Source organism: Hippoglossus hippoglossus, chromosome 22 (genome assembly GCF_009819705.1).
Source record: "Hippoglossus hippoglossus isolate fHipHip1 chromosome 22, fHipHip1.pri, whole genome shotgun sequence".
Taxonomy (NCBI): domain Eukaryota; kingdom Metazoa; phylum Chordata; class Actinopteri; order Pleuronectiformes; family Pleuronectidae; genus Hippoglossus; species Hippoglossus hippoglossus.
Window position 1 is genome coordinate 23,937,552 of NC_047172.1, and position 72,089 is coordinate 24,009,640.

Here is a 72,089-nt window from a genome sequence, read left to right on the forward strand (position 1 = left end):
AGGGAGAGAAAGGGGTTCTTACAGTACGTTAATCAGAGTTTAGCTAGTGATCAATTTACAGTGTAGTAGCTTTAAATGTATTAGCCTGACCAACATGCCCCTGTCTTCGAAGCCACAATGGGTCCATATGCTGACAGCTCTTTTTTTGGGACATTTCAGCACACAGAATGACACGATCCACTGTGTATGCCCGGTTTTAGTGGGGGGGTGGGTAAAGAAATAAGAGAAAACCGATGTTAACGGGACTCAGGTTGGTATTTTATACTCACGGGGCACTTTATTAGGAACACCTGCACCTACACTATGCAATTGCCCAATGAGCCAATCACGTGGCAGCAGTGCAATGCATAAAATCATACAAATACAGGTAAGGAGCTTCAGTTAATGTTCACATCAAACATTAGAATGGTAAAAAAAATGAAATCTCAGTGACGTATCATGATTGAGGCGTGTTTGACTTTTTCGGAAACTGCTGATCTCCTTGGATTTTCACCAGAGTTTTACTCAGAATGGACAGAAAAGACAGAAAAACCTCCAGCAAGTGGAATTCCTTGTTGATGAGAGAGGTCTGAAGAAAATGGCCAGATTAGTTTCAGCTGTCAGAAAGGCGTCTGTAACTCAGACAACAGCTGTTTACACCTGTGGTGAGTAGAAAAGCCTGGAAATGAAGCAGATGCCATCATTTGTATGCTACAGGTAGTGTTGTTGCTGACCAAGTGCATCCCATAAAGCAGAGATGGAGATGGACTTCCACATCTTCTCATGGCTGCTTACACCTACTTTATTCATATGACTGTTTCCATGGTGCTCTACTTCCTGCTGGAGTCTAATGTCTAATGTCTCTGAGTCTAAAACCAAGGCCGAGCAGTGCAAATAATGGGCGCTGTTAAGTAGTGAAATGGTTTACAGTAGAGATATGGCCATTAGGAATTGGAGAAGTTGCACATTGAGTGAGTTGTTTATTTGACTTTTGAGATTAATGTTAATACACGCATGGAAGGGAATGGTTCCATTTTTGTATATACTGGATATTCAAATCAATTTTATTTGTATAGCGCCAAATTATATGCATATTTATTATAGATTATCTCAAGGCACTTTCCATAGTTAGGTTGTAAAATTATAGAGACACCCAATAGTTCCCACAATGAGCACACTTTGGTGACTGTGGAGAGAAAAAACTCCCTTATTAGGTGGAAGAAACCTCTGGCAGACCCAGACCCAGACTGTGGGCGGCCATCTGCCTCTGCCGGATATCATTTTAGAGAACAGGGGGACACATAAGGGGTCAAACCTGCAAGTAGAACCATGCTGGATTTTCAACTATTCCATCTTGTTTGGCATCAGATGAAAAGCTTTAGTTAGTTCTGGAAGGGAAAGAGGTTTTTGATTGTGAGCGTTTGTAGGAAGATATTTAGGAGAAATGCTTCCACTGGTCTCATGTCAGATCAATCCTCTGGAAGTTTGATGAGAAGAGATCATGAGTTTCTCACCCTAATAATGCAGCTGCAGCTCAAGTAAAACTTGTATTAATACATGATTTTGCTGCCCTCCCGACATGGTAACATGTTAGACAAAAGGCTCTGTTTCTATCTCTGGTTCCACTGTGTGCAATGATTTTGAACAACATCAGTGCTACATCTGTTTTGCAGCCAAATCCAATACAATTAAAGTGAACAGTGACCTCGTCTTCAAACGTAAAAAAAACCAACAGAAACAAACATAAAATGCCTCCATACTGCTCGTGTGGTGTCATCCAAGTGTCCGTAGGCCCTGACACACAGGTCATTCACACCGTGTTTTAACGCCTAAATGTCCTCTGTGATCCTCCTCTGGAAAACTTTGCACATACGCTGACCTGCACAGTGAAGCGGGACAGTGAACCAACAGTAAGCAGAGCATGTTTGATCGGAGGGGGGGATCAGTTTTTTGTAAATTAGACTACATCTGCATCTGCATACTAAAGAGAAGATATTAACATGCATCAAAATTATATATATTAGGAATGCATTATTGGAAGACCACAAGGGGTTTAACGTCAGGACCACAGGCATGGTGGGGGTGTGGCCATGCTGTGAGCACGGGCAGCTGACCCTGGGTCCGTGGGTCCGTGGGTCCATCTGATGGCTCAGTACAACCCCTGCCCAGTTTTCGGCCGGGAAAAACCCTGGATACTCACAGAGTCAGACTTTATTTGAAGAACGTAACGCGATCGCCTACGTTATATTTATTGTTTCATACCTGATTGCGTCGGCCCATTTTACTGGCCGTACTGACACAAATACCAGTCCGGCCCAACGGGAATCGTCCCTGTCTTCCCAATTAGCCACTCCCGGCCTGTCCAAATCCGCATCTGTCTTTGCTTCGCTTGGACATTCTATCCTTACGACTATTATTTTCTTAAATACTTTCCCCCCACATTTCAGCTTCGCTTCCGGTCTAGGCATAACTGTACTGTTTGTCCTAAATGAGAAATGAAAAAAGGAATTTATAGAAAAAAATTGGGACCTGTTTTTCGTTTTGAAACAAAAATGTTTTTTGCTTTGGTTTTTTGGTTCTGAGACCAAAAGCCTTTTTTTTCGTTTTATAGTTACACATAAATGAGTGATTATCAGATGATACCCAGACCCAGTTGTCACATGCAGGGCAGTGGGCCTGTCCCCTCCAGGACACACTTCACACCTGTGTGACCAAGTGACAAGGTTTCCCTCAGGGCTCTGGTTCAGAACAGCAGAAACATCCATCATCACCCACTTGACACTAGAACAGAAACGTGCTCAGAGGCTGTGGAAACACAAAGGGGCGATGCAGGTGTAACACCAACACACACTCAATAGACCAACGGGCTATCACACAAATTAGAAAGACATGTTGATCCAGGACGGTTCATTTGAATGATCATTTCTCCGTGAAGCACAGGAACCTCAGAGGTTTTCCCTCTAAGGCCCCCCCAGCTCACACAGGGACCCTCAGAGCTGTGATCACAGGTGCAACACAAGATGTTGGAACAACGACACAACAGCACCGCATGAACGTCTGCAGCCATTCACCCTGACAAACCTCCCTAATGCTGGAGACATGCATCACCCCCGATCACACCCACCGATCACACCCACCGATCACACCCACTCACCAAAGTCCGAGCAGGGCGAAGAGCAGCCAGGGGTTCATGGCTTTGTCCTCCACGGTCCTGACAAAGAGCCGCTTCATCCTCCTCCTCCTCCTCCTCCTCCTCCTCCACGGCGGGGGAACGAGCCTGTCGGTGTCCGCGGGAGCTGCGAGGGAAGCGGGTGTTCGTGTCGTCGGGTCGGGTCTGGATGCAGCCGATGCGGGTTAAATGAAGGGACGAGGGGATGTGAGAGATGCGTCCATGGTGTGTGTGTGTGTGTGTGTGTGTGTGAGGAGGGGGGGGGACGTGGCAGAGTGCGCGAGGATGGAGAGCTGACTCGCCTCCAGTCCATCTGCAGTGCCGCTAACTGGCTGCGCTCACACTGCCGCCGCTGGAAGAAACTCCAATCGGTCTTTTCCTCTTCAATGAAGACTGATGTGATCGCTGTACGTGTTTATTATTGATCACTACCATTCACCCTGACGCTTCTGTGTCCAGTGACAACAGACACCAGCTGCTGTGTGATCCATCGTTGGTGCAGGACGCACTTCACCGTGTCCACTTTGGACAACCACAGGCTGGAGAGGCTGCGAGCAGCTGGAGCAGCTGGACACTGGGTTCAGCGTGTTGCTCAAGGGCACCTTGACAGAGTAGTGAGAGGTCATATTCATGCCACACTGTGCTTTAGGGTTTCTCAGTATATAGACAACGTTTTGGTACTACAGTGATCATATGGCCCAACACTTAAAAAACAAAATCTTTAAATTATGAAATAATTTGGATTTTCTATATAGGCTATTGATAACATTTTGGTAAATAAATAATGAAACTGAGTTTGTTTTATTTATTTGTGGCCTTAACAGTATATCATGTCTACCTACGAATTCCACAGACGTCTGTATGTGGAACACATATCTCGCAAACCGTTCATCTTACGGCTTCACACTTAAAATAAATGTAAATGTATCCTTAATCACCCAATGAAGTGCAGTGTCGAATATGGTGTGATTTGGAAACACAATATGTTCAATCATCTTCAAATTTAATTTGAATAAACAGGCAACCAGTGCTCTAGTGCGGTGTGGCAGTGTTCTTACATTCCCAAATAAACTACAGCGGTGGTCGGCAACTGGATCAAAATCGCTGCAGATATTTTTGATAATTTGATATGTTTATTTCACAATATTGAATGACACAGACATTCACAAGTGTAGCAGATGCAGAACTCTGTCAAGGCAGCAACATCCATAAAATATTATCCTCTGTAGCAATTAATCAACAAGTACAAGCGCAATGTTTGTTTTGTTGCTTCAATGTTTCATATTGAGCTGAATTAGAGTATATATTTTTTTAAAGTTCTGAACCTGGGTCTAGCATTTGTGTCAAGTGCTTAACAGACCTCTGAAATAGTCGACATGTTGTATATAGAAAATAACTGCAGTCAAGTCTTTATATATATATATAAAAGCAGCGCACGTGAACAGTAACAAAGCTAATTCAGGTTCATTTTATGAAAAACACTGACTATAAATTCTTTATTGCATACAAACCAGGTAGGATAAACGCAAATATTTCTATATCCTCAGGCCTTGGTTAAGCACACAACACTTGTTGGTCAGATATGCTATTACCGGTTTTGATCTTCACATAGGATTGTTGGTAAGAAGTCAAACTTAGTCATACATACAAAAACACAGAGTTAACTGAGACAGTTGATAACCACCTTCGTAGTATAGTTTATCAGGATGGCCGATATTAGGTTCAGTGAAGTCGGATGAAAAATGATGCTGGTTATGTTGAACTTGTTTGTACAACAGGCCCCATGTGTATAGCTTCTTATTAGATGTACTGTATAGATAATTGCCAGTTAGAGAGCTAAAGCTGAGCGGAGACAGGTATATGATCCTTTGAATGGATCAATTACTGACATAATGGAAATATTTCATATTATTGCTCTAAAGGGATAGTTTGCAGAAAAATGAAAATTCACTCTTTATCTACGCACCACGCACTATGCCGATGGAGGGGTGGGTGAAGTGTTGCAGTCCACAAAACAATTCTGGAGTTTCAGGGGGAAACAGCATTGCAGCCAAATCCAATACAATTGAAGTAACTGGTGACACCTTCAGACGTAATAAAACTAAAATCATAAAATACCCAGACATTCAAATTTGACTCGAAATGGCATAATTTACACCATGTTTAAGCAAAAAAGTCCAGAAATAGCGATGCTGCCGCGCAGCTCGTGCGTGCCCTTGGGTGAGACCTTGTGTGCAGTGTGTGCGGTGTTTCCGGGGTGTGCGTGCGAACCTGAACGTGCCTTCGAGGAGGATATCAGAGGACATCTAGGCATCGTGGGGAGTAGATGATGACTGCATTTTCACTATGAACTATCCCTTTGAGTTTGATTCAGCTGTGAGATGATTTATTTGAACTCGTTTATTATTGCTGACTGTGGATGCACACAGCCAGAGGGGCAGACAGGCAGATTGTTCACAAATAATGAAAGCATTGTGAATAGTCTCACTGATAGCCCAGTCCAAAGCTGTGTGAATCTGAATGTCGCAGTGCTGCGGTGCTGACTGTGTCAAGGGTACAGTGTGTACGGTGGGTAAGATCAAGCAATTAGTGTTAATTACTTTGTTGAGCACGAGTTCTGATCAGCCACTTGAGCAAATGCCTGCAATGATTCGTGCCTAAACTGTGTGAATACAGCATTAATTAAATGAGCTGACCTCTCAGTTGAAAGAAAGTTGGATGGGAGTTGTGAAGGAAAACTTCAGTTGAAAGACACTAAACACAATATTCCTTTATTGCATCAAGACTCTTGTGGTATCAAAGTATGCATTTGGATGATGTGCGACAAGGGCAGTGGCAGAGACGTCAATACAAACTGACTTCAGGGTAAGGTAGGTTTATTTGAAACAAGGAAAATGCTGAGTGTGCTTTAATATGCAGAGGAGAAATAATAGAACGACTTTTAAAATACAGTGCAGTGGAGAAATTATGAAATTAGATAAGATACATGGGATGCAGAAGAAAACACTATCGATTGTTTTGAGAGCGAGAGAGAGAGAGAGAGAGAGAGAGAGAGAGAGAGAGAGAGAGCGAGAGAGAGAGCGAGCGAGCGAGTGTGCATGTAATGATTTGAATCACACTGAATGTGTTTACAGTATATGACAAGCTTTAAATGCATGTGTGTAGTGTGTAGTTTTGTGGACAAAACATACCTTAAAGATAGAAACCACAATTCCCTTCTGTTGTATAGCCTGGGAGCACATACAACACAAAGTTTCAGTCTGTGTTTTGTATCACAAAAGTGTATGAGTTGAATTATGAGGTTAAAGATCACTCGTATTTGGACTTGGTCTGTGTTGTTGTCCACGGCTGACGTGTGCAGAGCTTGTGGGCTTTAAGTCTCCGTGTGAGTCAGCAGATGAAGGGCCGTGAAAGGATGGCCAGCAGTGGGGATAAGGTGGTGCGGCTGCAGATCAAAGACAGGTGCAGACAGGAGGGTAAATGTGCTGATGTGCTGTGGATGCTGTGCTGGGCCTGATTATAGCCTCTTCAGCAACACTCGCCTTTCAGCAGAACTCCTCTCTCAGCGAGGCTGTGGATGTGAACACTGCTTGGATTCGGATGCCTCGAGGTCTGCTGACTTGTGTATGTGTGTTTGTGTGCATTAAGGATATCTGGACACCTTTATGCAGTGTATTCAATTGGGTTCAGAGTCATACAGTGCAGGACTTTAGCCAGGTGAGGCAAAGTGTACAGATAGAGATGCTCTAGATAATTAGGAGAACTTGATAACTCTGATATCCATAATAAGAAAATGAGTTTATATTAATAAACTCATCCTCAGTCCTGTCCTACAAACATGGTTGAACTGCAGGCCAAAGTTCCTCCATCAGGCTAAAATGTGGTGTTAACTCTCACCCGGGAGATTGATTTGTTAATCTTGAACGAATAAATGTGTGCTCTTATTCTGAAAAATCTAGTCAAAAATTCAAAGAGTGTTGAAGACATGATCACCATTGAAACATTGGTGTGCTGAGAACCCGAGCAGCCTACACTGAGGCAGTAAATGAACACGTCCTGTTTTATATTTCTGCATCGTTACAGCTCATTTTGTTCTACCTTGTTCTGCACAGTATGAACTCACATTACCAGTGAATGTGGTCAGACGACCAGTGACCATGGTATGTGATTGGCTCTAGTTCTATGATGTGATATTAACATCAGCATGTCATATAATTCTTACTTTAAAAAAAGTCAGATTTATTTTGACATTTTCTTGCCCAAGGACTGCAAATGCAAAGTTGTCATGCAGCTAACTCTGGCTCAACAATACAAGTTCTGTATATAAGTATAATTTTGAAGTACTTGTACTTTAGCACTGACGTATTTACTAATATGTCTACTCTTCACTGCATTTCCGAGGGGATTTATTGTACTTTCAACCTCAATACATTAATTTGGCTGTTAGGTACTTTTCAGATGAATCTTTTCCATTGGAGAAAATATGATGCGGTTTATTAATATATGTAAGCTTAGAGAATACAATAACTACTCTTTTGTTCCAACCTTTTGGGCTTGTAACCATCCATCCATTCATATTATCTTAGCATGGAGTGAACATGCCAGGGAGTAGAGCTTCAATTCCATGCACATTACTGAGACACTACATATATTTCATTTTATAGTGAAGTGTTATCCCAGTGACATACACCACTGCAGTCTTTCTCTGAGGGGTGCTTCTGTTTCTTGAGCAGAGATCTGTGTTGAATGGTTTTCTGCAAACTGGTGACTCCTTCTTACTTGACTACAGGTCAGATGCTCTGCCAGTTAAGTCCAAATGAGACTGTGCTTTAGTCTGTTCATCCTGTAGCACATCACAGTGACAATAATGTTACAGAGGACACTTTCTAGCAGTCCGAAAACAAAGAGCCATGTTGGCAGCCTAATGGTGGATGTGCGGAAAGATTAACATTTCAGCAGTTTGTTACAGTTCACATTTGCATTTGCATTTTCAGAATGTTTGCAATAACACTGCAGGGGTAGGCTTTCAGATTTGTAGTTTTCATATATTTGTGGGCCACAGTAGCTTGACTCAACTCTGCAATCAGAATTAGAAAGAACGGTTTCAATTTCTGTTTGAATATTGTTTATTTTAAAAAACAGTGCAATGTCACTTTCACAGGGAACACCTCAAGAATAATGATACAAAGGAAAAGTAAGTGATAAAGGGACGTGACTTCCTCCACCATCATTAACAGTCAGTGAGATACGTGTATATAATGCAGATATAGTTATCTAAAGGTTTTTATTATTAATTAATTACATTTTTCCATCTGTGTTATCAATTTCCCTAAAATAGAGAGGGCACACACATATTCATGTTATAATGTGAAGAAACTGAGCGCACAGGTGGGCGATGGGTGGGCGGTGACTGATGTTCCCAGGAAGCAGCAGCAGGGTGTGCTAGGATAGTGAACAGTAAATGTGCTACATAAGGTCACATACTGGGTCAGACTGGTGATGGACAGCACAAAGGCTGAGCTGATGAGAGCTTCACTGCACCGACCGGCTGAGCTGGTTCAATACACACCACAGAAACAAATCTCACACAAAACCCTTAAAAACCCACACTAAGATGATGGGCTGACGACTGAACAAGCTTTTTAAACAGTAGTAGTAGGTGGCATGTAGACGAACATGATAAGAGAACCTCAAATCAATGTTATTATGTTAAACAAGATCCAGGATGAACTTAATGGCTCGATATTATTGATTGTTAACATTCTCATGTTGACCAAAAGATCTTGCTGAGTTTATATGTAGGAGGGTAATGTGTTTCATGCTACGTTCTCAAACCACCTGGACCATCAGTGTATATATACTGTATATTTACATATTATGCATGTATGTGTGCTTGAGTGTGTAATCAGACAATGTGAAGTTTCAGTAACATTTCAAAACACAATATGTCGTGTCATGTAAAATGAAGAAATATTTAAGTTTCACCGTTTAGGTCAGCAATCCTGTTAGTTGTCCTACTCATCAAAGGCCTATTAAAGTGAGTCAAATGCAGCCAGTGTTCACCTGCACTGAATGGACAAAGAGAAGCAAAGCTCCGTCATTCAGAAACATGCCCGTTGGTTTGTATCTGCGTGGAAAGGTTCATACTGCAGCAGGATGATGACCAAAGAAGACGAAGGAGTCCTGCTTGTGATGGACTTTCCGAAACAGTCAGCTGCCCTCAGCCCCATTGAACATTTATGGAGTACTAACATTGGCCATCAGGTTTTACGCAAACCTTGGGGCTTGAGTACGTTAACCAGGAAACATTTAACGGGTCATTTACTTTTAACACTGGAAGTCTCAGGAGAGCTCTTAATAATGGACATGTGTAGCTTTGACTGTGTGAAGCTCCAGGAAATACACAGATCTTGTTTGATTAACTTAATGTAGTTACTTTATCTTGGCAGTTGGTACGGTCCTACATTGTTTTAGCAAAGCACTGACAAATTTAACAGCAAAAATAATTGGTCTTTACTTTTTGGTCCATACTTTTTAGTTAATACGTTTTTTTCTTTCCCCCAAATTACAAGATAAAGACCTCCTAATTATCACCGTATCATAATTTGTGAGCACCAATTAAATGTACAAATGAATACAAAAATAAATAATAATATTTCTCAAAGCAAGTAATGCAAATTAGTCAGATTTGTTGAAAGTTGATATAAAACCTTATTTGATCCTATTATTTGCTTGTATTAGTTATTTTTATTTCTGGTTTGGTCTCCACCAACTCCAGAAAGGCCTGCTGCTGCTGGGAATGATGTTGAACCACAACTTGGCCAAAAGTTGATGAATGAAAGAAGGGCTAAAAAGCTCCGGAGAGCTGAGGTAAAGTTGCTGATTATTCTCTGTGGGTTTGTCACTTAATGACCTTTCCTCATTTGATTCATTATCAAAAAGCAATGCAGCTAAAAACCCTGATTGGTTTCATGTTTAAACATGGCCTTTCCTTTATTTGTTGTTAACAGAAAACTTAGGGAGAGGAATATAGGTTAAGAAATGTGACGAAGGTCCCTGGTTGGATTTAGAATGAAGTATTTTCAGATTCTTCCAGTAATAAATTGTTTTCTGATATTAAATGCTGTAATTATTAAAACATTTGGAATGCTTAAGTAGGCTTAATACAAAATTAACACTTCCCATTTCTCGTTTCCAGGAGGAAAAAGATATGGATCATCCATGAGTTTTCCTTTCCTCTCAGCTTGAGCAGCTGAATCAACAAGTGAAACTAAGATAATGACACAATGGCAGAGGATGCTGTTTGGCACTTACACTCGGTATGTGAGCTCTCAGGTTTATTCTAACCCAGTTATGATATGTACCTGAATTGATCTAAAATTGTACTCGGTAAAGACAGATAACTCTCTATGCATGTAATACCAGCACATGTATAATTCCTGAATAGGGCTTGGAGTGTTGGAGTCAGTCCCAGCAGTTCATTTGGAAAGATCCAGATCTTTAATGACCGGTTCTTTGTTCAGGTAGGTGGCCCAATAAACCAGGTTAAAGCTCCCAAACAGCACAGGGAACATGATGCGAGAGATGCGGTCGATCTTGCTGACGCTGTTAAAGGTTTTCTTGTTCTCGGGCTTCGTCTCTGCCGTGGTTTTGTTGGTTTCATTCTGGGCACACTTGGAGATGGTGGACAGCGTCGAGTCTTTTGTAATGTTGGGAGCGTAGTTAGCCACAGCTACAGCATAGGCATTGTTCTTCTTCATGATGGAGGCTTCCTTTTTCTGCAATGAAAATTCCTCCGGGTTAGAGACTTCTTTTCCATGATCAAAATTAATGTTGTGGAGCAAATTTACTTCATCTATATCTGCACTGTACATTTTAAATAACAATGAAAGTCTATGAACAGATTCTGCAGGTGCATATGCAGAATCGAAGGACAAGATCTTGGGCAGGAAGCCTTCTGTTTTCCGTTTCTAGTTTGACAAATCACATTTGTGCAGGCTTTGGGTTGCCCGCAGGTAAACATTCTGTGTGGAGAGCAAACGAGGTGGAACTCACTGACCGAAATGCATCAGCTATCAGCTTTTAAATTCATCAGCAACCAAAATGTCATCTGGACCTAAAAAACCTACAAAAAGTATTCCTGTTTGTGTATTGTGTGGAGAAACATTCGACATGTGAGATAAAGAACTAGTTGGACTGTAAACAGTGTACCAACAGAAGCCAGAGTCTTGGCCTGGTTATCGTAAGCCCCAAAATATTGACTGTTGCCCCCAGAGGCTAATTCATTGAAGACATTAGCCGATGGGCTCTGAGATTGTACAATGGCTAACATGATTCTGTCAGCATAATGTACAGTAGGCAAAACTGTTGGTTAATGACTTTAAGTTGTCTTTATTCCAATTCATTATATGAATGAACCAATCCTAAACTAATGAATATTCAACTCAACACAGTCTTTCCTAGTACTTTCTCTAGTATCTTATCATTATTTAGTATATGGTCATTCATTATCCTGTCGTTCCATTTTAGTTAACAAAAAAGCAACTTTTCATCATACAAACATGAATACCTCTTTTACATTTGGTATTGAAATGCAGATGTACACACACACACACACACACACACACACACACACACACACACACACACACACACACACACACACACACACACACACATCTCTCTCTCTCTCTCTATATATATATATATATATAGATAGATAGAACAATATTTGTAGGACAGTAACACATGTAAAGGCAATAATAGCAATAATAATATGTGTAATTACTGAACAGAAATAATAGTCATAATGATGATAATAACTGTAGTTGTGTTGGAGTGGTAGCAGGAGCATGACCAAGAGGAACTAATTGGTAATGAAAAATAAAGGTGTGTGACAGCTGTACCTTTTCCCTGACCACACTCTTTCCGTCCCAGGCCCAGCCTCTCTTGGTGAAGTAGTTGACCGTAGCGAATTCAATGAGTGCAGAGAAGACAAAGGCATAACAGACAGCAATGAACCAGTCCATAGCTGTAGCATAGGCCACCTTAGGCAGTGAATTACGGGCACTAATACTTAGGGTTGTCATTGTGAGGACTGTAGTTACGCCTGGAAAGAGAAAAAAACAGAGAATGTATATTCAGCAAGAGAGAACACATTAAGATAACTGCTAGTCCCAATAACAGACCTCAGAACAGGACAGAGTCAAAAACAAACATGGTCCTTATGCGTTATCTGCAGAACAAAACTAAATTCTGAAGTATGTTATACTGATGCCATCAGGTAACAAAATCCTTGTGTTCAAATAATGGTGTAGAAGCAAAAGACAGGATATCACAGCTATGGTGTTCAAAGTCCCTAAACGTAATTGAAGAGAATGTTAAACCTTCCACGACTTAAATCACAGTGACTCCTGATATTTGTCAGTGGTAAGATGTTGAAGGCTTTCTTCAGTTGTTGATAACGGTCACATTTTTCATCATTCACAAACTCAGAATTGGGTTGCTTGTATTTTGCTGAGGTTCCTGGAGTTTGCCACTACTTCCTGGACGTGTAAGATCAGTCTGGACTGGTGCCTGCCTGGCCCTGTGTTTGCTTGAACCAGTTGTTACATGATCTTTGACATACCCTTGCCAGTTATTTGTTACGCAAATAAACTGCCACTTGGTGTCTATTGACTTTGGTAATAAAGCAGAAAGAATACATCTAAAGTAAAAGCTCTTGATTCAAGTGTATCAATGTGCATGAGGCTTTCTTGCATCAAGACACTGATGGGTTGAAATATTGACACTGAACTGATTCTTTTTACTCGCTTAAAGCAGAAAGGGTCTTCTTGGCTTAAACTTTGTATCATGATGTTAAAAATGCTTTCACAGTGTAACGGTCATTGGTCCCATGTAAGCCTTGCTTTTACCATGTTATTCTCTTTGCTATCGGAACATTGTTTTAGGAAAGGGACCCGTATAGGTTGATTAATAATAATAAATAAATTACTCAGGGATTTAGACCTCAATTTGGAATGAGGGACATATAATACTTGTAGTTTTCTGCTGCTAACTTCTAAGGTTCATACTGAGAAAAGCATATGAAGATAAAAAGTATGCGCCAATATGCTCCCATTATGCATGCTGACAAGCATCTAGTTAATGGTGAAGAAATGCATCTTCATGTAAAGTTTTACCAATATTCACTCACATACATTCATGTTCCCCACAATATGCAAAACGGTGTCTCTGTTTGAAGCATCATGGCTACAGAGTGGAATCTAAATCTAGAAAAGCAGTTTGACTGAGTAAGAATTTATTGTGAGAGGCACGTAATGAATTGTGTTCTATTGTGTTGGTGTTAGTGCTTCTTCTCAGTATTTAATAAACACCACTCGGGCCATATGGATGACAGTGACCACTGGAACACAATACAAACTTAAAGTAGCTACAGTAGGATGACTTAAAGCACAGATTTCTTTGAAGCTTTAAGAAGCATTTGCAGATTAATTTCTTTGCTGACTTCAGGAATCACAGTGTGAGGTGGAGACAGCTCTCCATTCCCTTCCCCTGCCAGTGCAGTCTTATACAACCGTCTTGGTAGAACGGGAACATCTAGACAACATAAAGAACAACTATACAGCATCCAGCAGCATTGATTGTGGTTTCCACAAAATGATGCTCTATTCACATTATAATAACTAGAAAACTATGTGGTGATATAATTTATTTCCTTTAAAACTTCCCTTCTTGTGCATTAAAATAATTCTATCAAATATCTGCTTTATATGCTGTAATTTCTTAGTAGTTTCAGTGTAATGCCACTGTATCAGTGTGGGAAAACACATAACGGCAAAAGATTTCTCATGGTCACAATTCTGCTGAACATATCAGTATCAAATTGATGGTTGTATGAGGGTAATATTATGGGTAATGTCAGTGTGAAATCACCATCACTATGTGGAAATTCCTCTTTCACCATTTAAAACATGGCTTCTTCCCTAAAGAGGACACATCTGATGTTGTGAGTTGTAGCCTGGAAACACACTGATGTCTAAGATTCAATACCCTTAAGGTGGAAATGTGAAAAAATTAACCGAATCTTCTTAATGTTTCACTAAACACAGATGACTGTTTCAGATATGAATCAGGGCTGGAAGCTATTGTTTTTATTTTAACTTCATGGCTATATTGGTTTGAGTAAAGTCAGCAGCTCCACCAATGTCTCAGAGGCATAACTCAGTATGTATGTATGTATGTATGTATGTATGTATGTATGTATGTATGTATGTATGTATGTATGTATGTATGTATGTATGTATGTATGAAAGTAACATTCATATATGTCTATTTGTAAGTGTACACTAAAAAAATAAATAGCATGTTTGCAAAACAAAGGGATAGATAAAGATCCAATCATATTTGTTTCACAATGATGAACAACATTCTCTAGTTACACTAATAAAACAGTTCTCATCCATACTAATAGCATCATGCAAACACACACACACACACACACACACACAAACATTCAACAAAAGCTCATAAAAGTCAACAACAAAGATCATGTATGCATGCTTTAGGTACAAAAAGAGATATGTCCGTTAAAAACACTGTAACTGTCACTGCCCACATACTTCCAGCGTCTACAAGAGGTGCTCACAGAGTTTAATGTTCTCAACATCAACAAACATGGTGAAGGTGGAGGTACGATGTTGTACCTCTTAGAAAAGAGGGGAGAGCAGCTGTTTATCCCTGTATCCGCGCAGAGTAACAGCCTGCCTCCTGTCCCATGGTCGTCTAGCTTGAACAATTGGCTACACTGTCTCAAATGATTTCTGGTGGTACTACTACATTTCGTCCTTTCAGACGATGTGCACAAATATACAGAGTACAGAGTACGGACAGAAGGCTATGTCTCTTTCTGTTTACGAATATAACGTTGACCATAAATTAGGTTTTAAAGCTACAGTGACTGATTTTGCTTGCTTAAAAAACATTTCAGTTTTTTTTTTTTCCAGAAGCATTCGCTGATGTGAGCTATGCCTCAGAGAAAAGAGATCTCACAGATGCATAGTGGATTGTACTTTGAGGTAATCTTATTGTTTAGATCTTCAGTCAGACAAAATGACAGTTTGGGGTGTTTTACTGTGGATACTCTCCCCAGCTTAGCGAAGATAAGATGCACATCACAGAAAGCTCAGTGAGGTAGAAGAGAAGCCCAGAGCAACAGCTCAAAGGCTTACAGGAATCACTGGAGCTGATTAACATCTATTCATCAGGCAACCATATGTAAATCATGATGTATGTATGGCTGCATGAAGCATGGTAAACACAGGGATGTATGAGCTTCTCTCCAAAATAAAACATCAGTGCGTGTCTGACATTTTCCAGTTTTGTGGAGCCCGTTGACAAGCCACAAAGCTACTGGGCAATGTTTTCTGTATTGTTGAAACTAAGGTTGAAATGTTGGAGAGGAGGACACAGCAACATGAAAACAGCCTCCCACTTTTTCTCTTACTGACACCCAGTCAGTAAGAGCCTTGGTTTTTTAAACCTACCACGGCCAATAGGGAATGTACATCAACCAACACCTGCACCCATTGGACGGTATTAGCTGCCAATCACACGGTTTACCTTATCGTGTATAATCGTCTATTTTACTCTAAATGGGAACTGTAATGAAAAATTAACATCATGCTGTATTAAATAGGACATGGAAGAAGGTAGTGAGACCATAAACTCCTTAGGAAAATGTGTACTGGCCTTACAAACAAATCAAGAAGTAGATTGATTTCTTATAGACTTCGATAGAAACTTTTTGCTGCCAGAGAAGTTGCCTTCTACTGGTCATTCAAGAGAATACAGGTTTCTCTCACTTTTCCATTAGCTTCACTTTCAAGACCTGAAATCTAAAACCACTTTTATATACAGTCTATGCTGTTAAAACATAATGGGTGCATTTAGTAAAGATAAATTATATATTGTTTAATTTTAGCTTTAAGGTTCAGTGTGTAGAATTTAGTGACATCTAGTGGTGAAGTTGAATGTTGCAGCTGAATACCCCTCACCTCCCCCCCTTCAAACAGGAAAGAGAACCTGTGGTAGTCTTCAGTTGTCATAAAAACTCAAAAGGTGTTTAGTGTGTTCAGTTTGGAAAAACATGGTGGCCTCCGTAGAGAGGACCCACTCCTGAATTAAATATAAAATATTTAAATATAATGGGCCAAACATCCATTTGTATAATTTAGATGAAACAAACTAGTGAAAATATCACTAGGATTATTTTATATAAAATTTCTGCCAATAGATCCCTTTTACCTTAATCTTACACACTGAACCTTTAAGCACATTTTTCTTTAGGAAAACTAAGTAGCATTGTCTTTACTTGGGATCAGATCAGATTTTAGAACTAGTTGATGCAGAAAACCAGGTCACTTTTTCTGGACTTTTTCTTTACATGACCAACTAAGCATTGTAGGTGAATTAATCACATCATGATTTTCTGAGTTTCCTCCTTAATTGCTCTCATAGCCACACAGACCTTTCATGAACCAGGATCAAGATGTCGCTGGTACTGAGAAGTTACACTAAACTCCTAATGCCTTTAACACAGCCCTTCCTTTCTGCCCTGCATGTCACAGCAGATAATGACTGGGTTTATTATTGTGTACGATTCTGCAGGCGATACAGTGGAAAGAGAGCACTATGTTGGCTTCATACTGGTCCCTGACATTTTAATAAATGGGAAATTAGAGTGTGGGTGTAGGTCTTCTGTCCTTTGGCAGATAAAGACGGTGAGGCCTCATTGCAGCATGACCCTCATCTGGTGGCCTGGTGCAGTGGCCTGATAACATGTTTACCTGTCAGCATGTTTACAACCATGACCACAAGCAGGGGCAGAGAAAGCCCTGCAGGTTAACATGAGAATAGGAAGTGTAACCATTCCAGAATCCTCGCTGGGCCAGGATTTCATGAGCATTTCTGATGCACCACCTGATTCTCCCTGCTCCCCTTAAAACAGAACTGCAACCTATAAACTAACATGACAGGACAACATCTGAGAACACACACAACCCTTGTTTGAATGATCCCTGGTGTTGTGGACAAAGTAAATTAGATTCATATTAAAGAAAACATACAGTCACTCTTTTATGCTTTTTTCTTATGCTGAAACGGTCGTCAGCTCATGTGGCTGCTTCTCCGTTCTGAAACTGAATACCTGAAGGTGGAGGAGTCAAACTTAGTCTGCACCATGTTGGTCCCAAGGTTCTGCCCAACATTGATCTATCAACAATAGCAGAAATCCAGAGTCTGTCTCCGTCTGGTTTGAGCCTAACTCCTGCTCCTCCTCCTATGACCGGTGGAGGATCAGCCTAATTTCCTCAATTTACGTACCAACAGTAAACCATATTATTATTATCATCAATAGCCTAGAAACCCAATATGGTGTGTATGAGTTTATAATAATAATAATAATAATAATAATAATAATAATAATAATAATAATAATAATAATAATAATAATAATAAATCATTATAAGGACATATTTAAATTAAGTCTAATCAAGATCTTTGGGAGTTTTTATAATTTCCCAAGTCATTTGACGATGACGTACGATACATCGACCAATGTGGTCTACATATAAAGGTCTATGTTTTGGATGTTTTGATGTGATCATAGAATTCACAAACCTTTCAGCCTCTGACCAACAATATAGAGGTGACAGAGACCCCTATTTTTCCCAGATGTGGTTGAAGCACACAAATTATATTGATTTAAACTAAAAAGAACAGTCTCTTGTGATGCTGTGAACTGAGCTGCTGCAGCTGACACTATTGCAAATCAGTCATATTACCATTAGGGTCACGTGGGTACAAAAACATCAGAGGGTTGATGACATTTCCTTCATATATTTATCTTTTAATTTACATAATAGTGTTTCCCACATAATTATTTCAATCTATGGCAAGACAGTTCATTATGAAACTGTGACAGGACAAATTAGAATATGGCTGGGTTAGGTAGGTGTCTCTCTCTGGAGACACCTGGAAGCAGTTTTGAGTACTTTTGAGTGATGTTTACATCTATAGATGGATTTGATCACTGTAATAATGTCACAACTGTGCAAATGCAGTCACAGAACGTTACAGGCATGGAGTTCAGATGAAAAGTAAGACCAAATTTGAAGAAGGTTGTGGTCCAAACCACAGTCATGATCCTATTAGTAGTTAACACACCTACTGACATCATCCAACAAGAAGCTGTTTCGATCAATCAAGTACAAGCAAGGTCACATTCCTGGTGGATTCCTTTGAACCATGACCACTGTTTACCTCCTGATCATCATGATGAAAGATACAATTGTTGTACTAATGCAGTGGTCGCCAACCGGTCGATTGCGGTCGATCTCAACAGTCTTCACTGTCAATCCCTGTAACGCTCTGGACTCACTGGCTGCGGTTGCTCCGCAGAGTCTGTTGTTCACAATTGCAGTGTGTCCGCTACTGGTGGCGGAGCTGCTATTATATCGATTGCATTTCATTCTAGTGTTATAAACCTTGTAGTTCACAGCAGAATAAACAGAGAAAATTAATGTTTATCTGTTGAAATTATGTCACAAACATAAATGGTAACTAACACTTTTATCCAAAGTGACGTATATTCAACTATGAGGCTACAAACCCAGAACAACAAGAATCATGTAAGCCCGGTAATTTCAAAAGCCAAACCACATGTGCCACCACTTCTTGTATGCATTTAAAAATAAATCTGTTAATTTGGTTTAAAAAAAAAAAGGTTGGGTTTTATTTTAAATATTTGCAGGAGCGGAAGATGCATGGCTTTATACTGTATAGTACACAAGACTAATTCTATACAAGGAAATAGTCATATTTGTGGCCATATTCAAGGCAAAGCCTATATGAAAAAAACATTGTGCTGCAGTAGCAGCTCCTCTGCAAAACATATTGTTGAATTGAGAAGTTAAATATTGTGCATGAAACAGATGCTGTAAATATAAATATATATTAATGTGAATATTGTGCATTCAATAGATAAAGTTGCATAACTGCCTTTGTTTGTGTATATGTATGCACGTACATTCAGCCTTTAACAGAAATTGCAAAAAAATAATAAATATGACCCTCCTAAGTGGGTCTTTTGGAAGATATCAGGGTGGTAGATCTCAGCTTATGTTTTGAATTAAAAAGGGATCTTGGGCTTGAAAAGGTTGGTGACCACTGTGCCAATGTATATAAGCAGATATCCATAAATATCAAATCAATCTATATTTTCACTGTAAGGGTGTGAATGGAATTTATAACAGTCAAATGAAGAAACTCACCAAACACAGTTCTGGCTGGCACAGATTCTCGATTGAGCCAGAAGGAGACCTGAGACAGGATGACGGTCATGATGCAGGGTAAGTATGTCTGGATCACAAAGTAGCCGATCTTTCTCTTCAGGTGGAAGTGAGCTGTCATGACTGTGTATTCACCTGAGAACAGAAAGGAAAATGTAAATGCTCAAAAGCAGATTAGTCCAGCTCAGTGAGCATGCTCACATACAGTGGATGCTGGTGGGTACGGATGTGAACTCTATTAGTAGATTGATTTAAAGGTGCACAGGTGAGCTGGGGCAGATTAATGCACAGGCTGCAGCCTAGGGGCCCCACGTGTACAAGGGCCCCAGATTGGCCGGACTATCTTAATCATTTTAATTTGCATTGACACCTATTGGCACATAAGAAACATTTAAAGAATGAATCAGACAGAGTTTTGTTGTGCATGCAAATTATTTGGGGACAGTGGTCTGAAGTCGGCACTCCAGGGACTGGAAAAATGCCGCTGCACGCTTGACTGAACATGAAGGTTTGGAGATTCGTAAAAAGGTTATGGTTGCTTATGTTATGCGCTGTGCTGATACTTGTAGTATAGATCCAGAACTAAAAAAACTATTTGACAGTGAATGAGACTACTGGTCGGAAGTTTTAAAGATATTGGTGGACGTGGTGACGTTTTTAGCGGAGCGAGGACTGCCTCTCAGGGGACACAGTGAGATTTTTGGCCAGCATTATAATGGGAACCTCATGGGAGTGCTGGAAGTTATCAGCAAGTTTGATCCTATCTTGAATGTGCATGTATAAAACATATGGCAACACTGGCAAGGGAACACCATCATACCTCTCATCAACATGTCCTCACAGAGATAATGAGCCAGATAAAAGTGACAAAGTACTTTTCGATCAGTGTCGATTCACCTGACCAGCTCACATTAATCATGTTTCACCTGATGGCTCAATCAGCGTTTTGTCATGTGTCTGCCTATTAAGAGTCAGTTTAGTCGCTTTGCCGGTCCATTCTTGCTGTTTTACAAGATATGGGCATTGATGTTAATAACTGCAAAGGCCAGTGTTATGATAATGCAGCCAACATGTCCGGCATTTACAATGGGCTGCAAGCAAGCATTAAACAGATCAACCCTTTAGTTGAGTGGGGTCCCTGCGCTGCACACACACTCAGTTTGGTGGGACTTTACAGGGTTAACTGCTGCCTTGAGACGCAGGAATTTCATATTTCGTACAGACACTTTTAATTAAATTAAATCCACGTCCGGTTGGCAGGCAATAAAAGCGGGCTTAGAGCCCAATGACAACCACAGGACAGAGACTTTGAAAACGCTTGGATACTAGATCCACACAAGCCCAAGCAACAAAAGCACTGCATCTGAATTACGCCAGAAGACAAGAGTCACTGCAAAGGGGATGAAGCCAGGACACTCTATGTCAAGATGGACAAACAAGAGATTGCCGTTCTATGTAACATGTGGAACAACATACTGCAACGTTTTCACAAGACCTGTATTGGAATGCAGGCAGTCAAACTGTCTATGTAACGCTGTTGATTTGCTTGGCTCATTGAGGGATTATTGTGCCAGCCTACAGGATGATTTTGACAAGTTTGAGAGTGATGCAGGAAACATGTCTCCAACTGTGTCCCAGCACTAAGTGGGCTCAAAGGGGTGCAGAAAAAGAAAAAAACAGGAGGGGCTTCCAGTTTGATGAGGTAGTGAGTAGACGTGCGAGTGGGGGGCTCCGGTTAAACTTTTGTCATACTTTCCAAATCTAACAAACTATCAGCACTCTTTTGACCGACTCACCTTTATTTTTGCACTTGTGTTTATATACATAAGAGTGCTCCGGTGCAATGCAACTCAAAGCAGAAACAGCCGGTAACAACAACCCGGGCTTCGAGCATTTCGGCTAAGCTAGCCATCATGGCCTCAGCTGTCTCGGCTAGCAACGAGCAATTACCCACCGACAGCGGGAGCAATGCTGACCCAGTCACCAAGACAGACCTTGAGGCTCTGCTCAGTAAACAGCGTGATTGCTTCAAAGACGACATGGCTACCCTGACACAACAATCAACAGAATCACTGAAGCTGTCGGTTGACTCACTGGGACAACAAGTGACATCGTTCAACAACCGTCTCACTCAAACTGAAGTTTTGGTGGTCGGAAACTCACCGAGATGGAAGCCGTTGTTAAGTCTCTACAGTCACAGACCACGGTACTCCTGGAACGGGTGGATGATCTCAAAAACAGGTCCAGGCGTTCTAATTTGAGGATAATTAACATACCTGAGGGAAGCGAGAAGGATCAGGACCCGATAAAGTTTGTGTCCGATTTGCTAATGGCGGTGACGGGTCCCGGTATTCTCAACAACCCTCTGGAGATAGAGTGAGCCCATCGCTCCCTCGGTCCCAGACCAGGAGATGTCGGCGTGGTGAAACCGAGAGCTTTTATCCTTAAATTCTTCCATTTCCAGGAGAAAGAGAAAGTCTTAAAGTGGGCCAGGCAACACAAACTGGATTATCACGGCTCCGAGTTGAGAGTATACCCGGACATCAGGCTAAAAAATGAGCCACATTCAATGCCGTTAAAAGCTCTCTTTACCTGAAAGGTATAAAATTCCGCCTGCTGCATCCTGCCCGTCTCTAGGTTTCATTCCGAAAATGACAGCTACTACTTTGACTGTCCCCAAAAAGCCCAGGGCTTCTACGACCAGCGCGTCGCTCCCACAGGCTAATGGATGTTGAGCAAAATTTGACATCCTAATCTCCAATTTAACAGAGGCCTCTCTTGATTAAATCTAAAAAGATTGGGAAGATGAACTTGGCAAAGTTATAGATGACAATGACTGGGATAGTGCATTAACTCCAGTGAATCACAGTACATCCTGCTCCAGGCTCAATCTGATACAATTTAAGGTTGTCCATCGCATCTACTCTACCAACTCCAAACTCTCCACAATATATCCCAGTGTCACAGATGCATGTAATAGGTGTCACATGTCACCAGCAAATATGACACACATGTTTTGGTCTTGCCCTCATATATACGAGGTTACTGGACAGCTATTTTCAAACACCTTGTTGAGGCTTTAAACATGGCACTGACACCGTGTGAAGAGGGGGCCATTTTTGGAGTATTACCAGCACATCAAACAATGAGGAGGGACACAAAGATTAGTATTGCCTTTGCATCCTTGTTAGCACGCAGAAGAATATTGCTGGAGTGGAAGTCACCCATTTGCACCCAAAGCTTCTCTATGGCTCAAAGACATCATGATGTTCTTAAATCTAGAGAAAATTAAATACAACTTGAGGGATCACCTGGAAAATTTGAGTCTGTTTGGGGCCCTATGATTAAATACATAGTTAAATTAAAGACACTACAGGACAAATGAAGCACTCATCATTGATGCACACTGTCAATACATTTCAACTCATTTACAGTGCTGATTGGCTTACATGTTCTTTTGATTTATCATTTACTTAACCAATATGCTAAGAAGGAAGGCTTAATTTTTTGTATTTGCTGAAACTAAATGTGGGACCAGGGGGTGGGGACGGGGACTAAATGTTATAATGTCCTTAATGTTCATTGTATTCCATTGTACCTGTTAAAGGAATAAATACATTCATCCAAAAAATAAACGCCACCTTCTCCAAAGTAACAAAAAATAAATAAATAAATAACAAAAAGAAAAAGGAAAAAACAAGCAGATGAGTCCACTGAGCCTGACTGCGAGCTATCAGGCCGAGATAAGTTCAAAGCAACAGTTTTCATCGCTGACATAGATCCACTGGTCATTGAACTGGATCGGAGGTATCACTCCTACAAAGATATTCAGCAGACTTTTTTGAGCAACATACCATCCATCTCCATACAAGATCTTCTCAGAGGAGCGGCAGATCTCCAGAAGAAATATGCATGGGATCTGGAGGAGGATTTTGTGGACGGAATCAGACAATTCAGGGAATTTAGTGAAGAAAACGAGGACACCTCAGCAAGGTCATTGCTGCAACTTCAGAGAGGAAGGAAACTACAATCAGTCTTTCCAAATGTTGATATAGCACTTCAGATATTTACGACTTTGCCTGTGACCAACACCAGTTTTCTTCAAAATTGGAACTAGTAAAATATAGACTGATAACCACAATGCGTCAAAAAAGACAGATTTACTTGTCACTGATGTCCATTGAAAGTGACATCCTGCGCACACTGGATTTGACCATTGTGCTGTTGGCAGCTCTGGCTTCAACAAAGGGTGCGTGTATATCAGTGCACCCTAAATGTGTGCTTTTTGACTGTTTAATATCTCCAGCACTGCTACTAAATTGCTGTGTTTTTCTGGTAAAGCATAATGAATAAGGGGGACCCACAAAACGAGTAGTCCAGGTGCACATGACCACCTTAACCTGCCTCTGCAGGTGAGGGTTAAATTGCTGACTGAGGTAACTGTTCCCGTAGAGGAAACTTGATGTTGGGGTTAATACCATTCAAAAAATGCATGAAAATCTAGATGTTCTCCTTCAGACCCAGACAAAAACAATCTGACATCACCAATGTATTGTCCCCACCAGATAATGTGAGAAGAAAACCATTTCTTTTGAGGTTAAATACAAAGTCTTCCTCCCATTTACCCAGGTATAAACCTGCATTAGAAGTTCTGCAGCAAGCTCCCATAACACATCCTACAATCTGTTTAAATACTTAGTCTTGAAAAAACTTTTTGGCCCTGTGTTCTATGGTTGTATTTAAAGATTCAATATCCATAGTGGCTAGAAATGTGTCTGTCCATATATTTTCCAGTTGCTTAATTTTATTGAGTACTTCAGTGGTGTCCTGGGCATCTGCAGGGAGTGATGGTAAAAAAAAGAGAAAAAAAGTCTATGTATTTTGATACTGGTTCAGTGAGGCTGTCCATTGTTGTATTTTGGGTAGCATATAGAAAGAGGACATCCATGGATTTTCATTATATAGGGACCTTCATTCATCTTCAGAGATCAAACCATTTTCTCTTGCCTCTAAAAGCATCTCTCTGAGTTCCATTTTCAAAGACTGAGTGGGATTGAAAATTTTGTATTTACTATTCATCCTCCCCTTCTAAGTGTGTAGAGGAGCCTATAGTGGCCTTCAGGGCTACTGTAGAAACATGGTCACACAACATGACTCTGATGAGGACGACCCGCTCCTGATGTAGACAGAAAGGGCTCATTATGAGGTCATGAGAACATGATTCTGAGTTCCAGATGATATACTGATGAAAACCTTAGAAACCTTATGAAAACCATTTGTTGACAGATCCCCCTGAATACTACACACTGAACGTCTCACTATACAAGCAGTAACAAAGCAACTCAATGTGGAAAGCTCTGTCGTTTCCATCAGAAGGCAAGACAAGAATCAGAAACATGTTGCATAGAATCTGTTGCTCCCTGGAGGAGAAAGAATTGTTATCAACTGGTAAGTGTGGTTATTTCCAAGTATGAGTCAGGTTTTGCTTTGCAAAGTTGAAAGCGCCATTGATCGAAGTGGTCGATTAGATCTAAAAGAGAAGGGAATTGATTGTAAACTTGAGGTAAGGAAGATGGAGAATGAGACTAACCATGTGTTGCTTTGAACAAAATTAGATCTTAATACAACTGTGTCCCTGCTCTGGCTCAGCGGCCTTTATCTGCACAATCGCTGGGTTTTGATGTAAGTGGAACTACTTCCAGTATTTTTTGAGAAGGGTGTGGATAAATATTTCAGAGAGAACAACTTTAAAGTGGCCTAAAAACATGTGGACATTCATGATGCAGCGCAAAATTACTGGTAGCCTAAAGCTCAGGAGGTTTATGTAGCCTTGTCTCCTAAAAGATTGCCTCAAACTAGGACTGAGCACATTTCTTTATACCTGCCCAGGGGTTGGGCCTGAAGGAGGATTTGGTGCAGTGGTGCAGGTCATGTCGCATGACCATGCAGGTTGCTGGTAAACAAATCCAGCCAGATCTGCCAGATCTATTGTATCTAAACCTGGCTGCATGTGAGCCTTTCAGTTCTTGTTGCATGTGTTGGACCATTCCCAAAATGAAATGATTCTAACTATCATGTGCTTATTTTACTGATGATATCCCACTGTGTAAAATATCTGTTTCGGCTGTGCTCTAGTTTCTTTTGGGATTGAGTTGCAGAAACCAATGACCAACTTTATGTCACTGGTTTCTGCTTCTCTTGCAGCTTGCAAATGTGTTCAATGTTCATTTGAGCGCATACTGTTCTCGGTGGCAGGGTGCACTTGATCAATTCCATTAGACCCTCACAATCAATATTACAGGTTTCTGCTGCTTTCAGACATGAACTATTTTCCCCCGGAGGAGCATGTGTGAACGCAAATGTCCAAGTGAGAGCCTCGATTTCTGCAGACCTGGCCCCCTGGTTTAAGATTCGTAGAAGGTCAGGAGAATCCAATTTAAGAAGACAGCAGGGGATCCCCCACTGGATTCACTGCGAGCGAGTGGGGGGGTTGATGATGCCTCTAACACGTGACAGACGGCAAAAAAAGAACAATAACAAAACAAATATATCCTGGTGAAAAAGCGGTGTCACACACATAGACGACACCAACAAAGATGTCAAGAGAGTTTGCGGTGATAGGAGCTGACGACGGTGTCGGGGTGCTGGAAACATGATCACATGATCTCCTCAGCAGAGTTAATACATCACTTCCTTCCTCTGCCTGCTGCACAGCGGCTGCTCCACCCCCTTTTTGTTGTTGTTGTGAACGCGTCTGTGCAGAGAACCTCCTGCTGCGTTGTTTGAAAGCTCTGGGAAAAACTCTTGACTAAATTCTCCAGACTTTACCCACCGGTCATGTCTGAAACTGCTTATGTGTTGGTCGTGCAAGTAAAGATAGATGGCATGGTTTCACTTCAACCATCTTCAAATGACAATTAAGTTGACGTTTCCCAACCATAGCATCAGCGATAAGAAATAGCTGTATTTTACTGTAAGTTTTGTAAGGCACACAGGGAGGAAAGCAACACAGACAGGTAGGTTTGCAACACTAGAGAGAGATGCACTGTATATCAACTTAAAATAACTCTTATTTGCGGACATCAAACTCACAGAGAGCACATTTACCTGACTGCTGTTCAGGAGGAGTGTGGCCTTGCTTAATGTGGGCCTGCAATGTGTTTTGTGAACGTATAGGAAGGGCCGGCTCTGCATTTTTAATACAAGGAATCGGCCGTTGGCTGGAATGATTGCTGTAATAAACATGCTGCTGAGCTCCATTCAAACACACACTGCTTGGGGCGAGTATAAAAATAGGGTTTACTGGATTGAGTAATTTACTGTATGTGACAGCAGCAGTGAAAAACGCACAGTCGGTTGTTTTGTGTGTGATGCAGGGATGTTTTGGAGGTGACCCACACCTCTACAGTGCTGCTGTAGGTTGAAAAGGCCTGTTCATGGTGAGGTTCACAAAGGTCTGTCTAAGTCCTGCCCAGACATCCATCAACACTGACACTGACAAACTCTGAATGGATATTATAGAAAATATTAGAGGACACTAAAGAAACCAGGTTATATTTACTGACATGGCTAACGAGAGTCCAAAGTATGCAGAGTAAGAACTACATAGGCTGAAAAATAAAATCCAAATATACATTGGATTAGAATATTTATATGTCAAAGTTTCATTACCGATTTCAGACATGACCTCCGCGTAAAGTCTGGAGAATCGGATACAGATTTTACCCGCAGTTTGCTTTTCACACATGCACAACGCAGCAGGAGGTTCTCTGTTCACAACAGCAACAAATGGGCGAGAGGTGGAGCTGACTAATTCCGCTGCGTATCTGGACACAATATTATCAAGAAGTCTGGAAACGGATTGGGATGTATCTATTTTAATACTATAAAATGTGATCAAAATAATAAATAAATCATCAATCTGTCGAATTTACCACTCACAAATTGAGCAAGTCTTAATGGTGACGATATACTGAAATTATTCACTTTATATTTTGTATTCCTGGCATGGGTTCAGATCAGCAAACACGCTGTCTATCTTCTTGAAACTAATGCAGGATGCTCACCAGTACTGGATTTAATGGTCTCCTTCCCCACACTCTGGCCCACCAAATCATACTGGTTGAGTCTGGATCCATCAGCTGCAACATCCACTGACTGGGAGGCATTACGAGTCCAGAGGTACGTAACCTCTGTCTTTGTGTAGGCGTCTGATGGGGAGAGAGCAAGGAAACGTTAGCTTAGCATGTTACTAGCATTAGACAACACTCAGTCATTGGCTGCATGTTGATAGTAGTTCAGTAAGCTAAAACAGGGAGATTTTTAGTATGTCTGAAAATATAGTGTCAAACCAATATAGTGCATTGGCTACTATTTACAGGGAAATATTTCAGTAGGCCTCAGCACTATGCAAGCACTGCGTGTGTGTTTCACCTGTTTCAAAGAGAGTTAAGAACCAACAGAAGGTACATCTGGGTACTGTGTCCCAGGTACAGGAAAATATGAGCAGTACCCACCCACTTCATACAGTCTGTGTTGGACACTGCAAACATCAACATGTAGGTTGTGGTTGAAAGTAGAGTGCTGTTGAATGATGTTAATCTGATGACACTTACAGCTGCCGAACTTCAGGGGACACGAGTGAGAGTCCATGGGAAAGTCTTCCAGGTGCATAGGACACTCAGCTTGGACCGTTAGCCTGGCAATAAAAATACAAACAAATTATTGTCTTCTCTAAATCACAGTTATCCTACTGTAAGGGAAGCCTGGTTTAGGAATAAAGTTTTTTGGAGACAGATGATGTATTTAGCATGACAGGTATGACATGTTTTTCCCGATGCCGATGTTTGTTGTGAACAACTGAAGCTGTATCTGAAGGACTTTATGGATTGCACTGCTTCTGTTTGAGTGGCTGATTACAGGGTTCTATAAATAAACAGGTTTAAAGGTGTTCAAGTGCTTATTATCTCTTTGAAAAAAATACAATTATTAAAATAAATGAAATCAGGTACCTCATAGTGTAGAGCAAGGTTCCATCCTCCATGATTCTCAGCAGCTTGTTGGGCATCGTCATATTGTGGGCAACAGATTTCTTGCCATTGTGGAAGAAAGTGTCAGGGGTCCAGATCTTACTGGCCATCAGGTTGTTGAGAGGGAGAATGTTCATTGGTCCATGAAACTTAAGGCGCTCATCCTTCCATCTCTGACGGAAGAAAACATCTATAGTGTACTCCTGAGAGAAAGAGAGGGAGACAGAGCAGGGGAGGTGGTGTGAGAAGGAACCCAAAGACCAGTGTGAGATTATGTTGACTTGAGGAGAAGCAAATTCATTTCACAACCTTCAGGTGTCAGTGAAACATAGGCTACCAGTAAGAAATCATGTAAAATACCACGACACTGGTATTATTAAACCTAAATGGAAAAACTTCTCATTTTGACAGCCACTTGATTGATTCATTGCATGTTGTCTCTTTGGTCTGGTAGGAATGCAACAGGAATAAACACTGCCTTTACACACAAAGTCAGATGTCAGTTCTTTAGATACTTCTCAATCTGATCTCAACATATAATACTTCTCATATCAATACTAAATGGAGTCAGGCTAAAATCCTATCTAGATACAAAATAATAGAAAGATAGACTAATCTAATTATACTAAGTGACACTAGTGTTGCCAGCAATTTGAACCTGACTTTTGAATTATTCTTCTCTGGAGTAACAAACAGTTCACAGTGGTATACATGATAATCAGAACTATTAGTCTAAACTTTAACTGGTCCTTTTATATCATGAAGAGAGATTAACAGACATAAGTGAGCCAAAAAGAGGCTTTTGTATTGTAATGTTAGAGGAGGACAGGTACATGATTGCCTTGTTTATTCAGATCAAGAGGTTGCTTTCCTAATAGTTCACAATCAGAAGAGAGATATCGATCAATTTATTGCTATAATCATGCATCTGCTATACAATCCAGTGGTTGGTATGCTCTGCTTTCACAAACACCACCACTCACTCCAGAGTCACCTTGGAAGGTGGTTTTGCCATTCACCCATTCACATACACCTTCTACACATGATGCAGTGCATCTATGTGTGGCCATTTCTCTGTTACACAGCAATCACATACTGCTAGAAGAGCCATCAGGGGCAATTTGGGGTTCAGTATCTTGCCCAAGGAACCTTCAGCACGCGGGCCTTCTGGCCTATCTCCTGAGCCCGATAGAGTACTGGCTCGGTGATGATGATGCACCATTTTCTGTTACTGCTGTGGTGCCTGGATTGGTCAAATGGGTTGATGTGAGGTTCACTCAGGTTTTTATCGACACACACCATGCTACGTGTACAATAAACACTGGAGTCACTGAGAGCTTCTTAGCTAGTGTTATTGATTGGTGGGCAGGCACAATGTGCAACCAAATCATTCCTAAACAACCCTTATACATGTCTAATCCTGCATATTTGGTTTGGTCCTGCAAATACCTTTTGTTTTTAAATACCCGATACACATCTAACACTGAAAAACATTTTAAACTCTAACAATGAACACTTCACAACAATGCTCCTCCTTCATGTAAACTGTTTAGAATGAATCTATTGAAATGATAGTCCTAAAGCTTTGTACTTGTCATATGGCAATTACCAACTGTTGGACATCATTATCAGGCTCTGCTCGGTAACATAACCAGAATATCAATGGTATATTCTAATAGCAACTTATATAAACTGCAGAATCAAAATAATGTCAGTATTAGGTTGGAATTTTGCTGTGTATTTACACATAGTATTTGAGTAATACCTTTGTAAATAAAAATAACAGTAAATTATTTGAAAGCATATGCGTGTTGTGTTTTCAAATCAGACAAATCATTGCTGTCCAGTTGCGACCTCGGCCTTGAAGTGAGGTTGATCTTGATTGGCCAAGTGTGACACCTGGCCAGGTTCTGTCCTGTCGGTCTCAGATCCAGCTGTTCCCTCAGGCAAGTGTCAGCTATGATTTACATCAATTTCACTAAGGCCTTCAGTCCCTCCAGCAGAGTGGAAACATCTCCCTCGCTTTGTCTCTCTGATTACTCCACAGTGAACCACATTTCCACTAGGGACTGCGTGGAGTTGTTTTGTCATTTGTCATCTTATAAACTCTGCATGTCTGTTTGAAATATCCCTTCTTTCTAGGGACACACACACACACACAACCAATAACCCAGTCCCTGATATTATAAATCCTTAATTATACTGGTAGGAGCATGGTAATGCATACATTATTAGAAATAATTTGTCAGGATTGAAGATGATGAAATGAGATTTTAAGAATGATAATTTATGGGATTCATGAAGTCAAAAGTAATGGGACTAAAATTACTCAAGAAAAAGAAATTCAAAAGATGAACAGACTGAAATACTAAATTATTCAACAGTCTATAACATCCTTATAGGTCAAGTCTCTGTAACCTCAGCTCAAAACACGTGCCTAATAGATGCCAATCATAGATGAGATATTAAATATGCCATACAGGTTTCTGGCGAAGGTAACATTTTAGTTGTCTGTGTTACTGTACAAAGCAACAACATAGATACTCTGTGCCATTAGCCTATTATTACTTATATATATTTTTTTCCATTTGAAACCAGCAGTTGCCATTGTTTCTCTTCACCTTAACTCTACAATGTGTCTAGTAATTTGAGTGAAAAAGTCCGCGGAGTGACTTTGAGGGTACCTACTGACCCCCTTCAAGTAATTACGGATAGTAAGAGCCCAGAAATGTATTTTACACGATATGGGTCCTTTAACATTTTAAAATGCTTGTTTGTGACTTAATTTCAACAGATAAACATTAAAACTCAGGTGAAAGATCATTTTCTCTGTTTATTCTTCTAAGAAACACAATGTTTATCTGTCTATGACACAAACGTATTAACAACACTTCCCGAACCCGTTTCAAAGTAAAAGCACTCCAGCGTTTCACTTTCTGAATCCATTCATTTGTTCTAACGGGGCTTTGATTGTTATCGACAGACCGGAAGATACGCGCCTTCATACCGTAGTGTCCTGGTGTTTAGTTTAGTACATAAACCGACTTGTTTTGAAGGCAATGCAGTAGATAAACCAGCAGCTCCGCTGCCAGTAGCGGACACTCTGCCGTGTGAACATTAGACAAACGAGACACAGCTGATCTGCGGCGCAACAGCAGCCAGTGAGTCCGGAGAGTTCGGAGATCGACAGTGAAGACTGCAAGATCGACCGGTTGATCGCAATCGACTGGTTGGTGACAACTGCTGTAGACCAATAAAATGTCAAGCCAGAGTTTAAGGAACACTGACGACCAATAAAAAGCCAGGCCACAGAGTTTAAGGAACACTGACGACCAATAAAAAGCCAGGCGATAGAGTTTAAGGAACAGTGACGACCAATAAAATGTTATGGCAAGGTACAGATCAGGACAAGTGCGGAGATTTGAGTGTCTCATGAGCACAGTGTCCATAATGATTGATAAAGGGAGGACGTTTGGAACCAACACTCTTCCTTGTTGCCAAAAGCCGTTTAGCCTCAGCCATCCTCTGCAGAGATGGAAGAACCTGCTGGAATGATGGACTTCAGGCAAATGGCCTGTAGTTTGTCAACAGGACTCTGAGAGCAGGAAGAAAAATATGATCTGGTCTCATGTGATAAAACTGAATCCTTTGGGTAGAACCCCAACACTGTGCAGTAAACAGTGCTGGCATGTGGCTAAAACCATCCCTGTTGTGAGGATCCTCAATCATCCAGGTCATGGTTCCAAGAAAAGTTGAATCGGGGGCAGCTGGGTACTTGTAGTCTTCAAGATGGAGCTTTGTCAAACTGAAAAGAAAGATCTTCAAGTATCTAAAACCTTGAAATCAGAGTGATGTTTCACCTTTCAGCATGATGATGACCCTGAGCATGCTGCTTTGGGGAAAGTCTCTGGACGTCCTTGAATGGGCCCATTCAAAGCCCTGACTTGAACCCCATTAATAGGAACATCTATACAAAGTAATGAAGATGAAGCACACAGATGCTTCAATACCAACAGAGCGTGAATACCCTCTCCAAAAAAGGATTAAATTATAGCTCTTGTAAAGCCAAAATGAACAACCTTGTGCTTTATGGATAACGGACTATAATGGATACATTTTTAAAATACAATGAGATTCCCCTTACCTATCATAAATTCCTCTCCCATTTGGTCACTCTCATTTGTTGAGAAGATATCACATTAAATTGCTATTAATGCAAGTTTAACTTCACCAGATGTATTAAAAATAGAGGATTTGAGAGTGTTTTCATCTGTGGGATTGTGGATTCTACATACAAAATTGTGTCAAAAAACAGGTGTTTTAGGATCCTGAAGCATCTCACCCTGTTTTTGCTTTTGCATTATTTGTGTGAGGAGAACGTCCAGGACCTTTCTGTAAACCAGCAATGAGAAACCTTCACAAACAACAAGGCAGAGGAGCAGCAGGGGTCGTCTAATCAATCAGGAAGAGAAGGAGTGAGAAGAGAAGACAGGCCAGACAGGACATAATAATCCAGCAATGAGAAACCTTCACAAACAACACGGCAGAAGAGCAGCAGGGGGCCGTCTAATCAATCAGGAAGAGAAGGCGTGAGTTTATGTGTGCGCATGTCTGTGCACGTGTGTGTTCCTGTGTGGGGGATGTGTGGATGTATGACAGTAGAGCTATCAAAGGCAGAGCAAAGGCAGACACAGTGGTGGAGGGAAATTATCTGCAGCAAGTTTGATGGAGACATGTTATGAATTAAACATGAGACCTACTCTCTTTTTTCTTTCTTCAAGAAGGTGCTGTCTCAATCACGGCCACTTCCATCCCACAGGCCCTTGCTCCTGTGCCACTTTAATATTTGAGAAGAGCCAGGTGGGGGTGGGGGGGGGGGGGGGGTTAACGACTGGGATCGTGATGGAAAAACCTAGCAAAGCTTTTAAAGCAGGAAGCTGAGTGTGTATGTGTGTGTGACATACAGTATAATGTGCATTTTCATGAGCTGTAACAGTCCATTGAGGAGTGTTGCTGTCAGTGTGTCAGTATTTAATGGAGACCACTTTAATATGGTTTTAAAAAATCTGTATTTGACCGTTGACTTTTAAATTTGATTTTTATCAGGTCTGTATAAATAGAATGTTACAAATGTTCTGTTGCACTAGAATACTTCCTTTGGTACACGTTCTTAAAAATGCTCTGGCTTGTTTTGGATTTGTTTTAAACCAATAAGAATCATCTGAGGTCAGAGATGCAAAGAAAGTTTCCCTAGATTTCCCAATATTTAGTGGAATATTTCCAGAGGGGAGGTGATCACAGTCATATAGTGGCTAATTCCTCACAAAGATAACACCACAAATAACTGTAAAATATGTACACTGAGAATATAACTGCACAAAATCCAAACTTTGCCCTTTCAGTGTGTATTGCAGTTTAGATCCAGCTCTTATTGTCTCCGTTAAGGGGATTTGTTCACAAACAGGATGGAGGCAGAAGGGTAAGAGACTGTCACCTGAGACTCATAGCAAATGGCAGGCTTATACCCAGATTCTACATCTGGTGAGTGATGCATGAGTCAAGAAAGATCTTTTTCTTTTAACTTTTTTGAATTCAATTTTTTTTCTAAATTTCCTCATAATAAAAACCAACTCTATAGGAAACAGAAAAGCATGATGGAAATGGACGCAGAGTAACATACTCGCGCAACAGCTGAACCGCTCGCAGTCCCTCTGCTCGCAGGCCTGGGGCACGCTGCTCACCTCAGCTACGCATGGTGGTTTAAGAACCTGCTGGTTTTCATGCTAACAGGTAAAAGCAGCCACACAGCCTGCATGACATGTGTCCTGTAGGTTGTTGCTGGCTGTGTCATCTGCTTTTAGACCTGCGCTGAACTCTGGATTCTCCAGGGGGGAATGGATGTTTGAACGAAAATGTCCCGAGGGAGAGCTTCCAGATTATCTGCAGACTTTCTCCGTCTGGCCACCAAGTATAAAGACCACAACAAGTCAGGAGAAACCAATGTGAGAACACAGCGGTGGATCCCCCGCTGGAGTCACCGCCAGCTAGTGGGGGGGTTGGTGGTGCTTCTGTTGTTTTCAATGTATCTCTCATTGAAAACGTGGTGTCACACATGTAGAAGAAACTGTAGAAGATGTCAAGAGAGTTTGTGGTGATAAGTGTCTGTGTGTTATCAAGAAAATCAGGTGATCTCCGCAGCACAATTAATACGTCACTTCCTGCTTCTGCCACCACCTCAATGCAGAGGATTTGTTGCTGTCGTGAACGTGTCTGTGCAAAGAACCTCACAATGCGTTTTTGCATGTGTGAAAAGCAAACAGCGGACTTTATCTACAGCTCCTGTCTGAAAACAGCTCTAGAGTTTCAGACTGGAGCCTATACTTTTCATGTTTGAGGCAAGAGAAACTATCTGCTGATAGTCATAGTGACTTCATACTAGCAACATTACAAGAAACAAACACCTTTCACTAGAGTTTCAATGTCCAAGCAAGTGGATGGTGGATGCTACATGTATATTCATAGCAGGAACCCAATGTAGGCTGCTATTATATGATGTCAACGCAATACAATAAAAAAACATATATTTAATATCAATATCAATGGTAGGACTGGTCGTAGCGACGCCACAGTAGCAATGCATGATGAACAAAGATATGAATTCTTACAGGTAAAACATGAGACTCTTGAGGAGTCAACACAGATGGCCATGATAGCTGCACTTAAAAGATGTATCTGCATGTCAGGTTTATGGCGGCTAGAGACACCAGGTAAAGAGTGTTCAGCTTTGACTGCTTGTGTTTTGTCACTCAAGTTTCTGATACACTGGAGATTGTTGAGTGATGTCGGCATCTACCATTTAATACCAGAAATGACTGACTGTATTTCTGCCTCTCTGTCTGCTGGACTGACACAGACATTCACAGGTGTTGAGGATGCTAATCTCTGTCATGACAACAACATATCAGCAGAAGATGAATTAAATCCAATTCAGTTTTGTTTTATGAAAACACTGACTATGGTAAATGGTCTGTATTTATATAGCGCTTTTCTAGTCTTGATGATATTATTATTATTATTATTATTATTATTATTATTATTATTATTATTATTATTATTAATGAACCTATACACAATTGCCTGGCTGAAGATATTCACATTGTGGCAGCCACTTCCTCCTCTCAACGTCGGGTCAATTTCTGAAATTCTATATTTTGCCCTGTAACAGCAGCATAAAATATTATCTTAATCACACCAGGAAGCACAGCAGTTTTACATTGGTATTTTAATTTTAGCATCAGCTTTTCTGTCAATATAAGCAAAAAGTAGCAAATACAGAAGTCAAACATTTTATCATAAAACTGATTTATTTAATTAAATACACTGGCATTTTAGTGTCAGCTGCTGCTATGTGAGGAAATACTGGTCACGTACTGTATCCCCAGTACGTGACCAGTGTCACGTACTGGGGATACAGTACGTGACCAGTAGGCGCATCATAGTGTGTAGGCGCATCATAGTTCACGAGCAGCTGAGTGGTTCACAACTGATAAGAAGAAGAATGGGGCCATTTCCCTCCCTTGTACTGAGCACTGGCTGATTAATCAGGTGATAACCCCTTTCAATCCCATTACACGCCTCTTGGTGTGGAAAGAGAAAGAGCAACACAGGCTGAGAGGCAAATCGACCCTGATGTTGTAAAGAAACTCATGTTGGGCCACAATGGGGATCAAACCCATAACCGTGCTGTTGTTAGAGCTACATTTAACCAACAAGCCAATTCTCATACAAGCTTATGTTGGGAGGGCAGAGGGATGCTTGTTACACGGTGAGATAGTCCAGAGGCTCGTACAAATAGGTCAGTAGAGATGTAACATGTGCCACTGTGCACACATGGAGCTCCACACATGGAAGTGAGTGGATAAAAGGCCACAAGCCAACAGAGTGTTACTATGTATTAAGCACATTAAACACTCTGTGAGTTACGGGGAAACTATAAGAGAAAACAGATAAGAGGAGACAGGGAAGCTGCTGCATATATCCTTTACTGCCATTCCATTGAAACAGAGCTGTGGAGGAGGATATGGCTCTTGCGACGTGATCATGGGAGAGGTCCTTCTCTGCTGCAACATATGCTTGAGTGATGGCTTCTCACAACCAGGGAGACAGCCAATGTTTAGTCAGAGGCTTTCCCTGAGAACGTTCTGTAATGCACAAACAGCTGCTGGGCCTGTCTGATGGCTGCTGTGCGCGCCCACATAATGAGACAGTGCGCGCACCGGGCAGAGGCGATGAGACGCTGCCTTCATCTCGTTACTGTGAGGGGGAGGAAAGAAAACCCCTCCAAGGAAATCACTCTGGATCTGAAGAAGGAGGTTATAATTTTAGGCATGGAGGCTCAAAGTTGCTGTGCCCCCATCATCTCTGATAACAAGGTAAGATGGGGAGACAGTGCACATAAATCACCTAATCTTTTAGCTGAGGTTAAAGCTCTTATGGCAGGTTGAGAGGGCAGCGGCGTACGTTTTGACCATAGACAGAGCAGGATTTCTCTCAACAGTTGGAGGAGCATTAGCATATGAGATATATGATTTAGGATCTGCTGCTCGCCACACACCGTGCCTAAAAAAGCAGAGCATTTTGATGTACAAGAGTCTGTCGTGGATGGAGCCTTATGCCCTGGATACTGTATATAACTGCGGGGCGTAAACCTAGGTTCTCCTAACACAGCTGTTCAGGGGCCGAGGGTTTGGGTTCGGCAGGAGCTGGCCTATCACAGTAAAATGCTTGATTGAATTGTCGACTTGTGTCTCTGCACCATGGGAGCTCCGAAGGCATGTTCCACCACAGCTGGCTCCTGGTGGGGCACCATGATGTGAGCTCTGGGGCCGCCAAAATCAATGACAATAGTTTTTCCTGGATACGAAGTATGAGGCAAGGTATTAGAAGGAGAAGGTGTAGAGGAGGGGCCTTGGGGTTATGAGTGGTGAGAGATTGCATCCACCCCGGTGAAGGCCTCTTCTGCACACTCATGTAGAACCATGTGTGCACTTTGTGTTTTCCCGCAACCGAAACAGGAGGATCCACCACTGCTCTCCCAAACTTTAGCGAGTCATGGATTCATCTTCCACTCACTCTGTAGTGACCAGCATGCCCCTGATCAAAGGCCCGATTTGCACTGGTCATGAAGGTCGAAGTCCATGAGGAGGGGAAGAGATGTTGAATACCCATCTTCTATGTTCATTCTTTTATTAACTGCAAAAAACATGCTACAGAAAAAGATGGGACCAGAACTTGTTTGATGCAGGGGTTATATAGTGTACTATAGAGGTGGACCTGATTGGGGCGGTGTTATATCCTGTGGAAGGTTATTTAACTACCAATAATAATGTGAAACCATTCTGTGGGGGAACACTTTACCTTAAACTGCATACACTGATTAAAGGAACAAAAACAATCAGAGTAAATCCTAAATCCTAAGAAACGTAAAACTATGCATGTGTGCCATGAAGACTTTCAGTTGCTGCCATAAGGAATGTGTGTGATTGCCTGTATGTAAAAGAAACAGGAGAAAACCTGGGTTTATTTCAGAAGCCATCAGACTGGTGAACGGTAACAGTGCAAGGGATGCTCAGTTTACTATGATGAATACATTTGCACTTTAAGCTTATTCATCCTCGTTTAGGCATTTTGGAATTTGATATATTTGATTTTTGTATTTTGTACATTTCTTTAGATTGGTCGACATTAATCTTGTCTTTGTATGTGGATGAATTGTCTGTGCACTTTTGTTTGCCCCTGCCTTGAATTGCCAGTTAGGGGATGTAATGGAAATTTTGTAATTTGTGCGTGTGATACAGCATGATCTCGCACAAGGGTCTTCCACAGAGACGTGAAGGCAGGATGTGTCCCACACTGATGAGAAACCAGGAGGGTAATAAATACCTTTAGATACCCATGGGAGGGGGCCTGTGGGTATAAGGGAAGAGACCTCTCCTCTGTTCTTGGCTCATTTGTACATTCAGGTGATTGTACTGTGAGTCCATCTGCAGTGTTAGTGACCTACTGGCAAAGTCGGGCAGCAACGAGGTTGAAGTCAATTGGATGTCAGTTGTTGAAAATTTCTAAAAAGATAATCCTCCATTTACAGATAAGTCAGTTAGCTGGTGGTCTTTTAGTTGCTTATTTGGAATTATCGGCATAATAAGCTAACATTACAATGGATCATGATGTGACAGTCTTTGCCCACATAGACTTTAGACTAAATAGATCTGACAATTAGTATCTATTTCTCTTAGCACCGTTTTTATTGTTGGGTTACTAGGTTTGTCTGAACTAGAAAGAAACCCCAGCTGACCGTGTGCAGGTGTCAGGCTTGGTTGTATGAGTGTAACAATATTACAATCATAATGCAACATACAGGACTACAATATGTGCTATCTTAATGCTACATCAAATTCTGTGCTTAGCATCATGTCAGAACGTGACTTACGATGGACAGCCAATGTGTGATAATGATCATTAATATGTTGTTCCATATTGGAGATGGGAGTGGATGATCAGATCACACTTTTAATAACACAATCTGACCCATGCCCCTTGGGGGTGGGTTTCCAATAGCAACACGACAAGGATAATACTCTGCTCATGACACATTATCTGCTGCATGTGTAATAACATGTGAACTGGCCCAGCAGGGACACCTTTTCATGAAGGACCCTGCCAGCTTAGAGGCACACTGGACAAAAACCTGGTGTTTTGCTGTCCTTGCACTGTAACTCTTCTGAGACTTGACCACAGTGACAGTTATAATGTTCTTATTTTAGGATTAGTATTATGATTATTTAATTTACTTCAGTTGTATAGTAACTGTAGGCATGTCATGTTTTTTATTGCTTTTATAGAGCTGTGATTGCCTTTTGTGCTAATAGACATTGAATGAGTTAATAACGATACACAAACCAACAGAGGTCTCAATGGAATGAACAAGATTTCCAATTAGCCTGAATATTGGTTATTGCTATTTCCCATACAGGCATCAGTTTCTTTATGAGGTATACCCAGATGAAACATACGCTGTCTCATACAGCAGACCTATAATGAATGTCCCAAAGTGTTGAGTGTGCATTACATAACAGCTTAATGTAGTAGCTGTAATGAGGCAAATAGGAGCTGATGAGAAGGAGGCTTGCAGATCAGAAAGAGGCTGGCAAATCAAAATGAGGACTTGTTTCAAACTCCAACAAGGAGTGGATCAAAACTAGCATAGTTGTTCCTATATGACCATTTATAATAGAGTTCAAAACATTGGTCCTGCTGACAGGTCTCCAGTCTGTGATCTGGTCAACACCAGCTCCTGGTTTTCCAACAACCAGCCTGCAATCCAGCGGTCTACCAGTACAGCGCTGACACTCACCAGGTGAGTGAGGTGTTCTACCGAACGCACATATGACCAGACTTTTATCCACCCTTTTCTGCTTTTTATAAAATCAAAATCTCTTACAATCCTTTTATTTTAGAAGTTAATGACTTTACAACGCTTCGATAATGTTACTGTGAGTCTCATGAGACTCTTGCACTGACCTAAGAACAGTTTTACAAGAGTTTGATGACGCTGCATGTGGAAGCAACAGTGTCAGTAAATTGATTCATGACACTAAAATCAGGCCATCAACCGGTTCATAATAGAGCGGTCAGATTTTTACAAAATGATTATTGCAGCCAAAAGAGTTCACAGTAACAAAATCAAATCATGTGTGTTTGAAACTTATTTGTTTGCAGTTGAGGCTTTCAAGGGTTTGAGGCCATTTACATTTTACTGTGTGTGTGTGTGTGTGTGTGTGTGTGTGTGTGTGTGTGTGTGTGTGTGTGTGTGTGTGTGTGTGTGTGTGTGTTTGTCTGTGTGTGTGTGTGTCTGTGTGTGTGTGTGTGTGTGTGTGTGTGTGTGTGTGTGTTTGGGACTTACCATATCTGTGTCAGACACTGGACCAAAGCTGGTCACATAGATGTCAGTCTTCACTTCAGTTACGCGGTCTGTGAGGACAAAGGATGACATTTAGTGTTGAAAAACGTAGTACATGACAGAAACTAACTTTTATGACTTGTTTTCAAATTGTATTTATTTAGCCCATATTCACAAATCACAATTTGCCTCAAAGGGCTTAACAAGGTGTGACATCCTCTGTCCTTAACCCTCAACAAGAGTAAGGAGTAATTTGTCCAAATTAAAGAAACAGAGACAGACACATCCTGACATTTAGTGCTCAAGATGAATCAAGCGTCAAAAACACCACAAGAGTATCTTTCATGTGACCCAATATCTTCAGCTTGCAGCACAACTTTTATGGTATTTATTTCAAGTCCAAACCCAAACTGATATCATCTCCTTCAGAAACACAGACAACCTTCTCCAACTGTATTTAATGGCAGACCAGCACTCTGTGTACAATTGGTGTTTAAGAACCAGCATTTGGATTTGTTAAAGAAGATGTTTAGATGAAACGCAATCTATTCATAATGTTGCTGGACATTATTTCACACCTAAATAGGTAGTGAACACAACAATGACTTATTATGATCTTAAACAATTACCATGGTAAAAAGTTAGCAAGTTAGCGGAGCCATTTTCGACAACCACCTGATAAATCTACTGTCAGACCAATATTCACTCTCCATTTGACTGAATCTGAATTTTTTCTTCTCATTTCCTTCTTAAATTTTGTTTCTTAGCAGTTTGGCCAAGGTCCATCCCAGTTTAGGGGTGTGTACCTGCTGGGGAGATGGAAAAAGAACCCCCCCCCCGAAGGTGTCAGGGGAGTAGGGGGAGATTGGGGGGCAGGCGAACACCTACAGCAGCAGAGGGTGAACCTGAAAATAAGTCAAGAATCCATAAAGGGGGGAAAGAGAAAAAAGGGCTGACGAAGAATTAACTCCATTCTGGATGGTCCGGTGGGTCAGGTTCTGGAGCACAGTGAATTATGACAATGTTCTTTAAAAACTCCACCGCAGCACGGACAAATGACTGTTTCATTCCCTCTGAAGAGCACCTCAGCTTAACAGGTCTGTTACTAAAGAATGTGTTCATTCATTTACACACCCTGAAACAGATGGACTGATATTTGTGGAATTAGTCGGTAGAAATGATTTCTCCTATCTCTGTAGTTGACTGATTTATTGTTGTTGCAGGTGAAAATAAGACGCACATTTAAATCAGTCTTTAAAACATATAAATTAATTATTTCTGGAAATAGTTTTAGTGAGTCCATTAGCTCCTTTGATATTATTAGCCTATATTATCTCTTTCCGAAGTGTGAATTGAACTTCTGCCAGTGATGGTGCTCTCTCCAGATCAGGGTCTGCTCTCGGCAGCCACACTCTGTCTATCCTCAGGTGTACGTGGGGCTGCACTGAGCCCCTCTCAGGTCATGTCTCGTTTTTTAATTGTGCATGTTAGCCCTGCATGGATCCAACAGTTTGGACCCGTGAGGACCTGTGAAATGCACAGTGAGTTTAAAGTTACTGCTGCCAGAGAAAATGTAATAGATAAGATAAGAGCTCTGACAATGAACCAAAGTACTGAGCTGAAAGGAGAAAAAAACTAATCTCTGGAGCTGAGAGAAACTTAAAGCATTGAGGGATAATTTTCCAGATGATACACTATTAAAAAATATATATATATTGATTATAGCTGGTTTAGGACTCGGTTACACATACGCAAAATATTTCAGAGGTGAACCTTCGCCTTGCGTTCACTTCAATCTGTGAGAGCGAGGAGGTGATTAAAATACTGGCTTTGCAAATCACAGTGTAACTTCGCAAGGAGTTCAACTTTGGTGAACTTTGACCTGCGATATTCGCTTTGAATTCACGTATGTGTGAGCAGATCACACGCTAATGCTCGAAGGCCATTTTGTGATCATATGAGTAGTACAAACATCCCTTTAACGGCTCAGTCACAGAGAAAATTGCACTTCTCTCCATTCTCCATTCTCTTCTTTGTTCATCCATGAGTCAAACATCGGTATCTGAAGCTGCACGGTGGAAGAGGCTAACTTCACGTTCACTCAGCTTCATTATGTTCATGACTCTGTTCTTAATGTCACTGAAATATGAACGCAGAGCGAGGTGCCACATTTCATCAGACTGTCGAGGAGCACTACAAACCAAGCTCTGAGTGATTCCTGTGTGTGGAGGTATGTTGCAGTAATCTGTCGGCCTCACAGTGTCTGGGATCATTTACTCTACAACTAACACAGTAGGGTTTTTTCTCAGTTCTCCTCCATGTCATTGAGCTGTAGTTTGAACTCAACCCATAATCCTACTCCCACTCTCAACAAAATATTAAGCTGAGAGCAACCCTCAAGGCTGTTGATACCCACACAACCACACAGGATTTTCCACAGACACACAAATTAACTTGACACTCAAAAGAGAGACAACACACTTATAGGATCCTTAATCATCTACTGGTAGTTGGTAACCTAAAGTGTGCAGAAGACCTTCATATACAGTATGTAGGGAAATTTAACATCTTGTCCTTTGTTCTAAAATAATTCTAATCCAAAACGAAAAGAGACATTTTTGAAAAACAGTAGGTTTTGTAAATCTATGCAAATTTTCTAAGAAAGGCCAAATCCTCTGATTACACAACATTCCATTTGCCCTCCAATCATTGAATCTATGTCCTGTCTCTCACAACTGAAATCGCTGCTACTCATCTGCCTGCTTTCAGAAATGTGATTAGCTCCACCTCCCCAGCCACCTCCTCTATTAGCTCTAACATGTAACATGCATTTTGAAGGATTTGAGCATGTGTTTAGAATGTTAATTAGATGTTGTGCAAGTGTGTCAAGCTGCTGTCAATGCATTCTGTTGCACTGACACGGTTCAGAAATGGACAAGCGAGGCCTGACTGAAGTGTAAGGGAGCTGGAAGGGACGGGATCTGTCTTTTTGGATTATTCACTTTTGGTGGTGGTGACATCAGGCCCAACCAAGAGGACTTGACATCAGCTGGTCCAAGCTGAGACAGGTAACAAATCAGTAAATATGTGCTGGCTTGTTGCATGCACCAAACTACAGTACATTAAACCTTAACCTTAAAAATCTCAAACTTAAATGAAGGTGAATGTAAAGTTGGGCTGAAGCCTCTATGACAAAATACAGGCTGTAATAGATAACGACGCCACACTGCACAACCTTTTTGATGCATATGATTATGTGTGTAATGTGAGGATTGTGAATTTAGTTGGAAAAATGTGAAAGCATTTGACAACATTATTTAAAAGCCTCTTTGATCCATTAGCAAGCACTTTTGAGATGGCCCCCATAACTTCAGCTCCTCACTTTCTGGCCATGCCATGCTTCAGGTCAGCCGTTTTCAGACTTGACCTCTGGAGGAACTCCGGTTGATTGGGTCCGGACATTCTCCAGTTTGCCTTCCACACCTGAGCAACGCAGCGGGAGATTCTCCACTCAGACGCGTTCACAAGAGCAACAAATCCTCTGGAACGTTGGAGATCACGTGTTTTTGTTTCCAGCACATCGTCACCAGTGTCGGCTCTTGTCACCGCAAACTCTCGACATCTCCATCGAGGTTTTTTGCATTTTTGCATTTTTGCATCTGTGGCATGTTAGAAAGAGTTCCTGCGGAGACTCTGGAGGCTCTCACTCAGACAGTTACGTTCACATATGCAACCCCTTCAGAGAAGCTCTGGAGGATCTCAGGTTCAGTGCATGTCTGAAAGCAGCTTATGAGGAATATTCCTGTCTCTCTCTTCAGGGTTTTTTTAATTCTTCACTTGTCTCTGGTTCATAAAAAATACATGCAGAGGGGAGTAAAACATAGAGAATGCATTTTGCAACAACGAACTAATTGAGTCTGACTTTCATTGAGAACACTGCTTTCCCATTTAAGGTCTGCAGAGATTATACTGTGAAGACATTCAAACTCATGTATCCAACTGCTTTCCCGACACTTCCATTAGGTGACGTCCCACCTTTACCCCTCCTCACACACATCCTCATCTCTTTAGTTTCCCTAACGTTAAGCGGGAGGTTATGATCTCTACACCGACTAACACCGTTGGACATCTCCCTCCTATTTGTCGACTCATCACATTTAGACACTTGTCCTGCAACCACTTTAGTGTCATCAGCAAGTTTTTATACTTTTACTGAGTCATCATCAGAGGAAGCCAGTCGTCCTGTCAAGCCCCAGTTTTAATTTGTAAGTGACTGAGAAAGAATGTTGCTGATTTGGTTCCTGTCTGAATCTAAATACAGGTTCTTCGTTTTTCACAACCCAGACCTGGTGTGTTTGTGTAACGGGACACATGAAGGGTTTATGCTGTTAAGTAAGTGAACTATCAATAATACAACCAATATAATGAACACCAGGTCTTTGGATACTTGGTACATCTTTAAATACCACAATCAAACGCAGTACAATACATCAGCTCTGCCATTGATTCTCCCTTACAAAGATACTATGATGAAATAATCTCAATATATGTACATGTAATAATGATAATAAAATAATGCTCAGCTTTTGCAGGCTTTGTCAGGAATTCACTTTGTATCTGAGGAGGACACCTCTGAATATAATGCAGTCAAGTGCAGCACCATCACTATGAATTGAGAGCTCTCACATTTAACTGACACCTTTAGTGTCAACAGAACCTGAGCGTTACAGGCATGACAATAAATGTCATGTTGCATCAAATTACATTAAACTGTGGAAGTGAAGCTAATAAAGTGGGTGCTGAGTGTGTGTTTGTAATTTAATTCTATTACACTGAGGCCTTTATGGAGGACTCCTGTCGTAGAGGTTAAGTAAGAGGTTGTCCTGTTGTTTTTTATCTGATCCTGTATTTGCTGTCGATGCACTTCCTTCATGTTTACCAGCTGTACTGGCACATGTCTGTTGTACTGACAAGTGCAAGTGGTGCTTGTCCACAGCCTTACATTACTCATGTCATACTCTCTCTCTCTCTGTAACAGACTGTTGTGATTCACAAATTAATTCAGTTAATTCTACTTTACTAGTGTTAAGCTGCTTGAGGCAAACTCAAAGTTTCCTGTGCACATCTTTCAAATTAAAATGCCCCCAACTTTTCCTGGAAGGCTTTTTATTCAAGTTTCACTCATAGAAGCTGAACAGCCTTTGATAGAAATGGAAGAGTGGAAGTGACTTATTTACTTATTGAAAACAGAAATTGTGCTTAAAAAAAACCCTCCTACCTGACTATTGAGCTGTATTATTTATAGTTTATTATTGTAAATTAATATTCAGTGTTCTCTTTTTCATTTTTAGGACAGTTTGCATTTACTGACAGGACAGTTCCAGTGTAAAATGGGGAAAGAAGGCTGTAAGATACACAGCAAATGGCTGGATCGGAATCAAACCTGTGGCAGCTGCCTCTTCACACCCGCTAGCTCACCTGGTAACACGGTGAAGCCACGTTGTCTTGGCTCTAAAAAAAGGCACTTGAGGTGTCTCTAGTTGCACTGATACAAAAGTTGAAAGATCTATATGTTTATCAACACTTTTTTTACTATGTAGCTTTGCGGTGCATAGACACCTTACAAACTCGGGTGTGTTTGCCTGGTTTCGGTGGTTCTTTCGATTGCTGAGATAAAATCCGCTGGTGTGCACCAAAGAACAGTCTCTGAACACGTCAATTGTGGTCTGAAAGCAACCAAGCAGCGCACAGTTTTAGCATGAATTTATGTCTCATCTATTTAGAAATATCCTTCTGCTGTGTGTGAACTGTTCAGGAGGTGATTTGTATATGTGATGTACAGTTTAAAGTTGTATACTAAATAAAAAATCTGTTTGTTACCATGGTAACCCACACGCACATCAGCACTTAAGTGTGGGGACTTTACCGTGGTCAGACAGTCAGATGCAGTTCACACTGAATATTCCTATACTTTTTGTCCTGTATCTATCTTTTTGTCATTTTTTACATCATGTAATTGATTTGCAATTAGATGAGGTGTGAAAGCACCACAACTCTCAAATCCAATGCACATATTTTCTGTCATTTAATAAAGCAATGAGGCACTTTCAAAACAATCTATGGAGGCAATAATGAAAGTAATCAATATTGCCTCCATCGTGTGCCTGGAAATGCAGTCAACACATTGGGGCACACAGGCTTCCACTTTACATTTTAATTTTGTTATAAACTTAAAATGTACATCATAAAATACCTTTGCTTCGATTTGTTCTACTTACAAAAGTGTTAGAAAAACACCTCAATTTGTTCCATGGAGCTTTCATACACATTCATGGCTTTAACTCTTGATCCAGTTGGATAAACTAACTCTGATGATGATGTCAGAATGATGTCATTAGTGTTATGTCAGTTTACGCTTGGTGACTTCAGATATATTACACAGTCTGAGTTACAAACTACAGGTGCAGACTCAGTCAGGGAATAATTATCAATGTATGTCAATCTGTGTCAATTTAATTTGGACATTTCTTACCTCATGAGAACTTTATTTTGAGAGTTTAGAAGTTGTAAGGAGAAGCACTCTACTGGTGCACATACATATATGTGTAAGTCTCCCCTGTCTTACCTCCCAGGCCTGGTCTCAATCTGTTGTCATATCCATCCAGCAGACTGTCCAGGATCTTGGTGAAGGTTGTGATGTCGATGGTTTTACGTGTTGAATTGGAATCTGCTCTTGACCTAAATAAAAGACAAACAGAAAGCAAGAAGAAAATAAATAACTCTACATTTACAAGAATAGATTCAAGCACTACAGAGAACTATAGGTGAAAGCACATGATCACCAAAATTAATTTAAAAAAGAAGCATATTCTTGAAATAATAAGTCCAACCATTGTCCATCAATCATTGTGATGTCATTAGATAAAGAGCAAGGTAAGTTTAGGGGGCGTGGTTTGATTGACATGCCTGGTCTTGATTGATGAACAAACAGTTTGGACCATGCCTACCTGGAAAGTGATATATCAGCAAATAGAGTAGCATGCACATTGTTTTGATTTAGTTGTGTTCTAAACTGCTCTACTGCTGTTAAATACAGCTCACCATAATTATCATTCTGATATCCAGTTGTTTTGTAAGTTATTGTTTATTTTCTTCGTAGTTTCAAATTGTATGCACTTCATATACATTTTTTACTTTAAGTATAATTTGTAGAATGTGTTTCAAAAGTTGGTGAGTTTTTTTCGGAGGTGACCTGAAGATCATCACCACCAAAATGAATATCTGTTAACCAGTAATGTTAGTATTGCCTAAGTAATGCAAAGCTTTCAATTTCCCTGTAGATCTATGTTCCAATCCTAACCTATGGTCACAAGCACTGGACCAAAAGGAATGAGAGTGCAAATACAAATGGCCAACATTAGCTTTCGCCTTAGGAGGGTTCGGAGTAGAACTACTGCTCCTTTACGTCGAGCTTAGATACTTGGCGCCTTCCATTGGTGCAGAGGTCAGTAAGTGCTGCATAGCATTCCTCTAATGGAAGTGTAATACTCCTTTCTGTGTTCGCCTACTTGGCCTATGAGGAATTAATATTTAAGTGACAGTAAATCTTTAATTGTTCATTAAATTCATAAACGAGTTAAACAGTCAATGGATGAACACATTTAATATAGTTTAATACATATACATTTACAATATTTGAACTGGCATAAAATAGCCTCCTTGTTTTTCTGTGTTAAAAGATGCAATGTGACAGTTTAATGCACACAGAGATTTTACTTCTTAAAAGGCCAGCGTGTTACAGATTTTTTCCGCTTTAACAATTTATAACATAGGTATTAATCTAATGGGTCATAAAAGAGGTGTGTTGCACTGCAGCAGATGAGAGGAGACGGTATGGGAAGATATGGACTTATAAATCTCCTTCGTTTTTTATTCTCCTTTTAGATGAATAAATAACCTGGGCGATATATTCCATAGGATATTTGACATGTTTTCTGTCCCACAAAATGAATGATTTTCATGGAGGCATAATTATACTCATGTTCACACACATGGATGAGGATTTTAACTTTCAGAAACTGTTCGACTGTTACTCCCACAATCTCATTAATTCAATTAAGTGCATCGTGATGGGTAACAAGGATTCAATTGCTAAAGTTATTTTTCCCTATATAGATATTGATAAGAACGTCATTTTGAAACGTAAAATACGACAGATAACAATGTGTTACATGTCATGTTTCGCTGATATGCAAACAATCATTAAATTGGTATATTTATCCATGGGGTCTGGCATTGCGCTTTCCGCCTGGAGTTGGAGTGCACGGAGCCATCATTTCAAAAGGAGCGTGTTATTATGAATCCGCATGTAAACACGGTTCCCTCATGTCAGTGGGGCTTTGTTTGCAGGGATCCACCACCTCCGCTCGACTAAACCCTCCGTCAAACAGCCTTTAACCCGAGGAGAAGCCAGAGAGTCGCGCCTGCTGCCTTTGTGCGCGGAGCGGAGCGAGTTTGATCCATTTCTCCGTTAAGACGCACAGCACTGACACACAACTCACCGGGTCTGCCACAGCACGATCAGAGAGAGCAGCACAGACATGGAGTAGGAGCTCCATCGTCCTCTCATTGCTGATGCCTGCAAACAAGACGGGAGAGCGGAGCACATTTCAGCTGTGACAGTTCAATGGAGCCACACAGGAGACAAACATCCCACTGGTCCAGACGCTTCACACCGGAGTTCACTTCATCCAACACTGTCTCCATGCACAACCCTTGGTTTGGCACAATTCATCCAATTGATGCGCCACAGCCACATCCCTCCTACCTGAGACGCGACAGGTGTCCCCGAGGTTGCCAAGAGAGACTGGACTACGTCAGGACACCGCGGAGACGAGCAGGGAAAAGAGAGAAGAAGGGTTTCCCAGAGAGAGAGAGGGAGGGAGAGAGAGAGAGATAGAGAGAGAGAGGAGTGTGGTCACTGTCCGTCCATTCCAACTCCTCCAAGAGAGTCCCCCCCTCAGCTGAAGCACACTGTGACCTGAGAGCAGCTCTGTCACTGAGGCACACGGAGGCACACTGAGGCACTGAGTGCTCTGTGGGCACGGACCCCTTTCAGTCCCTCATAACGAGGTGTTCATCTGTGCGCACGACTGCGCGTGACGACTTTAAACCGCGTGCAAGTTGCATAAAATCACCTGGAATGACACAAATGGATGCTAATAGCTGATGAAGGGTCTTGAATGGATTCATTTCAATTAACATGCACACACTGTTCCTGATGATAATATTCCATTAAATGTTAACTCGGTTCCTTATGTGACTATTAGACAAATGTAATTGTTTTTGAGCTTCTAGAGACAGAAAAAGAACTTTGGGCTTCACCTTGGATGTTTGTTATAATGTAAACCAGCCACTCATTGCAAAAAAACAAGTCAGCACGATTTGCAAACCAAAATTACTATCATTCAGAAATGTGATGAAACTACAATGGTTACACACAATGAAGTGGGATTATTGACTATAGGCTTTCATTAGCGTTTCTCATTTCATTTTCGTTCAGTTTTTCATTTGCACTAATCAGTTTTCCTTTCTGAGTTTGGCCATTAAATGGTAAAATGGTCTCCATTTATAAAGCACTTTTCTACTCTCGATGAACACTCAAAGCTCTTTACAGTACAGTTTTGCCATTCACACAATTATACAGTATCTATGTGCAGCGGTTTCTCTATCATTCATCACTCACACCCTGCTGGGACGGCAGTCAGGGGCAGTTTGGGGCTCAGTGTCTCCCCAAGGACACTTCGGCAAGTGGAATGGGGGAGATGGGGATTGAACCGCAGACTTTCTGGTTAGTAGACGACCTGCTCCATCTCCTGAGCCACAGCCGCAGCCACAATAAGGAATCAAATAAACAAACTAGTTATTTTCCACCAATGGCCTGCAATTACCCGGCAAAGGGGGGGAGTGTTCCCAGGTCACAGATACTTAATTGCCCAAAAAGCCCCATATTTACTGTGCATCAGTTGCTTGTGTGTGATCCAATGAATAGGAATTCACACCAATAAAGAGCATTATTAACTAAGACGACTGCCTGTCTTGTCGGCCCAGTGGCCACATATTATACTTCACAAACTGAACTACTGGGTAGTGTTGGTCAGTGCCAATGTATCTGCAGTGTGCACTGTGTGTTATAAGGAGAACAAACATAGCTTATTCCCTTCAAAGTAAACAATATAAACAAACAGCAATAATATGTAAATTGACTGTGTGATTGGACGATGCGAATGTTCATTAAAACTAAGAGATTAGTGTTGTTTCATGCTGTGAATTTAATTGTGAAAATGGTAACAGGCCAGAAGTGGAAGGGGAGGAGACTGCTGTGTGAGACACGTTGCCAATGGCCAGTTCATACCCGCAGTCTACATCCAGTGAGTCAGATAACCTGCATCTTATATGACTTGGTCACTGACAGTTCAACAACTGTTGGACGGTGTTTTTCCAACAGCTAGTAGTCAGCCAATCATTTTTGTTGTGTAATGGTAGACCAAACATTATTTGCTACTACACTTCAATAACTTTTACCATCATTCAGTCTCTCCAGCCAACACACAAACACACACTTGCCAGCATGTGCTTGCTGTGACTTCTGTAGTGTTCATGTTCCGGTCAGTGTGACTGTGTCTGTGACTAAGCGTTTACACTGCCTGGTGCCTGGATCCACACTGTGACCCTTTGCCAACAGTTCTGATATACCCCTTTCTCTAAACACAAATACATGTTACAGTGGTATTATGATATATGAAAGTCACAGCGAGAGAAGCTCACACCTTGCCCACATTCCACACCTTTGTATGTCTGGCTGGACAAAATGGGCATGATTGTCTTTTTTTTGGAATCTTGTCAAATTGGAAAAAATATGATACTTTCTGATAAAATGTCTTTAAAAAAACATGTATAATGAGAAAAGTATCAGTCCCAGCTCAGATCCTTGTTGAACTCCCTGACTAACCTATGTGTATGGAAAAGTCATTGCTTACATTAACAAAACCTATGTGAACCAGCCCAGCACTGTTCCTTTGATCCCCACAACATGCTCAAGTCTCTGTAGTTACACATTGTGATTGATTTTGTCAAATGCAACACTAAGATCCAGCAGGATGAGTACAGAGACCACGAGAAGCTGGGCTCTGGTCTTTAAGTCTTGTGTATCTGGAAGCTTTCCTGGTTCTTTGTGAATGAAGCATAGTTTATGACCCTGGATTTTATCAAATGTCAAACACACAAGGCTGCTCCTCTGAAGATGGTTGGTTTTTCTAAATATCTGAGAAGTTGACCTTTTTCAGCTAAATTGTTTGGATCTGATTTGTTCTTTCCTTGCAGCCACCACCTGACCGACGTTTGCCTCAGATCTTGGAGCATCTTGGCACCAAAGCCCTGCTGGCAGGAGATACCTTGACAGCCAAAGGTCTATATATTTACTTGTGTGCTTTTAATGGTTAGTAGCCTACTGTTGCCTTCTTGTTTGTGAAGGTTGCAGCCGTCAGGGACTATTACTTGAGACATTTATGACCTTTCATGTCTCAGTGCCTCTGCACTTCCTCTACTGCTATTCCTCTTCTTTCTCAGCTGTGTTCACACAGTTCCGTTTTTCATATTGGAAATAATCGACCATTGCTCTCTGTTCCACTTAGCACTGCTACCACTTAACACCACAGCACCGCTAGAGTATGGCTTGCTGATAAAGGCTGGAAAATATTCCACAAAAAAAAAATGTTGTGAAAAAATGGCCATATTTTTTTTATTGATTATTTGAATTAATCAAATTAATAATATAAAAATTCCAATCAATCAATGAATACAATATACAATCAATACAACCTCTTTATACAAAAAATTACATTTCATTTCACTGACGCCAAAGCGACTTACAATAGGTGAATTCAACCATGAGGGTACAAACCCAGAACAACAAGAATCAAGTAAGTCGCTTGGATAGGCCTATTTCCCTCAGGTCTATCCATACTTGTCATTCTTCTCTCTATGTCTCTATTAAAAACAATATGTAACAAGGGCAACGGGTGCACACTTCATCATCTTTTAAAGCGTCTGGCCAAGTGCTGCCTGGAGCTCTGCATTTTCTAATCAGAACGCAAAGAGACGTGTGGCTGGTCAGTGTGTCCTGACAGGGAAAGCCCTGCGCTTAAATGGGATGAATGTAGTTAGTTTAACTGGCAAAAATTGTTACTGCCTCTAATACACCGACACATAATGTAAGATAATCTATTGTTTATACTGCCCGATATCCAAGTGTGTTTTATAGAATAGCAACGTGTGGCTAGCATGCACCCAATGCACAAGACAGGCTGCACTTCACTGCAGTCCGTAGGATGTCTATGTCTGTGTCACATTTGGGCGTCTATCAAGTAATGATCGCTCTATCATCCGTCAACAATGTGTACTGAACAAAGGGTTTTTTTTAGTAGTTCTCCCTTACTCTTGTTGAGGGTTAAGGGCAGAGGATGTCACACCTTGTTAAAGCCCTATGAGACAAATCGTGATTTGTGAATATGGGCTATACAAATATAATTTGATTGATGATTGATTGATTGATACTGTATATAGCATTCACTGATAAAATGACCATTGAACATTTTGGATTCTGATTGGTCAGACTTTGAACCATGATGATGATCATATTTGCGTTAATTAAATACAGGACTTAAATAATGTTAATATGGACGCCTTCAAGGTAACGAGAGAAGAGAGGAACCGCAACTAAAACTCCATCCATTGCATTCATTATCTGTATCACTTTTATCTCTATCCTTTTGATGGTCATGGTGGGAGCTGGATCCAATCCCAAGAGAGTGAACAGATTGTCTTATTAATATCATGAGCACAACATGACGCTTTTATCCAAAGCGACTTACATTGCATTTAACCAAACAACACCCGGAACAACAAGAATTAAGTAAGTACAATTTGCTTCAAAAAAGCCAAACTACATTCCACAGAGGGTTAGGATCATGCTTTGTAATCATGTCCCACAAACTGTCGGGATTTATCATTTACTTATCTCAAATCTGTATCAAGCTGTAGGTATTTGGTTTTTACAGTTACTGTACAGATGATACCAACACCAGCCATGGTGCTCTACTTATAGCTGAGCTTGGCAGCAAGATGAGTCGTGACAGGTTCAGCTCAGTATGAAGAATTGTACCTGAGGCCATCTGGAGTGCTACATCTTGGGATCAACCTGACCCTGGAAGATCCTTGAATGCTGGGCTAGTGACACAAAACAGGTGGGAATTTCTATCTATCTATCTATCTATCTATCTATCCTTCTATCTATCTATCTATCTATCTATCTATCTATCTATCTATCTATCTATCTATCTATCTATCTATCTATCTATCTATCTATCTATCTATCTATCTATCTATCTATCTATCTATCTGTCTGTCTGTCTGATGGTATGTTACTGAATTTGGCATGGTGACTACACAGGAAGAGAGTAAGCAGCACATCAGCAGGGCAGCAGCAGCTTACTCCATCTACACAGGATGCATTCAGGTACAGTAATGTGTATTAGTCATCAGCATTCAATTGTATTTGTAGGAAATACACTTGAAATGTCAAAATCTACTTTGCAACATGTAAAGCACAACTGAAACATAAGCTGTTATAGTATGAAGTATGTAATTTTATCATAATGGAACATAATCTGCACTGTGGATGGCTGAGAATATTTAAAAAAGAAGGACCAATGCAATTTTCCTGCAATATAGGCTCCTAACTCATGAGGAAACAAATCTGTACCTTTCTTATTACATGTTTTCATCTGTGTATTGAAAAGAATCATAACAGTCTGAATCCCTGAAGCAACTGACACGGCTTGGTCGGTTTGTGAAGATTCTCAGTCCGCCACAACACGGTATGTTTGTGTACTATATCAAGGTAATAGCTCTCCTCCAAAAGATATGTAGTTCCAGCAACATAGAGAAGAGTCCCAGGTATTTACTCTCTTGTGGTGTGAGTCATGGTGCGAATGGGTGTTAGGTTACATACTTTTTGAAACTAGAACAATCTCCCTCTGGATAAATGATTTAGGTCCATATCAGAGGAAATGTCCGTCCATAATAACACCTGAAAATCACTTGACCACTCACATGCAGAATCTGATTGTCTCAGTCACAAGACTGTGGAGGGAAAAAGTAACACAGTAAATATTTGGCTTGTACGAGCTCTTATAAAAACCTGATTGGTGTATTTTGTGAAGACATTTAAGTGTGTGTACGTCTGCATTTGCCCATGAGTGTGTTTAGTGCCTCCTCTACTAGATGAGCTGAGATTCTAGTATCATAAACTCCACCAGCGATGCTTTTCATCTGTTTGTTAGTTAGCAGGATTACACTAAAACTACGAGACAGATTACACAAAACTGAAACTGTATTCATTAGTGTGGGAAATTTGGTGAAGATCCAAATAACAATCCAGATCTAGATAATTCAAACTTGATTTTATAAGTGGAATGTTGAAAGAGGTACTCTACTGAGTGCCAATCTAATTCTCGTTTATTTATTTATTGAGTAACTAGTATATAGTAGTTATATTGAATTGCATTTGCTACTGTATTAAATAGTTTTTATACATAAAGAAATCCCCCTCCAGGAGCTGACTGCATAATGAGCTGCATGGTGTATTACTTAACCAGGGCTGAATAAATACTGAATTCTCTGGAAATCATCAGAGTTTACAGACATGCGGTGGTTCCTATATGTAAGGGAGGGGTAATAACTCTGCTCCCACAACAATTACACCAATGGGCAAGGCGAACAGGATGTGCAGAGTACTGTAGAGTGGATGCTGAATGAGTGGCAGGATGCTGCGTGTGTGTGTGTGTGTTTCAGTGGATGGATCAGTTTGGAGTTGTCGTGCACTACAGGGGGAACAGCTGTCACAGACATCATTCGAAGGTGGGACTCACTGACCAGAGGAGGAGAGCTGCACAGCCTTTATCCATCAAACCTCTAATCCACATATGTGACTTCATTCTCAAAACAAATACAGATATGTGCCTGTTTCCGTTTCATCTTTCATTACCGTAGGAACTGTTTGCCCTTTGTCACTGATATCAACGTGATGTTAGGGCTGAACGTCTACGTGAAGCAGACAGAGCTCTGTTTTATTTGGACAAAAGATCTCTGTACATACTGTACGTGGTATTTGCTGACATTAAGGGTTCAGAACATTTACAACAGATTGTCAGATTCATCTTCTGTGGACAAGTGATTGTTATACTAAGGGATGGTGACAGCTAGACATGGCTGGTTTACACGCAGTACATGTGTGTGTGTGTGGTAGTTGGGGGAGGCTTTGTGACAGTGAGCACAGACTGTGTGGCATGAAAGAGGCGTCCAATGGCGTCCGATGCATGATCATTTTCACACTTGCCATCCTCCTCCACTTCATAACCTGCCCAAATGTCAACAGTCGCTCTGTGTTGACATCGCGCCATTTGGAATTGGATGAGTTCTATTTTCTCTTCCTCTCATTGGTTGTGTTTTCATCTCCTGCCTGTAAACATTCTAGTAAACATTTGTAGAGCCGTCTCTCTGATTCCACCCTGTCTGTGCTCTACAGTGAGGATGTACATAGGATAAAGCTGGGTCATTACTTAAACAAAACTTCATAATGTCACGTATTTCAAAGAAAATAATCAAATCAAGTATATAAATAAACACTATATTTGATGTAATGCAATGAAAAATCTACTTTTGATTTGCCAAGACAAGTTTTTCAGAAAAATGTGTTGTCTGCCTGTAGAGTAAAGGAAGTAGATCAGGTGGGCAAAAAAAATTATGTATGATGTGTCTGTTATGGACCCTAATAATGAATCGATTTTGTTTTTTTCTGCGTCTTGAAATTCCTTTTTTATATGTATTTTCATTGCTTTTTCATCATTAATGAAATATTTTAATAATGACATTCATCACCTCAACACATTTTATCTAATGTAGCTGTAGCATGCTGTACTATCCCATTACTCCCTGACACTACCTGGTGGATTCACAGATGTGAGCTGTTGTCAAGTCCCTGAAAGTAGGGAGGCTAAATAATGCCACACGCAAGTGGAGATGTGAAGTTGTTGAACCAACACATTTTTAAGAATAGTGTCAGAGACCTTTGCTGTAGTGAATTTAATGACATTTTAAACAAACTGTCGATATCCAAAACACACTTTGTTTCAACCAGACATTGTGTCAGTTTTCTTTCTCACTAACATCATGACATACATTTCTTGTACAAAGGTTTGGAAAATGGGGAGAGACTGTTGGTTTTGAACAGTTTATTGGAGTGAATTACTGTATTAGCCACTGCTACATCACATAAAAAGTTAGAGCAGGGTAAGATTCACTGATTTGCATCGGTGCACTGGTATAAAATTGCCCCATTTCAAAAGATACGATCTCAAACCAACCTCTGCAGCTCGTACTTTGCCATATTGTTAAATCAGTATAATCTGTATAACTTCACAATGCTTCCATTGCAGCATAATAAATCAAGTCAATAAGTTGTGCTACTGCATCTACCTCTATATGTATACACTATGAGGTGTAGTCTAAATTGATATCCCCCCCAAAAAAGATGGTGAGGTATTACATTACATATTACATATCATTCAGCTGACACTTTTATCCAAAGCGACATATCGGTATCAGATCATTATTTCAGTCAGTTCCTCACATTTATCTGTATTATGTTTATGAACAAATAATCACATTAAAAAGTAATGACTAATCACACTCAGTTATACTTTGCATTCAGCACTAATTGGCTAATGTTTGCATGCTAACAAACTACACTAAGACGAAAGCTATCAAAGCTATCATTATACTGGTTAAAGGTACCATGTCTGAAAAAGATGAAAATCAACTTTTTAAATGTCCTCCTCTGGATTTGTTTTAATACCTTTTTAAAACTGCACCAACAGGAATGATATTTTTCTTAGGATGGTCAACATTTGGCCTCTTTAGTCAAGCAGCCCTGGTCTTCTCTACATGTGACCAGAAAAAGACATTTATCTCTTTATCATCTGGACTTTGATCCTCAACCAGCCTCCTGCTCATCGCTGGCTCTGATGCTCATCTGCTCCACTGGGACCAGTACACAAGTAGTTGTAAAGGCTCACCTGTGTTACTGAGTCACTGATGGTTATGACAAATCAAATCGTATGATGTGTGCGTGACATAAGAAAGATGTTACTGGTAAATGAGCTTTTCCTATGAAGGGTCAGCGCCTTAAGGTGCATGAGTTAAATATGTCACTTGGAATAACTGGGCTGGTTCATCTGGTACATATTTCATAATTTACCACAGTGTATATATTGACATATTTAATGTATTTACACAGTAATGTATGATAATTTAGTACACAGGAGCAGAGGCAGCTTGTCTGATAGATGATGAGATATTGAAAGAATAAAATATTATTTGAATGACTCATGTCTGTATGATTTAAAGGAGAGAACGTTTCTCTCACACACCATGAAACAGTTTTGTTTCTCGTCATTGTCCCAAAGTGTGTTTGGAAGGTTCATACAAACAATGTCATTCTAGTGACATCACATCAGGATAGTACAGGTCCCTGTTGTCCATAAACTAAAAGGTTGAAACCAATAATATTTTCTTGTCATTTGCTCCAAATCAACGATTGGTCATGTTTATCACAGTCCTGCGAGGGCCACATTTTATTTACGGGACGTGAAGAGGATTTCAACTAATAAGATAAAACCATATACCAATCTTACCTTTAAATTAACAACAGCATTATTACAAACTTTTATACTTTCAGTGTTGAAACTAAATCTCATTACCACTGCACTACATGTTATACTTTTAAGTTGATATCATCTTATATCTTCCATCAGTAAATGCAGACGATTCACCAAGACGAGACACTCACTTGAAAAAGGCTTAATGTTTATTTCCTAACAGTTCACATTTACATCAAGCAGTGAGCTGCTCCTCCTACTTCCATACAATGGGGAAATCCATGTTACTCTGTGATGTAGCTTTCATAATCATGTGTCATCTGTCAGATCCTCTGAGGGCAGCATGCCATAAGCAAACATAGGATGCCATCTATTGGTCGAATGCAAAAACTGAGATGATGATATAAAAAATGTATGCTGTTTTTATTAATTATGTTCTGCAAAAAGATTTTATCAAATTTAATAAAAAAAGAAAATGATACATTAGTGTTGAGTACAGAGGTTAAATATTAAATCACTTAATGAATTATTACCTGATTTAGTTTTATGAACTTTAATTTAAATACATGATTATTCACTTCACCAAATGCAATGTAATTAGATGTATCCATTTTTTGTAACACTTCTATCTTCTATAAAGAAAACGCACATCAATAATCAGGTCAATTATCATGCTGTCTTTGTTAAATATTCACAGTATCATTGCTGAGGTCTTTCTGTTATTTATCCTACACTCATTAATACATATTTATTGATATTCATAAATTAATAACATAGATGGAGACAACATATTAACAGAGACACATGTGTGTATAGCACGATACAATTCAATAGCACCTCAAACTGCAGCCTCCAAAATGACCATTTAGGTAGAATCAGCACATTCATAAAAACAGTTTCAGCACAAACTGAGCATTAGAACATTAAAAGATGGATGTATAATACACTTAAAGTTGCATGTCACCTTACACCGAGTGCAGACAACAGGAAAGAGAGAATCACACATGGCAGAACAAGATAAGTGGGAAACACAGCAGCAAAGTACCCTACAATGTGACATCTAAACATTTATAAATATCAACATTATCACAATCTTGGGGGCGGCTGTGGCTCAGGGGTTAGAGCGGGTCATCCTCTCACCAAAGGGTCAGCGGTTTGATCCCAATTTCCCCCACTCTGCATGCCGAAGTGTCCTTGGGCAAGACACTGAAACCCAAATTGCCACTGACGGCTGTGCCGTTCTTATAGAATAAATAGATGCACTGTATGAATATGTGCGTGAATGGGTGAATGGCAAAAGACTGTACTGTAAAGTGCTTAGAGTGGATCATCAAGACTAGAAAAGTGCTATATTAATACAGACAGACCATCCTCAATACAACCATCTTCCTAATACATCACATCAGCGTCAGTTTGTCATCATTGTCAGTAACAGTCAACAACGTTCTATAAAAAACTTTGCAGCATATATGGGACAATTTATTTTACATAAACAACATAAAATACTTTTATAATACTAGGGCTACGTTGTAGCACTAACGGGCCCGAGCACAGGCATTTTGAAGCCTGTTGCGGTCGGTGGAGAGAGCGATCAATGACCAATCGCACGTCTCCGCGTTGCATGCGTTTTGCGCACTGCGGCAAGGACAAACGCTTCACTTCCTGCGTCCGTCACGCGATGTCAATCCTTGCCTGCTAATTGCTCATTACGGTCCACACTATCAATTGCACATCACACTGTGAACATTTTATGTAAATCGAATGATAGTTGTAAAACAAAGCTTACTTCCTGTTGCCATTAGGTGGCGCCATCTGTATTATTACATACAGACTAATAGATCTGTTCAAGTAGGGGCTCTGATGTAGCGTGAACAATTTTGTGTCAATTGGACAATGTTAAAACAAATACATTTTCACACTGATCAGTAGGTGGCGCTATGACCCTGCACTAATATTAATATATGGAGCTGTTCAGGTCAGGATTGTGATCATAGGGCAGTAGTTTGGAGCCGGTTGGATAATGCAGAGTGGATTTACAAAGTACTTCCTGTTTCATGGCGAATCAGTAGGTGGGGCTATGACGTTGAGGAAATATTGACACATAGAGATGTTCAGGCTTGGTCTCCGATCAGGAGACAGAAGTTTGGTGGTGATAGGACAATGAACACTGGAGTTATGACAACATCGTCTCCTTTGGCGAAGGATGATCCTTCGCCGCACCTCAATGTTTACACGGTTTGAGGAAATGTCACAATCCTGAGCATGGTCCTATGACTTGACTGAGCTAATTTGAGCTGTATATGGTAAAGCAGCCAAGAGCAGTGCATCAAAGTATAAAACATCTCACTTCCTGTAGCCAGCAGGGGGGGCTTTGACGACGAGTCAATATTGACACATGGATCTGATCAGGGCGGGACTGTGAATGTGTGAATGAGGTTTGAGGCTGATGGAACAATGCACAGAGGAGTTATAAGAAATCCCTCTTTTTTGGGGAATCATCAAAATTCGACCCCACGGTCAGAGCGTGTAACGTACACTTAAAAAATTGTCATTTTACTGTTAATCATGAACAAAAGTTGTCTCTCAACAATAATTGACAAACATCTGTGAGTTTAATTTAGTTTGCAACATATTAACAATGTGTGAACGAACTCTTCAGCCCTGGGGAAGAAGATTTGTGCCTTGGGCAAACCATGGTCTTACACTGCCCTCTAGTGACCAATATTGCAGGTGCCGCTCAATTATCTTGATTTGACTCATCAAACTTTAACGCCACATCACGGTCAAACCGTGTGATAAAATCAAATATACCAAGGTAGTTTACATCTCCATCTTGTTGTGATGACACTCATCTCAATATGAAGTTGATCTGATGAAAGCCCTACGACAAGTTCGTCAAAGTAAAAATGTGGAAAATGGCCAATATGGCCACTAAAGTCAAAATGGCGGGCTTCCTGTTTGTTCTACCTTTTCGATCCAAGAGACTTTATTGTTTGTTATAAAAAGACACATGTCCCTAACAATTTTTTTTACATGTCCGCCACTCGTGGTGCCGGGGCTGCCCTTTAGGGGGCGCTAGTCAGTTATTTTTCCACGCCCATTCCTTAAAATCATATGAATATTTTCAGGGGGGGGCTGTTGCTACACAAATGTAGTTTGAGGGAGGTTGAATCTCGATCACCGAAGTTATAGCAATTTCGTGTGTCACGGCGAGTTGATGAACTTTGACGCCACGCCACTATTATGGCGTTTGACGAAAAGTCACAGTAATCTTATGCCTACATTATCAATGTCTTGAGACCCATTTGACACAGTTTGACATGGTTGCGGTCAGTGGATGAGGAGGAATACTTCCACGTGTAAGACGTTCCAAAAACAAGACATTTCCTGTTGCCACCAGGGGGCACTGTGATTTTAATTCATAATTTCTTTGTAGATGTCATCAGGCCGGGAATCTTGTCTTACATGTCTAGTTTGGACTCGATTGGACCATGTATGTCCGAGATACAGAACCTCGTGTTTTGATGGCGTGTAATCAAACTTTGATGCCACGACACGGTCACACCGTGTGATGAAAAATCGATCTTTGAGTTAGTTTTCATCTCCATCTTGTTGTGATGACACTCATTAGGGCCTGAGCACCGAACAGGCGTCAAAGTTTGATTACACGCCATCAAAACACGAGGTTCTGTATCTCGGACATACAAGGTCCAATCGACTCCAAAGTAGACATTTAAAACAAAAGTCCCCTCCTGATGACATCTACACAGAAATCACAGCACCCCCTGGTGGAAACAAGAAATGTCTTGTTTTTGGAACGTCTTACACTTGGAGGTATTCCTCCTCACCCACTGCTCGCAGCCATGTCAAACTGTATCAAATGGGTCTCAAGACATTGATAATGTAGGCATAACATTACTGTGACTTTTCGTCAAACGCCATAATAGTGGCGTGGCGTCAAAGTTCATCATAACTTCGGTGTTGGAGGTTCAACCTCCCTCAAACTACATTAGTGTAACAACAGCCCCCCCGCAGACATTCAGATGGTTTTAAGGAATGGGCGTGGCAAAATAACTGACTAGCACCCCTCGGTGCTTGCGAGGTTGCATTTAGGCCATGAATTGTCCTTTTTCCATTTTGCCGTGGAATATGGGCTGCCACATATGGAGTGGTGTATGCTGGAAGCCTGTCCACATCCTCCGCTGCAACAAGGTCGGTGGATAGAGGTTGTTCAGGTTTTAACTTCTTGGCTTGTGCGATGCTGCACTAAATCAACTTGCAACACAATCAGAATCAGATTTAGTGTCACTTCTATAATATTCACTCAGCATACCCAGGAATGATGAAGAAGAAAATGCCTTTCTCCACAGATCAGTCATACATAGTAAAAACTGACATTTTGAAAAAAGCAATAGAAAACAGGACTCAGAAGTCATTGGTATTTGGAGTTGACAAAGTGCTTTGTTAAATATATGCTTAATACAAACCATAAAACAAAATGGCAGATCCCAACTTTGGTGCTGACACAGATCAGACAGTGACATTCATCACTTCTCCAAATGAAAAATATGTGAATTTTATTCACAATTTATCTTAAGTCATTTGTTTTTCAACTGCAGAACAAATCCCTGACAATGCACAAAGTATTATACAATGGACATGAAGGGTAACGTATTGCATAAGGAACTAAATGAAGCAGTTTATTAGGTACACCAAGCTAAAAGTAATACAATCCAACACCAACAGCCCTAAAACATGTCCTACCTTCATGAAATGTACAATATTTATATAATATATGGCATTTTGTATGGGACTGCATTAGTTCCACTCAGTGTACCTAGGCATTGGTTATTGGCAACTGGAATTGAAGATCTCTAACCTAAGATGGAGCACAAAAATAAGGGAGCATCAAAATTCTATGATTATATTTATATACATTTCCAAAGTTGGAGGGCCTTAAAATATGTTGGGAAAGGGACTTTGATGATGTGATCCCAGAAGATAACTGTAAAAAAACTTCTTTGTGTCATGGTATGGTCATAGATTAAACAGAGTATTTTGGACTGATTACCGCCATCTACTGAGTTGGTGCACCGTTCCTAGAGGTACTGCAATACAAGGTCGATCCAAATGGATTCAAGATTCAAGATTCAAGAGTTTATAGTCAAATGCACAACAATTACATTAAGCAGTCACTGGCAATGAAATGAGTGGGTCACAGGCTCTCTTATAGCAATGCTCCGAATATTACAAGCAAAACAATATTGAATAAAATAATATAAAATAGAATATCAAAAATTGAAAATAGAAAAATATATATATATATCTAAATATATATATATAATCCTAAAGAAAAAAAACAATAGTGCAATTATGTGCAATAGTGCAAATATGCTAAGGTGCTGGTTTAGTGGAGTTATTGCAGATTGGAGGAGTTTAAAAGTCTTATGGCCTGGGGGATGAAACTGTCTCTGAGCCTGGTGGTGCGGGCCCGGATGCTGCGGTACCGTCGGCCAGACGGCAGCAGGCAAAACAGTTTATGGCTGGGGTGATAGGGGTCTGTGATAATCCTGTTGGCCTTCTTCCTACACCGCTGGGTGTAGAGGTCCTCCATGGATGGTAGCTCCGTCCTGGTGATGTGTTGGGCAGACTTCACCACCCTCTGTAAAGCCTTACGGTTCAGGGCGGTGCAGCTGCCATACCAGGCGGTGATGCAGCCAGTCAGGATACTCTCTATGGTGCACCTGTAGAAATTGCAGAGAATCCTGGCATCCATGTTGAGCCTCCGCAGCCTGCGGAGGAAGAAGAGCCGCTGTCTGGCCGTCTTCCTGATGGAGTCTGTGTGGTGGGTCCAGGTCAGGTCATCAATGATGTGGACCCCAAGGAACCTGAAGCTGCTGACTCGCTCCACCGTAGTCGGTAAGCGCAAGCGTGTACGTGTATTGTCTGAGAAACAAAATGGATATAATAGTTCAATGAATGATTACCTTTTTGTCTGCCTACCAACTAACTATGTTACAGTCAAAGTTGAGGGGTGTGGCTTATTGTTACATCAGAGTTTCCTTTGATCTATTAGTCACATCATAGTCCTTTAACCCCCTTTGCTTCAATTCCTTTAACCCCCTTTGCTTCAAATCATTTAACCCCCTTTGCTTCAATTCCTTTAACCCCCTTTGCTTCAATTCCTTTAACCCCCTTTGCTTCAAATCATTTAACCCCCTTTGCTTCAATTCCTTTAAACTCCTTTGCTTCAATTCCTTTAAACTCCCTTGCTTCAATTCCTTTAAACTCCCTTGCTTCTTTTTCCCTTCCTATTATTTAAATAGGCTCTTTATCTCAGAAAATTAACTAGTGAAGAGTCAGTCTGCACTAACCAGCGAATTGGTAGAACAAAGAAGATAAGAGATTTTTCATGAGAATTTGGAAAACACATCTTGAACAGCGAAAATAACACATTGAAACAAACAACAGTCGCAATGGAGTTCACTCAGAGAGTGAAACAAATGGATATAAAGGTAGAGACTGTCCGCCCGTACTTCGAGTCCTTTTTTACGAAGATCAGTGCAGAGCAGTGGGAGCTGTTGAAGTCATGCAAACCGGATGAAGCTACAACATTTATGTTGGCAGATCTTCTGCTGAAGTTAATGACGACCGTTTCAAATGCCATTGCAAAGCGATGTCCCCTTGCACCCATGTCTGAGGAAGAAGTTCGGTCCATTCTGGGCGACACTCTCAACGACAGTCTTTCACCAGGCACAACAAAGTCCACGAGTTTGGATAAGCTCACAGACTTGGTTGTAGAGGAGGTGACGAAGACTGTCAACTCCACCTTGTCTGCAAGCTCCACCTGTGTGAGCTCTGAGAAGCCTATACCAACCCGCCTCATTAACCCTGCTAAAGTCCAGAAGATGATCTGTTATGCCTGCGAGACGTTAAAGGAAGATGCAAAAATCCAACTCTTGCTCGAGTGTCAATCGCGCAGGCGAAGTCGGGCCATTTCCTCAGAGGAACAGGACGCTTCATATGATCCCATTCGGATGTGTAGGACCTCTTCAAGCTCCCCCTCTTCAGGAGTCAGCTACAAGTCAGGTAGTTCCTCAGAGGGAGGTTCAACAACAAGCAGTATGGACAGTGGGAAGATGCTTGTCCAGGAAGCAATCAACAATAGTTTGACTGACATCACAGACTTCTTTGATGAGTTCCATGACAGCCTCTTTCTCAATTCATCGTTTTCTCCAGAGATTGATAAGGCATTAGATGAAATTATTGAGTCAATCAATAAGGAAAGCAAAAATGGAAAGGAATCTCCACAGCCAAACCTCTCAATCAGTGAAGGAATGAGGACGATCAATAGTCTTTTCATAAAGACTTTTGCCACAGCAGGGACGCTTCAAATACTGACAGGGGTTGCGAAAAAATTCAAGGAGGAGACCAAAGTCAATAGGAGGCTGACGATACAGTCATTGATGGCTAATATTGACGCTGTGCTTCTGGAGAAGGAGAAGCCGGGAGGTGGAAATGAAAGTTCTGCATTCCCAACACTGAAAAAGCCTCCATCTGAAAAGGTTCTTGTATTCACAGAACAGCTTTCAGATCTCATCTATGCGTACATCGCACCTGGAAGGAATTCAGACATTAGTTCAGGTGCAGCGAAAAAGGTGGCTGTTCCTAAGGCACACAGGGGCATATATGCAGAAATTCAGACCAGGGTGTTTTGTTTTCTGTCCTTGATAAGCTGGTGGCTGAACAACCAAGTTAACCGCCACACAAAAAGGGTGTCAGAGGCTTTCATGGCCATCGACTCACTGGAAACAAACAAGCAGTCATCCTCATTAGAGGTCAACAGCATTGAGGAGAAAGGATCGAAGCAGACTTCATCATCAGAGGTCAGTAGCAGTGAGAATACAAGATCGAAGCGGTCAACACCAGCAGTGTTCAGCAGCATTGAGGAGAAAAGATCGAAGCAGACTTCATCATCAGAGGTCAGCAGCAGTGAGAATAAAAGATTGAAGCAGTCAACACCAGCAGTGGTCAGCAGCATTGAGGGGAAAAGATCGAAGCAGTCATCATCATCAGAGGTCAGCAGCAGTGAGAATAAAAGATTGAAGCAGTCAACATCATCAGTTGTCAGCAGCGGAGGGAAGAAAAGATCTAAGCAGTCATCATCATCAGAGTCCAACAGCATTGAGGAGAAAAGATCGATGCAGTCATCATCATCAGAGGTCAGCAAAGATCAGGAGAACTCAGCATCATCAGACAGGAACTCCAGGGAGGAGATTGCAAAGATGCTGGCAGTAGACAGATATAAAATGTATGTCAGTGTTCTCTTGGACCAGCTCATATCACAAATCTATTATAAGGCAAAGGTGACCAGGACTGATGTCGACATAACAGACACAAGTCATCATCTGCTGGAGAGAATATGGGCCGAGGTCAAAGACATTGACTCAACTTTCATCCCCAAAACAATCCTTGACGAGGTCATTTTCAAGGAGTTGTGTAAGAAGTGGCCTTGTCCAGAGATGCTAATGGTTTCCTTTCTTTTAAGAGATCCAGAACTTGAGATATCAATTTGCTCCTCTTTGAAAAGACACCTGTGCAAAAAGCCTGGCTTCTTCTCCTCTTTCAGAGCAAGGTTCTCTTCCTTCTTCTGGAGATAAAAGGTGGATGATGTTATTCCGATAGCTTCACTTTCAAATTTAAATATTTTCTGAACAGTAACGGTGCACCAACACAGTAGACGCACCTAAAAGTTATTTATCATGCTGTGACATTACTGTATTGGTACAACCCTAAGCCTAACCCTAACCTTCATTGTTTGACTGATGAGGTTTTTGATTTTCTTTTCTCTCTCCTAATCACCTGTTCTACGAAATGAAGGGGCAAAGCATTTTCTTTTATTATCAATATTCTTCGATTATAATTACCTTTTACTAAGTCTAAAGTTTTGTGATGGGTTTTCTCCAGGTGCTCTGGTATCCCCACATTTATAATGAATAAAATGTATGAAATGGAATTATTTGCTCTCTTGTTGTGGCTTTCCTCCAGGTGCTCCGGTTCCCTCCCATATTTAAAACAGTTATTAAAAGATTCAAAATCGAATAATTTGTTCTCAGGATTTATTCCACTGAGACTAAAGTTTTGCTGTTTTACAAGCTGAAAATTCACTGTTTCACAGGTGCAAGTTTAGTTTCTTCCTTTAATTCATCAGCCATCAGCACCTTCACCTGAACTTAGCTCCAACAAGCTGTATAAGGCAGAGTAGAGTGACCTCATTATGGCTGGTGATCAAATAGCGATAGTAAGCATCTAACTGTCAGATATTTTCAGAATAAGACACAGTTGCTGCTGACTATCACCGTAAATCGATACAGTGTTACTTGATTGTGTTTGTCTTAATTTTGAAGGAAATTTGAGATCTCAACTAATTCAATTTTGGAGTTAAATTTCTGCAGGAAGATGGAAATATTACAACTGCAACATATTTTTTATATCTCACTTATGTAAAAAGCAACAAGAGTTTATATGATTTAATATATAGGATAAGATGTAGAATATCCCTTGTACGTCTGAAGGTCTTCTGCACAAATTACCACAAACAAAACATTAGATCTTAGCAGGTGTTAGGGGCCACCAGCGGATGTTAGGGACATAACTTCAGTTGTGCACCTTAGCGTCATCAAGTGTTTTGACCTTCTGATCAATGATACAGGCCGAACTTGAGGGTATTCTATGAAAATTCTATGATTATATTTATATACATTTCCAAAGTTGGAGGACCTTAAAATATGTTGGGAAAGGGACTTTGATCATGTGATCCCAGAAGATAACTGTAAAAAAACTTCTTTGAGTCATGGTATGGTCATAGATTAAACAGAGTATTTTGGACTGATTACCGCCATCTACTGAGTTGGTGCACCGTTCCTAGAGGTACTGCAATACAAGGTCGATCCAAATGGATTCAAGATTCAAGATTCAAGAGTTTATAGTCAAATGCACAACAATTACATTAAGCAGTCGCTGGCAATGAAATGAGTGGGTCACAGGCTCTCTTATAGCAATGCTCCGAATATTACAAGCAAAAAAATATTGAATAAAATAATATAAAATAGAATATCAAAAATTTAAAATAGAAAATAAAATATATATATCTAAATATATATACACCTAAAGAAAAAAAACAATAGTGCAATTATGTGCAATAGTGCAAATATGCTAAGGTGCTGGTTTAGTGGAGTTATTGCAGATTGGAGGAGTTTAAAAGTCTTATGGCCTGGGGGATGAAACTGTCTCTGAGCCTGGTGGTGCGGGCCCGGATGCTGCGGTACCGTCGGCCAGACGGCAGCAGGCAAAACAGTTTATGGCTGGGGTGATAGGGGTCTGTGATAATCCTGTTGGCCTTCTTCCTACACCGCTGGGTGTAGAGGTCCTCCATGGATGGTAGCTCCGTCCTGGTGATGTGTTGGGCAGACTTCACCACCCTCTGTAAAGCCTTACGGTTCAGGGCGGTGCAGCTGCCATACCAGGCGGTGATGCAGCCAGTCAGGATACTCTCTATGGTGCACCTGTAGAAATTGCAGAGAATCCTGGCATCCATGTTGAGCCTCCGCAGCCTGCGGAGGAAGAAGAGCCGCTGTCTGGCCGTCTTCCTGATGGAGTCTGTGTGGTGGGTCCAGGTCAGGTCATCAATGATGTGGACCCCAAGGAACCTGAAGCTGCTGACTCGCTCCACCGTAGTCGGTAAGCGCAAGCGTGTACGTGTATTGTCTGAGAAACAAAATGGATATAATAGTTCAATGAATGATTACCTTTTTGTCTGCCTACCAACTAACTATGTTACAGTCAAAGTTGAGGGGTGTGGCTTATTGTTACATCAGAGTTTCCTTTGATCTATTAGTCACATCATAGTCCTTTAACCCCCTTTGCTTCAATTCCTTTAACCCCCTTTGCTTCAAATCATTTAACCCCCTTTGCTTCAATTCCTTTAAACTCCCTTGCTTCAATTCCTTTAAACTCCCTTGCTTCTTTTTCCCTTCCTATTATTTAAAGAGGCTCTTTATCTCAGAAAATTAACTAGTGAAGAGTCAGTCTGCACTAACCAGCGAATTGGTAGAACAAAGAAGATAAGAGATTTTTCATGAGAATTTGGAAAACACATCTTGAACAGCGAAAATAACACATTGAAACAAACAACAGTCGCAATGGAGATCACTCAGAGAGTGAAACAAATGGATATAAAGGTAGAGACTGTCCGCCCGTACTTCGAGTCCTTTTTTACGAAGATCAGTGCAGAGCAGTGGGAGCTGTTGAAGTCATGCAAACCGGATGAAGCTACAACATTTATGTTGGCAGATCTTCTGCTGAAGTTAATGACGACCGTTTCAAATGCCATTGCAAAGCGATGTCCCCTTGCACCCATGTCTGAGGAAGAAGTTCGGTCCATTCTGGGCGACACTCTCAACGACAGTCTTTCACCAGGCACAACAAAGTCTACGAGTTTGGATAAGCTCACAGACTTGGTTGTAGAGGAGGTGACGAAGACTGTCAACTCCACCTTGTCTGCAAGCTCCACCTGTGTGAGCTCTGAGAAGCCTATACCAACCCGCCTCATTAACCCCGCTAAAGTCCAGAAGATGATCTGTTATGCCTGCGAGACGTTAAAGGAAGATGCAAAAATCCAACTCTTGCTCGAGTGTCAATCGCGCAGGCGAAGTCGGGCCATTTCCTCAGAGGAACAGGACGCTTCATATGATCCCATTCGGATGTGTAGGACCTCTTCAAGCTCCCCCTCTTCAGGAGTCAGCTACAAGTCAGGTAGTTCCTCAGAGGGAGGTTCAACAACAAGCAGTATGGACAGTGGGAAGATGCTTGTCCAGGAAGCAATCAACAATAGTTTGACTGACATCACAGACTTCTTTGATGAGTTCCATGACAGCCTCTTTCTCAATTCATCGTTTTCTCCAGAGATTGATAAGGCATTAGATGAAATTATTGAGTCAATCAATAAGGAAAGCAAAAATGGAAAGGAATCTCCACAGCCAAACCTCTCAATCAGTGAAGGAATGAGGACGATCAATAGTCTTTTCATAAAGACTTTTGCCACAGCAGGGACGCTTCAAATACTGACAGGGGTTGCGAAAAAATTCAAGGAGGAGACCAAAGTCAATAGGAGGCTGACGATACAGTCATTGATGGCTAATATTGACGCTGTGCTTCTGGAGAAGGAGAAGCCGGGAGGTGGAAATGAAAGTTCTGCATTCCCAACACTGAAAAAGCCTCCATCTGAAAAGGTTCTTGTATTCACAGAACAGCTTTCAGATCTCATCTATGCGTACATCGCACCTGGAAGGAATTCAGACATTAGTTCAGGTGCAGCGAAAAAGGTGGCTGTTCCTAAGGCACACAGGGGCATATATGCAGAAATTCAGACCAGGGTGTTTTGTTTTCTGTCCTTGATAAGCTGGTGGCTGAACAACCAAGTTAACCGCCACACAAAAAGGGTGTCAGAGGCTTTCATGGCCATCGACTCACTGGAAACAAACAAGCAGTCATCCTCATTAGAGGTCAACAGCATTGAGGAGAAAGGATCGAAGCAGACTTCATCATCAGAGGTCAGTAGCAGTGAGAATACAAGATCGAAGCGGTCAACACCAGCAGTGTTCAGCAGCATTGAGGAGAAAAGATCGAAGCAGACTTCATCATCAGAGGTCAGCAGCGGAGGGAAGAAAAGACCGAAGAAGTCAACACCAGCAGTGTTCAGCAGCATTGAGGGGAAAAGATCGAAGCAGACTTCATCATCAGAGGTCAGCAGCAGTGAGAATAAAAGATTGAAGCAGTCAACACCAGCAGTGGTCAGCAGCATTGAGGGGAAAAGATCGAAGCAGTCAACATCATCAGAGGTCAGCAGCGGAGGGAAGAAAAGATCTAAGCAGTCATCATCATCAGAGGTCAGCAGCGGAGGGAAGAAAAGATCTAAGCAGTCATCATCATCAGAGTCCAACAGCATTGAGGAGAAAACATCGAAGCAGTCAACACCAGCAGTGGTCAGTAGCATTGAGGAGAAAAGATCGATGCAGTCATCATCATCAGAGGTCAGCAAAGATCAGGAGAACTCAGCATCATCAGACAGGAACTCCAGGGAGGAGATTGCAAAGATGCTGGCAGTAGACAGATATAAAATGTATGTCAGTGTTCTCTTGGACCAGCTCATATCACAAATCTATTATAAGGCAAAGGTGACCAGGACTGATGTCGACATAACAGACACAAGTCATCATCTGCTGGAGAGAATATGGGCCGAGGTCAAAGACATTGACTCAACTTTCATCCCCAAAACAATCCTTGACGAGGTCATTTTCAAGGAGTTGTGTAAGAAGTGGCCTTGTCCAGAGATGCTAATGGTTTCCTTTCTTTTAAGAGATCCAGAACTTGAGATATCAATTTGCTCCTCTTTGAAAAGACACCTGTGCAAAAAGCCTGGCTTCTTCTCCTCTTTCAGAGCAAGGTTCTCTTCCTTCTTCTGGAGATAAAAGGTGGATGATGTTATTCCGATAGCTTCACTTTCAAATTTAAATATTTTCTGAACAGTAACGGTGCACCAACACAGTAGACGCACCTAAAAGTTATTTATCATGCTGTGACATTACTGTATTGGTACAACCCTAAGCCTAACCCTAACCTTCATTGTTTGACTGATGAGGTTTTTGATTTTCTTTTCTCTCTCCTAATCACCTGTTCTACGAAATGAAGGGGCAAAGCATTTTCTTTTATTATCAATATTCTTCGATTATAATTACCTTTTACTAAGTCTAAAGTTTTGTGATGGGT

General features: G+C 40.9%; 2 protein-coding genes across 5 annotated transcripts in view; both read right to left on the minus strand.

The window, feature by feature from the left end:
* Window positions 1-3,892, minus strand: part of gabrg1 (gamma-aminobutyric acid type A receptor subunit gamma1) — a 19,361-nt gene extending 15,469 nt beyond the window's left edge. Inside the window, exon 1 of one of the 3 annotated variants that reach the window (XM_034576404.1) lies at window positions 3,134-3,892. In XM_034576404.1, coding sequence (XP_034432295.1) covers window positions 3,134-3,210 — 77 coding nt within the window. In that variant the 5' untranslated portion in view covers window positions 3,211-3,892. The remainder of the gene's footprint in view (window positions 1-3,133) is intronic. The other 2 variants (XM_034576405.1, XM_034576403.1) reach the window with 2 other exon arrangements.
* A 6,321-nt stretch (window positions 3,893-10,213) lies between these two features.
* Window positions 10,214-49,482, minus strand: gabra2a (gamma-aminobutyric acid type A receptor subunit alpha2a). 2 transcript variants are annotated; one of them, XM_034576402.1, is made up of 10 exons: window positions 49,313-49,482; window positions 49,047-49,123; window positions 47,111-47,223; window positions 40,489-40,556; window positions 28,509-28,729; window positions 28,113-28,195; window positions 27,564-27,707; window positions 19,480-19,632; window positions 12,055-12,257; window positions 10,214-10,926 (listed from the first exon to the last, which is right to left on the minus strand). In XM_034576402.1, the coding sequence occupies exons 2-10, from the start codon at window positions 49,112-49,114 to the stop codon at window positions 10,627-10,629; spliced, it is 1,353 nt and encodes a 450-aa protein (XP_034432293.1). In that variant the 5' UTR covers window positions 49,115-49,123; window positions 49,313-49,482; the 3' UTR covers window positions 10,214-10,626. The 2 variants fall into 2 exon arrangements, with proteins under 2 accessions (XP_034432293.1, XP_034432292.1); XM_034576401.1 differs by lacking the exon at window positions 49,313-49,482 and having other exon boundaries at window positions 49,047-49,243.
* Between the last annotated feature and the right edge of the window lie 22,607 nt (window positions 49,483-72,089).

What these genes read in the sequence shown, in the direction of transcription:
- gabra2a (XM_034576401.1), bottom strand. Translation starts at nt 49,153, where the DNA reads ATGTGCTCCGCTCTCCCGTCTTGTTTGCAGGCATCAGCAATGAGAGGA. An exon ending in CAGTGTCTGACACAGATATG is followed by an intron (nt 28,730 to 40,488) that starts GTAAGTCCCAAA and finishes TCTTTCTCTCAG; the next exon opens with GAGTACACTATAGATGTTTT. An exon ending in ACCTTGCTCTACACTATGAG is followed by an intron (nt 28,196 to 28,508) that starts GTACCTGATTTC and finishes TTTTATTGCCAG; the next exon opens with GCTAACGGTCCAAGCTGAGT.